Source organism: Peromyscus californicus, unplaced genomic scaffold (genome assembly GCF_007827085.1).
Source record: "Peromyscus californicus insignis strain IS unplaced genomic scaffold, ASM782708v3 Scaffold_7__1_contigs__length_154581171, whole genome shotgun sequence".
In the NCBI taxonomy this organism is placed as follows: domain Eukaryota; kingdom Metazoa; phylum Chordata; class Mammalia; order Rodentia; family Cricetidae; genus Peromyscus; species Peromyscus californicus.
The window spans coordinates 49,907,862-49,979,950 of record NW_026294595.1 but is presented as its reverse complement, the minus strand read 5'-3'; the positions used below and the strand labels follow the sequence as shown (position 1 = coordinate 49,979,950).

Genomic DNA, 72,089 nt, shown 5'->3' with positions numbered 1-72,089 from the left:
GTCCCTTTAATATATTTTAAAATCTTGTCTTTTTACTGTCCCTCACTCTTGGGTTAACTTTCGTTGTCTTTTTGCAGTACTGGCATCTATTTCAGGGTTTTGTGCATGGTAGGTAAGCACGGTACTGCTGAGCCATGTGCCTAATTTTCAAGAAAGAGCTGTGTAGCCCTGGTTGGTCTTGAACTTACTGTGTAGTCCAAGCTGAGCTTGGACTCAAAATTGTCCTGTTCCAGCCTCCTGAGTACTGGGATGACAGACCCATGTCATCATGTCTGCCTCTTCATTTGGTGATTGGTGTGAGCAAAGTTTCAATAGCTGATTGTTCTTTCCATTGGTGCATGTGGGTGCACCTATCCTGAAGACAGTGACTGGCAAGAAACCGCCTGCCCTCCCAGAACTTAATTTCAACAGAGAACACACCGAGCGATGTCAAGCCCAAAGCAGGAGATGCCAAGAAATACCTAAGAGAATGCCAAAGTAGAATGTTCATTCACCAAGCGCTACTGTTCCGTCCACATGTACCAGGCCTGAACAGGGAAGCCTGCTGAACTCAGGGAAGATCAGGTCCTGCCTCAGACATCCCAGTCTGGCTGAGGAGACCACTGAACATACAAGAAATGGAACCACTGCGAGGGATGACATCAGGGCCCAGCTGGATTTCAGTCATGTCTATTTAGTGTCAACTGTAGTCAACTTATAATCTCTAGGATTTATTTGGTCTGCTTGTTTGCTTCCTAATTATAAGTTGGAACTGGCAGGTTATGTGGTGACCTGGGGACAGCACTGTTACGTAACAGATCTGTACAGACATGTAGCTTTTATTAAGTAGCACCTCAGTTCAGTGAGAGCAACACCCATCCATGGCATTGCTACCCAGCCATTTGCTGCATCTATAATAGCCAATCAACAAACCGTTGTGAATTACGTGCAGGGCATCACGATTCCTTATTGTCATTCTGTGAAGAATCCTAGAGTGTGGGAAGATGGGGGGATGGCAGCTACCCAGAAGCTGCCAGTTCTAGACTCATCCTCTGTCCCCGCTGTGGCTGTTTTCCCCACTAAAGCAACCGACGGACGCAGCCCCACATCTGGAGAGGGATGAGTGAGTACAATCCCTTCTGCCTGGAACAGCCCCAGCAGAGGGGCAACCTCGTAAGCATTTGAGGGGACAGAGAGTGACAGCAGACAGATGGGCCCATTGACAAGTCTGTCCCCTTGTGGTGTTCCTGTCACAACTGAATTATGCTGTCACTTGTCCTGTCACTAAGTCAGGCTGAGCCAAGAAAAGGAAAGACAAGTGTTTTTAGTGACTCTTAGTCACAGGGAAACGACTCTGGCGGGGGAGGAGTGCTCCCTGGCTCCAGAAAAGTTTTAGCACTTGCTAGGAGTCCAGAGAGAGGGCAGGGTCGAGAAGGCAGGATGTGAGCAGGTGGCTGCTGCCGCCCGGATGACTTTCCACTGGGTGCTGCCTTGGTATCATTTGCTTAGCCAGGCTCCCTTCTGGGTCTTGCCTGCCTCGGTTGAAGGAACCTGGCTGGGGAGCTTAGCTGTGTTGAGCCTTCACTAGCCTGCCATGCTGCTTTCATAGTAAATGTACTTTACTGTGCCTGTACCTGGGATCCCTCACCTGCTACCCTTCGATGCCCTCCTGAGCAGGACAGTATCTGCTCAAGGACTTTTCCTTCCATGTTGCTGGGTCACTCTTCAGGGGCAGCTATCCCAGAGCTCTAGGACACTCTTGGAAGAAGGGAATAGTCACCATATCTGTGCCTCTCCTACAGTCTCTGGAACTGATTGATTTCGGTCCTAGCAAAGGTGGCAGCCATGGGGAATGTGGCCTGGAATAGACTGGCCTTCAAAGTCCAGAAGGTGTTAACGTGCTAAACACATTTAGAGTCACATTTTCATCTGTCTGTCTTCTGTGTCTGTGTCAAACTATCATCTTTATATCTATCTGGGGAAATAATTTTTAAAAAAATTATACTTGTTTTGTATGTGCGTGTGTACTTTCTTGAGTGTGCCAGGACACACATGTGACATTCAGAAGAAAACTTGTGGAAGTCAGTTCTCTCCTTCTACCATGTGAGGACCAGGAATAAAACTCAGGTCATCAGATTTGGTAGCCTGTGCCTTTACCCCTGAGCCGGCTTGCCAATCTCATAGTTACTTTTTGTGCTCTTCACTATATTCTATTTTATTAAACTTCTTTTTTTCCAATTATCCCAATAGTTCCCCTTTGCTCATTTTCTATCCAGACTTTCTATGATCCATCAAGATGAAGTTTCTAATATGTAAAGGCCTTTTGGTTAATCGATCTAACAAACTAACCATTCTAGGAATACAGCAGTGACTAAATGCTCATCTTGACACCTGGGAATCCAGTGTCTAGCTAGGATGACCATGAAAGGCTGGTTGGCTGTTAAGGAGCTGCTCATTGTCCACATCATCTCAACACTGGGATGACGCTGGTGAATGAAGAAGTATGTGTGTCGGTGTGTGTGGGTGTGTATATGAGAATCTAAATATCGTGTCGTAGAGTTCGGTCCTTCTGTACTTTAAACTCTGTTTGTAATTGCTATATAAAAATGGAACCTATCATGCTTCATGATCCTATTGGCTTTGGGACTTCCTCATTAATCACAGCCATGAGCTTATATTATTTGTCTTTCTTCTTGTGGTCTGATACAAAATACGGCAGCCATTTTGATGTGTGTGCATGCATATGTTTTCAATTATTGAGGCTTAAAATGGGCAGCCTTATACATCTACTCGGGTGCACTCAAGATGTTCTCTTTTACTTTTTATTTTTGGAAACACTGAAAGAGGAATGAGGGACATAGTAACAGAAAATCTGCCTATTACCACCGCTCTCAGGAAACGTCACCTGAGGTCAACCATGCTACATCTGTAACTCTGTTTTCTCTCTGCTTCCGGTCGTTTTGAGGCAAATGCAGATGCGTCATTTTGTCTGTGAACATTTCTGCACTCACGGGCATTCACAGCGCCTGGCACCTCCTGGGCTCACTGCTGTTACCTGCCTGGCCCGGAAGCTTTGTGGTTTGTAACTCTGATGTCCTCTTTCCTGTCTGTCCTCCGAGTCCCTTCAGGTCTACCTCACCAATGCGCCATTTGGGTTGTAGCCCATAAACTCCCTGGCCACACTGCATGATTCAGTCTTAGCGCTATCTTTATCTACCGAGTGAGCTAAGTTTTCTCTTCTGTGGGCATCCCTCCGTTTCTACATGCTTTTATCTTCTGTGGGCATCCCTTCGTTTCTACATGTATTCAAACATGCTGTTTCACTTGGCTCTCTCCACGTGGCTTGATGAAAATGACTTTTAGCATTTACCTTGACATGAACAATGATCCATCAGTCATAACACCGCTTACTCCAGGGTTTGCAATTGTATGCCCGAACTTTGAAAGGAAAGTAAACCAAAATAATTATAATAATTCGAAGCAGATGTCTCAATCTAAATGCCACTGTTACCATCTCCACTATTATTATCAAAATCTAGGACGGTAAGTCCCACACATCAGCTGGAGTGAAATCCTTTAGGATTAGTGTCTTCCCCAGCAGTTGCAGAGCATGGGGTCTGTTGGCCATTAGCAAGCTACCCTTCTAAGAAAGAGCCAAGACATCTTAGTGGATCTTAGGCTGGAGAAGTGATGTTGCCAGCCACGTTGATGTTGGTCGTATAGTGTAACTGAATAACAAGAGAACATATAGAATGCACAACCACACATAAAATTATACAACATTAATTGAATAACAAGAGAACATATAGAATGCACAAACACACATAAATCATACAGCACATATCTAGTTTATTTAGCAGTATTATGTTATATATTATACTCACAATACTATGTTATTATATAAACTTGTTCTTGCAGAGGAACCAGGTTGGGTTCCCAACACCCACATGGGCTGTAATTCCAGTTCCAGGGTATCAGACAGCCTAGTTTGGCCTCCTTGGGTACTAGGTATGCATGTAGTGCACTTACATACATATAGACAAATCTTCATACACATAAAATTTAAAAAATCTTTAAAAATTTAAATTAATCTTTAAAAATATAGGACTGATAAGAGACTTATTACTGTTGTTATTTTGAGCCAAGGTCTTACTCTGTAGATCAGGCTAGCTCAGACTTGAGCTCCTTCTGCCTCAGCCTTCCTCAGAGCTGGCTGGGGTTGTAACTACATGCTGCCATGCCTGGTAAGAGACTTTGTTTTAAGTAGTTTAACGTTTTGTTGCTTTGTGAGATGTTGACGCAGTTTAGAACTATCATCAGTGTGGTTGATGTTTAATAATATTCCAGATCAGTTGTATCCAGAGAGCAACTTCAGTGTGTTCAGAGTTGAGGTCTATTTGAATAATGGCCCTAATGATGTCAGTTCAATAAGAAGCAAACTTACTTGGTGCATACCTAGAATCCTATCACTTGAGAAACTGAGGCAGGAGAATTTCTGGTTTGAAGTCAGCCAAGGCTACATAGGGAGATACTATATAGTCTTGGCAAAGCAACATAAAAAAACAAAACACAGAAAAAAAATCTGTCTACATTCCTTTGGTAAGTAAGAGGTTTGTGTTTAGATGTCAGGCTTGGCTCCTTCCAGAATGATGTGTTAACTTGTTTAAACACTGCTTTTATTTCACTTTCCTGAAAGTGTAACACACTCCTGTTTTCATCTGTATTTGGCCTGCCGCCGTGACCTGTAACCTAAGCAGCATCCCAAGGGGAAGTGTTGTGACTTGGGATGGGCATCTTTAGCTGTACTGACCGGGTAGAGGGTGCTTAGATGAGAAGAGACACTAAGGTTTATGGATTTCTCCATCTTTAGCCAGAGATAAAATTTCTGACTCCTCAAGTTCCCTGGGAATGCATTGATGAGACATTTTGTGCACTACAGACAAAGATCCAAAACATACGGTGGCATTATTAATTTTGGAAACATCAGGGGCTTGGTGATGTGGGTGGGGGATTGGTGAGCTCCGTAGTTAAGGGCTCAGGACGTCTTCACTCTATGAGATCCCGGGTAAGCCACTTAGTCAACTTGGAGCCTTAGTACCTTCTGTGAGTTGGGGGGTGGGGGGACATCTGACAGTAGCATGGCCGTATGAGTACCTGAGGCAGTACTTGAGGTAACATACGCAGAAGTCTGAGTACTTGGCATTCACACCAGGCTAACAGATATTAACAGACTGGGTCTCTTGCTTCTCAACATCACCTCCACTTGCTTGTCACATTTGGCACTGAAAACCACAGTCCATGTCATAAGGAGACCGAAGGGGCTAAGTCCTTTTATTTTGGATTCCTGTTCAATCCCATGAACAGGATTTTGCTCTTTCTCCACCATCATCATAAACTCACTGTGGAATCGGGGCGTCCTCCGGCTCCGGAGCTCGTGACTGGAGGGGTTTCCTGGTCCTGTCTATACTAACAGGCTTCCAAGCACAGCAGATTGCTTCTGTGCCTGACTTCAGTTTACAGATCCATGCCTCCAGGGTAGAGCTGAGTGTGTCTGCTTTACTTGAGTAGTCCTTCTAAAGTGCAGACACATTCCACTGCTCTGTGATCATGCTTTTCCTGCTATGGGAGAGTGCGTTGAAGATTACTACCTAATCATAAAAAAAAGTCTCCAAGTCCCCAAATCTCCTCTTGACTAATTTAACCATTTAAGATGCTATGCAAATGAAATAGAATGCTCACCTTTGTGATCTCTCCCATGGTGGGCTTTGCTTGATTTTAGGCAAGGTTAAGTCAACTGCTTTCCTGACCTCAACCTGGCTCTCCAGTATCCAGATTCTTTCATTTTCAAGTGTAATCATGCTAAGAAGCCTTCATCGTGGTGTCTGAACCGTAGATACATCCGAACAAAGGATAGCTTTTATAGTCTCCCATTTCAAAGATTACATCCTTGTAATACCTCAGACTGAGTTCAAACGCCGTTTATGCTGGTGGTTGTGTAAGTTGCTGGCTTCCAAAGACAGTTGGCAAAGTCAGAGTCACATTTCAGCACACAGACTGTGTAGGGACATCTCACAAGGCGTGTTTTGATTGTGCGGCTTATATTCTGCTGGGAAATGGAAATTTTACAGCTCCATGGAAGTGTGTACTTTATGTCCCATTTTTAATTGAACCTTTCTTTTTTCTTTCTTCCTTTTCTTCTTCTGTATGTGTCGTTTCAGATATGAGCTCTTTCAGTTTGGGGTATTTTCTTATTTTGAAAATGTTCTTGGTTCAGGATTGGCCAGGGTCTAAGCACCTGGTAGCTGGTCTGAAGGCCTGATTCACAATAAAGACAATCTTAAGACACTGTACCATCAGGTCTAAGATCTGAAATAAATTATGTTATACCATAAAGAGGGCACTTCGACAGCTGGAAGAAAACTGAGTAATTAATGTCAAATGAATTAAGTAGTTTACAAACTTTTCTCCCACATGGTGGCATATCTTAGTGTCGTCTTGGTCCCAAAGGACTGTATGTTTTAGGTGGACATTCACATAACATCTTCATTCTAAGTAATTTAGAGACTAGGTGGAGACACTTATTTTTATACCTCTCTTACATTAATCATTCATTTCATGTGTGTGTGTGGATGTGGGTGCATGACCAGAGGTCAATGGTCACGACCTGTGTAATCAGAGGAGGGTGGAGGGAGGTCATCAGATGACCTTTCTAGGTTTTGTGGGGAGAAGGTGAGGTACCATCCTGCTTCACCTGCTTCCTCAAATTCCAGGGAGCTGAATTTGGAGGTTGTGCATCCTGAGTGCCAACACTGCCGGGCAGGAGGCTGCTGTGGGTGTTGTGACACCTGGGAAGCTTTTTCATCATCTGTGCTCTGTGGGTGGTAACTCTGACCCCAGCACTCTGTTCTTTTATCCCGAGCATCGTATTGAGAGCACGTGGTAGGAGACAGCTGCTTGGACCAGAAAGTGGGAATGTTAAGTCGTAGATGCTCTGGCTCAGTACAGAAGATGCTCATGGCCCCAGGGTCAGCACTTCACCGTCATCTACAGTTTGGGTCTGGAATAAGCCCCTCGAGCCCTTCCTATGTTAGAGGTCAGGGCCTGATGGGCTCCTGGGAGGTGGTGGGACCTTGAAGAAGTGGAGACTTATAGAAACTCCTCAGGTTACTGAAGGCGTGTGTTGAAGAGGACTGCGATCCCAAGTGTCTCCCTTCTCTGCCCTTATGCACCCCTATGTGTTCCTGTCATGCCATGCTGTCCTGCCACAGGCCCAAATCCATCGCCCTGTTAGTGACAGACAGGAACATCCATAACTCAGACTATGAGAAGCCTTTTCTCTTTATAAGTTACTTTATCTCAGGAACTTTTATTATAGTTACAGAAAGCTGACTTATATACCACCCAAAACATTGTATTAACACTCTCTGTACTTGCCCAAACTTCCATTCATAGTCACACACAAAACAGAAAAAAAAAAAAAAAATCATGTAAAACCCAATTGTGAAACGAAGAGAAAGGAGTCACATGGAAGAAAAACTTCATTTTCCTGTACAAGCATTTGTGTGTAACTGCGGGAGATCTATTTATAGTCATTGTGTCTGTGACAGCTACGGAGGCAGGCTGACACAGGACTATCACGTCAGGGCACCGGGTACCTTTAGCAGCATGACAGGAGAGCCTCTCCTACCACAGAACGACATTCTGAACAGTGACAACTCTTGGTTAAAGTCTCAAAGGAAAGCATACTCTTTCTCCAACCAACTGGAAAATTTGGAACACAGAGCTATGTTTTTATGTAACATGGAGGAAGGTTCGAGGCTCAAAATACAAAATGGCATTCATTTTGATACATGAACGTACAGTTGATCATTTAAATGCCAAGGACGTGGATGGATGTCATGTGACAGACGTTTCCTGGGGAGACACAACACACATGTCTACTCACTTCAGGAAGGGAACCCACCATAGACCAAAGTAACAATTGCACCAGTGTCCAACTTGGTAACCGAATGAGGTTCTGACGGGGTTACTAACAAGAGTACCTATGACGGACTACGCACTGGAGCAGTGTCCTAGTTAAGGTTTCTAGTGCTGTGATGAAACACCATGACCAAAGCAACTTGGGGAGGAAAGGGTTTTTTGTTTGCTTGTTTGTTTGTTTGTTGTTGTTTTGCTTACACTTCCACATCACTGTGCATTATTAAAGGAAATCAGGACAGGAACTCAAACAGGGCAGGAACCTGGAGGCAGGAACTGATGCAGAGCCCATGGAGTTGTGCTGCTTACTGGCTTGCTCTCCATAGCTTGCTCAGTCTGCTTTCTTATAGAACCCAGGACAATCAGCCCAGGGATGGCCCCACCCACAAGGAGCTGGGCCCTCCTCCATCAATTACTAATTAAGAAAACTACAGCCAGATCTTGTGAAGACATTTTCTTCATTGAGGTTCCCTCCTCTCTGATGATTTCAGTTCGTTTCACGTTGACATAAATCCAGCCAGCACAAGCCGGGATGACTCAGAAGTCGCCACATCACCGAAAATCTCACCCCAACGTGGATAACAATCCACGAATGCCTGGAGCTCCCTGCACAGCTCACAGTCTGAGAATCTCTGAAGCCTGGCTGGCCAGAGTCTCTTCCTCAAGCAAGCAGTTGTTTACTCCATTTACAAAGGCAGGGACAGGCATTCTAGGGTCTTCCAAGTTTCTATTTCCCTTTGTTTACCTCAGAGTCTCATGAGCCTTCCCCTCCCTCCTGGAGGGAGTGTTTCAATTTGGAGGAAACTGCTGTATAACAAAAGGAGACTCAGCTGTCACTTGAGAATGTCTGCACTATACAACATGGAAGGCCCAGGACCTTGACCACTAAAGGCATGTAGAAACTGCCTCCTCTAATTATTTTAGCAGTGAAAAGCACCTCACACAAGTTCAAAACACCCCTGTGAGGCTACTCCAAATCCCACAAGAACCCCTTCAGTGTAGCCTGGGCACCCTTCCTTGACCAAAATATTCCAGGGAGGCCACTGTGGCCGCCACTCATCTCTTTCCTTTGTCCCGATTTGTCCCTTCAGGGAGCGCTTGCTCATTCTCTGTCTGCTTTTCCTTTCAAGCTGGGTGTGATTGTTGGATGTATTCAGGCAGAGCTTCTTTAGCTCGCCCCTTGGAGGTTTTCAACAAGAGCCCGACTTCCAGGACCAGCAGTGGCACTGGGTGTTTCTCACTGTAAGCTCCTGGAAGACTTTCTGTTCTCAAATTGCCCACGGTGAAGAACACTGAGTTGCTGTCTTCAAAGAGGGGCTCGATGTTTCAAACCCAGACGTCTAGTCGCCTCTCTTCATTCTCTACCTCCGCACCAAATGAAAGATGTTCCCAGCTTTCTGTGGCTGCTGATACCCAGTGCTCTGAGGTGGCGTCTGCCCGCTTCCTTCTTGGATTTGCCTGTACTTTTGCTCACAGTGTGGGATTCACACAAGTTTTGTGTTTTGTTCTAAAGCCAAGGTCAGAGTGTTGAAAATGTGGCACCGAGGCCAGGGATGGAAGTTTCTGGGAGTCTGAGCCTTTGTGTCCATCCTGCCATTCTGATGAGTGACAAGACCAGGGTCTCTGCCTGCTCCCCTGCCAAAATCCATGAGCTTTGCAAAAGGCTAAAACGTGAAAATCACTAATATAGTTAGTGCAAAGTGAGTGTTCACAGAAGCTGAACATTGCTTTGGTGATGCAGGGGTGTGAAATGACCGAGGAGACCAAGACCCCTTTTCTATAGTGAGACTCTGTTGCTAAGAGTCAGGGCGGGAGGGTGAGGGGAGGAACCCAGCCTCCTGCTTGGATCTTGACTTCCACAGATTCTGTTTGCCCATCAGGGTCAACATTAAAGCTCACTAACCCAAGGCTTTCCCATTAATACCCATAGTCCTAAATCTGGCTATCAAAAACAACTTTTGCTCACTTGTGTGTGTGTGGTTGGTATGTGTGTCCATGTTCAAGTGGGTATGTACACAGGTGTATGTGGTGCACAATACATGCACATATGGGGAAGCCATCAGGTGACTTTCTCAACTATTCTCCATCTTAGTTTTTGAGACAGGCTCTCTTGTTGAACTTGGAACTTATAGAAGCAACTAAGCTCCTTGGCCAATGAGTTCTAGCGATCGATGATCTGTTCCTTCCCAGGACCGGGGTTGCAGAAGCATGCCACCTCACACAGCTTTTATGTGGGTGTTGGGGATCTGGAGTCAGGTCCTCACGCTTGTGTGGCAAACACTTCACCCATGTTCATGAGCCTTCCCCTCCCTCCTGGAGGGAGTATTTCAATTTGGAGGAAACTACTATATAACAAAGGGAGACTCAGCTGTCACTTGAGAATGTCTGCACTATACAACATGGAAGGCCCAGGACCTTGACCACTAAAGGCATGTAGAAACTGCCTCCTCTAATTATTTTAGCAGTGAAAAGCACCTCACACAAGTTCAAAACACCCCTGTGAGGCTACTCCAGACTCCACAAGAACCCCTTCAGTGTAGCCTGGGCACCCTTCCTTGACCAAAATACTCCAGGGAGGCCACTGTGGCCGTCACTCATCTCTTTCCTTTGTCTCGATTTGCCCCTTCAGGGACAGATCTCACCAGGGCACAGGGATTTTTCAAAGCACTAAGAGCTCACTAGCTGACCCTTTAAGTTCTGGAATCTTATTTCCTGCTCTCCAGTACAATACGCTATTTATTTGTTTTTTAAAAAAATGGAGTTTGGAGAAGGGCCCAGTACTGTGACCTGCACAGCTTTGGGGTTGATCTAACTGGGGTGATGAGGGATGAAGGTAGGACACACAGACGTTTGTACAGAGAAGTTGGAGATCTGATGGAGATCTACCAAAGCCCGAAAACGCAGTGCATTTATTTTATACATCTGCATGGAGGAGGCATGTAACACGAATCCTAATTGGTCTTAATAAAAACCCAGAGCCAGACATCAGGGTAAATGCCGAAAGATCGGAGAGACAAAGGAACAAGCCACAGCCACTTCTCACCTCACCAACACCTCAGCCGAAAAGACTGGGCTCCTGTCTCCTCCCATCCTAGACTCCTTTTCTCTGCCCAGCCGTACCACTTCATCTCTCAACCTCCCTAGCACTGGGATTAAAGGTGTGAGCCACCACTGCCTGGTCTCCATGGCTAACTAGTGGCTGACTTTGCCCTCTGATCTTCAGGCAAGCTTTATTTGTTAGATCATACCCAAAATGTCACCACGGAGGCAGGTCTGTTGTTGTGTGAGGCTGGACGAGGAGGCAGGTTTAGCTAATCTCAATAGGATGAAGTGTACATGGGGAAGCAGTTTCAGGTTCCACTTATGGTGCAGGAGGAAGTTGTGGTTGATACTTTCTGTATATACCATCAACATCTGTGCAGGGGCCAGGGGAGATTTGCTTTGCTAGAATAGAAGGCTTTGCTATTTCCCTGAGCTGACCCAGGCAAGGCTCTGCCTTTCTCATGGGTCTGAAATGCTGGGATCCTTAACATATGTCAATAATGCACATTCACTCAGGACCGCATCTGTTCCCCCAGGTTAGCATCATTATTATCTATTTTCCCTCCTTAAATGATTCATGTCCCTTACCTTCCTAACAATAAGCTAAGTTCAGGACATTGCAAAAAGGAAAATATGAACATATTCTTCTTCTAGAGCTGTATAGTATGCTAGAAAACTCACCATCTATTTTTGTGTCTCATGCATGACAACTTCAGCATGCAGCCTTCAAGGCAGACACGAAACTTCTTTATCCTGTGTAATACTGAACTGGGAACACTTATTTATTCTATTTCTTGTTTGTTTGTTTTTTGAGACAGGGTCTCACTGTCTTGGCTGTCCTGGAACTCGATATGTATGTAGACCAGGCTAGCCTCAAACTCACAGAGATCCTCCTGCCTCTGCCTCCTGAGTGCTGGGATTAAAGGCGTGCGCCCCCACACCCAGCTATTTGTTTTATTTTTAAATTGCACTTTTGGCTTATAATTGTACTAATGATATTGTTTTGAGTACTTTTGGTTATCAGTCCCCAAACTCTCCTAGAAGTCCTTTTTATCATCTTGAAAGCCAGCTTCCTTCCATTATGTGGGTCATTTGGAAAGTCATGGATCAAAAGAAGAGAAACAAGAAGGTAACATTTTGGATAATTCTTATGTTGATTTCTTATAGCTACTATAATATTTTCATTATTACAACAGGAAATTGGGGCTAGGAAAAAATCCTTCTAAACTTCAGACATACCATTGTTTAAAATTAAAACTCAGATCTTCATAGCAATGTCGATAACAGAGAAAATGAATGGGGAATAGTGCTAACAGCAGATACAATTCTTTGGGGTGAAAAGTTTGACTTTCAAAGAGCTACGTTAAGGTCATAGTCCAGTTATCTATTACCTTGCAATAAATCATTCCCCTGTTTAACACTGCAACACAATTAATGTAGTTCCTTTTTTGTTTTTGAAGGCTATCTTTAATCTACAAGCAATGTGGGAATATCTTTAAGATAAGAATTAATCCATACCTCATGGATTTCTTAACCTAATCTTCTGAAGCATTACCTTAGGAAATGAAAATGATTGAATGAGTTTCCTCTTTAAATTTAAGAACCAATTGACAACAAGTGTCAAATTCTTTTTACTCCCTCTAATCACAGACTGGCGGTCTACTACATGAGCTTGCCTCGGGCTGCTTTGTTTGGTTCCACATTGAGGGATTAGCCTGGGCCAGCAAGATGACCCAGAGGATAAAGGTACCTGCTGCCAAGCCTGATGATCTGAGTTCAATCCCTGGGACTCACATGGTGGAAGGTGTGAGCTAACTATGGCAAGGTGACCTGTGACCTCCACACACATGCTGTGACACTTTCATTCCCACCACATATGAAATAAACAAATGAAGAAAAGTTTTTTTAAAAGATGAGTCAATATCTTAGGTTTAGTACAAAACTCCAAATTTTTAACTTCGAACGGAGAATTTGTGCCATGTGGTTGGACCAGACCCGAGCAACAGCTGTCCCCACAGAAGACATCATCTCTGGACCACTTCCTAGTGCTAAATGCCATTTTCATATGCTTGCACCTGCCCCACCACCACTTATGGTGAAGAAATACACATCTGGACTCAAGCTTTGTTAAAAACAGGAAAACAAAAAATAAGTGTGTGTATGTTTGGGGTGGGTAGAATATTGCTGCCCACATTGCTGAGATGAATTGCTGGTGTCTGGCTTCTGCTCACACACACTTAGATCCTTCACTTAGATCTAGTCACTTCAGTGACTAGAAGGTATAGTTTTGTTCTGGATGCTACGATTTGTGGGGACAGGGATTGAAGTCAGGACTTTACGAGTGTGAGACGAGTGCAATACCACTGAGACACAGCCCCGGTCCAAGGATTCCCTTAAAGGCTTAGCAGAGGCACCTCAGAGCTTAGTGAGAACCCAGGGACAGCTGTGAGAGCAAAAACATGGGTCCCAAGAACTCTGGCAATGGTGGTGTTATGACTCAATCCCTGAATATAAAAAGAGAGAATGGTTTAGAGACAGGCAGACATTCTTTGCCACTCCGTCTAGAGAGGTGAACTTATTTCATCACCCCTTTGAGTGTCTCTTTGGGGCTTTACTCCTCAGGATATGGGGTTTAATCCCTTACATTTCAGATGAGTAGCATCATCCCTTTCTTTCTCTGGGAAGCCTGTCGTCATGTTATGAGGGAGCCCATGAGGCCACAAAGAGACACCTATGCAGGAGAATTGTGGCCTCAGCTGATGGTTTAGCATGATCTTATCATTCCTGTGAAGGAGCTGTCTTGGAAATGGACCCAGGAGTCCTCGTCATCAAGCCACTTAGCTGCCACCATGTGGAGTAACGACGAACTGCTCCTGCTGAACTTTGACTAAACTGTAGAGTTGTGCACAAATAGATGGTGGTTGTTTTAAGCCACGGATTTAGAGGGATGAGTTAAATTGTTATAAATAGTTTGGAATCTGTGGGTGTCTAGTGTTTATATTCCCCAAACCTGGTGTGGGTACCCCTAATTTCCTTACGTGTGCCATTTCTACTCGCAGCTCCAGGAGTGAACCTGTCATTCAGCTTAGCTAAACCAGAAATGTTGACCATTGAGATATCTCTGGAACCAGGTGTGTGGTAGCTTATGGGATGCACCAGGTAAATAAGACCTCTGCTGTACTGGTGAGAGGGGTCTCTGTGTTTTCAAATGGATCTAAACCTGAGAAGATATTGAACCTAGAACTTCCAGGAGCCTCCACATAAGCACTGACAATGAAGCCAGCACAGCGGGGGCTGGGATAAAAGGAAAAGAGCCAAGACACAATGGCACTGGGATTGGCCCAGCTGTGTCTTAGGTCATCTCTATCCCCAGACAACATGGACCAATAGTAATTTCTGTTTCTCTTGTCTGGGCCAATTTGAATTAGATTTTTGATCACCTGACCAGGAATTCCAGGCACAGAGGCTCTGAATTTGAATAGTGATGCTGATTCCTTCTCCTGATATATAAAAATGTATTTGACACAATTTCATATTACTGAAAAAATATTGGAAGAATGATACAAAAGATTCACATAACCTCCTTGTCCAGACCTCCCAAATATTAACAATTTTACATTTGCTTCTTTATTTTCTCATTCTGTATACAAACATACATGTTTATAATGTGTGTCTGTAACTTTTCTAAATGACTGGCAATAAGTTTAAAACTCAATATTCCTTTGCTCCTAATAGGTTAATGTGTTTCTTTTGTTTTGTTTTGTTTTTCGAGACAGGGTTTCTCTGTGTAACTTTGTGCTTTTCCTGGAACTCACTTGGTAGCCCAGGCTGGCCTCGAACTCACAGAGATCCTCCTGGCTCTGCCTCCCAAGTGCTGGGATTAAAGGCGTGCGCCGCCGCCGCCCAGCTTAATGTGTTTCTTAACTAGAAGAACTTCCTTCTACATGATCACAGTGTAACTATCAAAGTCAGGAAATTTTCTTTGATAGAATGCTGTTATTTTGTCTATTAATCTTGCTTAGGGTTTTCCACTCGATCCCAGGATCACTCTTTACAGCAAAAACCGAAGATTTTGGGGCACACACCACAGTCAACTCGTGTCTCATTAGTCTGTCTTAATCTGAAACAGTCACTTGATTTTTCATAACAGACATACTTTTAAGACTACAAGCAACTTGTTTTATGTCCCTTCATTTAGGCTTGTCTAAAGTTTCCTCGTGATTTGACTCAAGCTATGGAATTTCAGCAAGAGCGCAGCAGAAACTCTGCAGGGAATGGAAGGCACAGAAACCCCTTTGTCCATCACCGCTGATGTGAATTTTGAACCTTCGATTAAGGTGCTAATTGCCTGTTTCTCTAGTGTAAATACACTATTTTCTTTTTGTAATAAGTAGGTATCTTGGCAGGATAGCTCATATGTGTGGACACACCTTGCCATTCCTCAAGCTTTTACCCACTAATTTATATGATTTTTCACTTCTAACAGTTGCTGCTATGATAGTTGCCAAATGGCACTTCCCTAGTTCGCTTGTATTTCTTTATATTTGATTAGCTTTCTAATGTAACAAACAACATTCTCATCCAACAAACATCTGATTAATCAATCTAATCTCTCTCTCTCTTCTCCCCCCGTCCCATGCTCTCTCTCACATTGGCTTGTAGAACTTAGTTCTATTCAGGGATGTATAATCTTTTACTATCACTGACTTTGATGCAATAGCCTGGATTTCACCATGTTGTGTAGCCCAGGCTGGTCTCTCACTCTTGGCAATTCTCCTGCCTCAGCTTCTCAAGTACTAGGATTCCAAGTCTGGGCCACCACACCTGGCTGTGATATAATTTCTTGGATGCTGAATTGTTTCTGATTTTGACAGTGGGAGTTCCTTTCAATTGACTTCCATGTCTTACGCTCTTGTACGAAGGAAATTTAAACCACAACAACAGCAACAAATCACCCCACAGGCTTTCAAACCAGACTGCTGAGGTTTGTCAAGCTTGAGCTCTTAGGCAACTTACTTAACCTCTGTCTTCCGCAGTTTTCCCCTATGGGAAATGGGTCCAGGAAAAAAGGCTACTTCATGGTCTTATTGAATCAGTGCACGACATAACATCAGAAAAGCAGTTAGAACCGTGCATACATTAAATGCTCAATATTTAGTTGTTATCGTTCTGGGTGTCTGGATTTATACTGGACCATTGTGGGTTGATTTTTCTTCATGAAGAATTAAGAGGATACAGTGGGTAATGTTAGAGAAGTTCATGGAAGCTATGCCTAGCTGTCAGGCATCGTTTGCTTCTGCTCGCAAAGATTGAGCAGACGATGTGTATCAGGGTGCCTTTTGGTGCTTGCTTGTCGGAATCCTCTCCTGAGGTCTTGGCAGACATAATTCAACCATCAAGGAACTGACTTTCAAATGAATGGAAAAGGCCTTGCTCTTCACCACAGGAAGTCCCCCAGGAGAAGAGGGGAAAGTGTCAGTGTACCCTTAAACCAGACCCATAGAAGTCTCCACGGACCATGAGACATGGGTCTTCAGTCATTTGTAGGAGAACGTGGGTGTAGGCTTTAACCCAAAACTCCAGTTGAATTGGATATTTTTGTATACTTTACCCGGAGCAATGAAAATATTGGCTGTGGTGTTTATGATACATGTATCTATTTTTGTGGGTATGTATGCATATTTAGGTATTAGTATTTGTCTGTGATTTAACATTACTTCAAGTCACTATGAATGTTTTTGCAAATTGGATAATACATGATTTCAACAACATGCTAGACTTAAAAAACAGAAACAAAAACTTTAAAAATTCAGTCAATGAGAATTCAATAGTATTCTAGATATATTATTTATTTGTGCATTTATAGTATTTATTATTATATATTCTAGATTTATTATTTAATATTTATATTTTTTTTATTTATTTGAGGCAGTCTTATTATGTGACCCCGGCTGGCATAGAACTTTATATGTAGATGAGGCTGGCTTTGAACTCATAGAGATCAGCCAGCCTCTGCCTCCCAAGTGCCAGGCTTAGTATCCTAAATTTTTAAAGTTTAGAACTGATTGTGTCTCTCAGAGCTTGGAGACTAAACTGTAGTAATTCATAAGGCTTTTTATGTGACATAACACAAGTTAAGAAGTACATTGCTCACAGAGGTTAATTAATCATAAAGCAGTGTTGAGTCATCATGAAAATGTGTCTAAACAGAAAAGGACATGACTGGCACAAAAGTCCGAATTAATCTGGCAGGAAGACAAATGTGAATAACTTCAGAAAAATGAGATTTGCTTCATCTTTAACCTTGGCCTTCGGCATCTCCGGCTTGGATTTGCCGCTATTTAGTGACAGTGAAATTTTAGCACATCTCAGTCCAGCCTCACCAGGGCTCGTGTCTTACCAGCTGTCCCTCCCTCGGTGCTAATGGACGCTCAGACCAGCCAGTCACCAACGATGAGGGCTGAACTCACTCCACAGACATGCCAACCACTCTCTGGAACCCTTCACCAACTGGTCCTTTTTCATCCTTCTAGATTTAGCCCGCCTCTCCCTTAGTATGCTTCTATCAGTTAGAAATGCTTCCCATTGCAAATAACAACAGAATCAGGCTTATTTTCCACACACATTGTTAAACTTGGGATTTGGTACCCTCAAGCATGAATCCGGTGATCCAGCGATTCTGGGGGCATTGTCCTGTCCTGGCGTCTCCTGAAAGTAGACTCTGAGATGACAGCTGGTGTGTTGGTTAATTTGAGGAATGACCTGGGGATTAAGAGTAGTGAACTGGAGAGAGTAAACAATGGGAAACCCCAAAGCACGTATGCTCTTGTGACGGTCAACTGTGCAGGGATGGACACTTGATTCCCAATGCCTTCTGGGTAAGGTAGAAAACACATTTCAGGTTGCTCTGCCCAACATCTGTCAGCTTCTGCCCCCACTGGTTGTAAGTTGCTGATTTCCATTCACTCTCCTGATCCCCTTCAGTGGCCTCATGTGGTGGTCATGGGAGCTCCCACAGACACCCTATGCGCAGATGGAGAAGTCCTAGGGTAGGAAGTGAGAGACTTGGGTCCCACTTGAAAAAAGGTGTCAGTTGGAACTTGCTTGAGCTTCATAACCATCCACACAGTTGCAGCTGCCTCCTTAATGTGACAGCAAATGACAGGCTTGTTACGGGAGCCAGCAGCACATCAACTCTGTCCTGAGGTGTATGGGAAGCAATTTCCGAATGAATACACCATTCTAGCAAGCAAGGATCCTCTGAGTATACCCTTTTATATTGTGTTGACTTTTGACAGCATATGTTTAAACAGCTTACCTTGCTGAGCTGACCAGAAGAGGCTGCCTTCCTCACTGGGCATGATGACTCCAGTCACCATCTAATGAGGAAAACAGGGCACATGGAGGTCTTCTTGGGGGGCTATTATCCTTGACCCCCAGCCCAGGCTAAATTCTAAGCTAGTGGCCAGCTCCAACCTGAAAATGGACGACCTAGGAACTGGGTTCTCTGACTCCCTTCTGCCCTGACAAGTTGCCTTAGCTGTGTCTGTCTGCTGGAAAGAGGTGAGTGTCCCCTGCTCAGCCTTGCCTCTGCAGAAGATTCTGAAGCACTAATAAATTATTACTGTCATTTTAAACCACGGAGTTTCGCCTATCTACTTATCCACCAGTGAACAGCTGGGCCTAGTTTTGGTAATCAGAAGAGACATGACATGGCGTTATCATCAAGCCTAAAATGCACCCTGGTACCTTTGGAACTGGAGGAGGGCAGAATTTGGAAGAACCTCGAAGAAGTGCTCAGTTGGAGCTTGGTGACCTTTGAGGACACTGAGTGAGGATTTAGGAGAAAGTGAAGTGCAAAGAAGACTTTGCCTACCGTGACATAAAAAACAGAACACACAAGATGAACTAGTGAACAGGACAAAGGGGACATGTGGGAAGAACTTTGGAAGTGCCAGTTGGAGCAGTATGCAGGATTTTCCATCAGCACTTAGAACACTCAGCCTTTTAATTTTAGACATCACAGTGTGCTTGTAGTAGAGACCACTAAGTTCCATGGTGATTTGTTATGCAGCCACTGTTAACTGGTGTGTGATGAAAAAGACTAAATTCTCCGACTGAACACAAACACAAACTGTGTTTAGGTGTATTGGTAGTTGTATTTGTTGAATTCAAAGATTACATAACAGAAGGCAGCCCTGGGCCTAAAATCCAAGTGCTGAATGTATAACACCTTCAAGTAGTGTTTATTTTATTTAATTACTTGGGGCTGAGAAGATGATCACTCCAAATGCATGGCTTTGGCTTTGAAACTGGGAGTCCTAAGCACAAACGGAGGCTTTCCCTGAAGTTCCTTCATCTCCACAAGGGAGGTTGCTGAGACAGAAAGAAATGGCCTTGATCTCCCCTGTGTAACATCATCAAACAGGGAGGAAGAAGGGAGGCACAGCACATCTGTAGGTGAGATATGCCTGGTCTCTGGCTGTTATCTCTGCTTTCAGCCCATTTATCCCCAACAGAAATCATTTCCTCTATAACTGTCTGCATCCTCTATGTCCCTCTGCCCTATGAGGAGGGTACATAAGCTTCTAAGTCACACTGGGCTTTGGGGTGCTCGCTTTTCATCCCTGTGATTCTCCAGTGAACCTAATTAGTGTATGTGTTCCCTAATCTGTTGGTTGATCTGCTGTGTCCATTCATACCGGTAGACTCAAGAACTGGAACTTTGAAGGTGGGATAGGACGAGGTCAGTGGGAAGAGCATTTGCTCTGAGTTCACGAGGACCTGAGTTTGAAAACCCAGAACCCACATGAAAAACTGGGCATGGCTGCATGTGACTGTAACCCCAGCATTGAGGGGCAGAGATGGGCACATTCCCAGAGCTTGTCAAAGCAAAGAGGTGTTAGCTTGGGGAGAGACCTATCTCAATGGGTGAGCCTGTGGAACGTGTAAACTATAATGTTAAGTGTTGGGATGATTTTATTAAGTTGTAAAGATCCAAAACCAAAGAGAGTAACTTTTCCTAAATAGTGTAGTCACAAAAAAGGAAGCTGGGAGCCAGTGGTGAAGTTTTCACAGACTTTTGGACCCCATTGGCTCCACCAGATTTTATGACTGTGCCAAATAGCTGTCCCTACCAGATGTTTTTCAGAAGCCCAAGGGGATGTTTGCAGAAGCACTCTGAACTCCGTCTGTGAGGTGATGGGGTCTCCCTTCTCGGCTGGATCCTGGCAGTGGATGGGGACCCCAGCACTGAGGACTCCAGTGCTCAGGGGAAGGCGGAGAGGGTGGTTCTCCTCTTCCTGTTACCAGTGGAAGGATTCCCCAAGCACAGCTGCATGAGCGGTGTGTGTTTGCTGTGCCTACCGAGGTACATTTGGGAGTTCTTCACAAAGGACCTGTTCCCTTCTAGCCAGTGCCCTGCTAGGACCGGCCATGAGCCATATTTGGGCCTCAAGTAGGAGACACATTCAAAAGACAAGGCATTGCGCTCTCTCTCTTTCCAGACCGGCTCTGTCTCAGAAGGCCAGAACCCTCCTTCAAAAGGAAAAGCTGTGGATTTCATCTCCCCAGGCCCTAAAGAGTTTTCTGGCTGGCCTGTCTCAACTATTTGTCAAATATTTCCAGGCAAGTTTGACTCTCTGAATCTCTTAACCTCCAAACACGGCTAGCTCAGGATGATCCTGTCGCACTTTACGGAGCTCTGGCCCCGGCAGTTCAATGCGCCTGTCTTAGGCTAGCCTTTTAATTGATATTTAATTTCATTTTTGCTTTTATGGCCCTGAATGGCCCAGACACCCTCTCCTACCTAGAAAACAATGGTTTTCCTCCTGCGGTTGTAATTTTCTTTCATTTGGATGGTTTCTTATTTTGTCTCGATTACAGTAGACAGTAAATCCGTGCTAACCCTGAGACACTAATTGAGATGCCTTGTGTGAAAATAAAAAGTGGGGCTTCTACATGTGTTCTCTGATTTCCCTCTCTCAAGTCCAGTGCTTGAATTGAAAATGTAAACATCTTGATCAAAACTTTTCAGGTGGCTATCTTTGGTTCTTTGTGATTCTAACTGTAAGCTCAACATTTGTTGTCTCAAGTACCCTTGGAAGGAGAAATACTCCATCACATCCTCTTACTGTTCCCCCACCCCTCCCTCCCCCCACATTTCTCAAACAAAAGCCTGAACCCAAAGGGCTCACACAGAATTTCAGAAGCCCATGATTACTCTTCAGAAATTAAAAAAAGAATCCCACATTTGACAGAAATTGTTAAGAGTCTACAATTAACAAATAGATATGGCATTAGCGTTTTTCTAATCAAAATCTATTGTTCTGCGGAGGCTCTGAGCTGTTGTTGTAACTGACAGTGGCTTGCCCTTCCAGGAAGCCCAGGGAAAGAGTGGCATGTGCAGAGGTGAGTGAATGTGTAGCCATGCTCGTGTGCTCGGGTCCTAATCTGTCAGCTCTCCCCAGAGCAGCTGAACTCCTGCTCTGTCTTAGGAGAGTATCAATGTGTCTCTCAAACTAACCCTTTCTTTCCTGGATATCCTCAAAAGGAAAGAAAAAAACAATAGTCTCAAAAGTTCTTGTTGAACTCAAATAATAATAATAATAACAACAAAATTAAAAAGAAGAAAAGAAAAGACTCGGTGGAGCAGGATATGGAAGCATCTAGCAGGTGTCACTTCTGATGGAGAGGGCACATTCTACCTGGATCTGCAAAAGTCAAGGCAAAAGAAATTCTCTTCAAGTCTTCAGGGGTTTAAATAATTAACTGGGCCATGTATTTTGCCTAATGACGCAAGGACTTCAAATGTTCTTTGCTGAAAGAAAATATGTCAGTGACACAATTTGTTGATAGACAAATTTTCATAGACAATGGTCCACCTAACTTAAAAAAAATGCCATAGCTGCTGCAAATGAAAAAGAGGGAGAAAAGGGGGAAGTTCTTGATTCAATTTAAGGAATAGAAACTGGTACTCTGTATTAATGATCTCGATGGTTCTGGGGTGTTCTTCAAGAATGCTCCCAGACATAGTCACCACACTCTGGTGAGGAAAGGGTGTTACTGAGCATCCAAGACCCTGCCCAGAGCCCAGCATGCATGCTAACCATATGCTGGCAGACTTCCTGCCAGCCTGTTTAATAGCAGGGTACAGAGCCTGGACCTTCCCTGGTGGGTGCCTGCTCAATACCATCTGGGCGGGGCCGCTGAGGGAGCTGGAAGGTGTAAGTCCTTCTGGCAAAGACTGCTCCTCACCCAGGAAATCCTGCCTAGGGAACATGGCTCAAGTTGATGAGAGAAGACAAATTCTGAGGCTTGATCCACTCTTACTTGTCAGGACCACAAGACCAGGGGACATACTATAAACAAGGTGTAAATATTTTATTTTTAAAAATTAACTCTCAAGAACATACATTTCTTTTCAGCATCCTTTAGCCCCTTGGCAGTAGCATCAAGGGAACACTCCTTCCCTGGAAGGTGACTTCTGAGTTCTTCTGAAGGCAGATGGTCCTCAGCTGTCTCCATTCCCACCCTTGTGCCCACCCTATGGGATTTTGCTAGCTGCTCCCAGGTTACCCTTACCTGTATTCCCTATGACCTGCAGATTCAGGGATCCTGCCCTGGGCCATGAAATACACTGATCACTGTTTGTGTGATGATGAGCCACTGATGCTCAGAATGACCCTCTCAACCCATCTGCCTGGCCACCATATAGCATTTCTGCTCTCTTTGGCCGCAAGACTAGGACATTGGGACGAGGAGATCTGGAGCTCTGGGTATTGGATAATGGGCATCATCTAGACAGTGTGTGATCCAGACGTGGGTTTGCAGCTCCTGGGTATCATGGTGCCTCCATCTCATGGGCTATCTGCCTGCTGGAGGATGATGGTCAGATGAGGACCACAGCAAGAGGCCTCATAAAACCACAGGAAGCCCAGTACACTTCCTTTTTGCTCAGGCCAGGTTTTGCCAAAAGCCATGTCCGATTATTGAAGCTGTGACAAGAATCTGATGGATATGGGCATGTTAGGATATTCAGTGCACCTCTAACAGGCGATTTGATCAAGAAGCTAAACGGGGAAGGAGGGTAAACTCATAAAGGGTATGGCTGGAAGGATACCTTGGTGATGAGATGAACATTAGCATTTAGGAAGAAAAAAACTGGACATGTATGGAGTCAGCATAGTGAGGGAACATTTCAACATTGCTGGAATTTTAGTGAATGGAGAAATTCAGGGATGAAGGCAGCATAGGGTGGGGGCATGGCAGCTCTACCAGATGCTTCCAGGGTAGGCTTCTTCTGGAGAGTTTTATAAGACAGACCACCTTAGTAGATGAGTAGTTATTTGTTTCAGATTGAAACATTATAGAGCAACAGTTCTTAACCTGTGGGTTGTGACCCCTTGGGGGGGGTCATATATCAGATATCCTGTGGTTTGAAAGAAAATGGCCCCCAAAGGGAGAGGCACTATTAGGAGGTGTGGCCTTGTTGGAGTAGGTGTGGTTTTGTTGGAGGAAGTGCATCACTGTGGAGGTGGGCTTTGAGGTCTCATATATGCTTAAGCCATGCCCAGTGTTTTAGTTCACTTCTTGTTGCCTTTGGATCAAGGTGTAAGAACTCTCTCCTTGAGCACCTCATCTGCTTCTATGCCTTGCTCCCTGCCATGACAATAATAGACTAAACCTCTGAACTGTAAGCCACCCCAATTAAATGTTTTCCTTTCTAAGAGTTGCTGTGGTCATGGTGTCTCTTCACAGCAATAAAAACCCTAACCAAGACATCCTGCATAACACATATTTACATTATGATTCATAACAGCAGCAAAATTACAGTTATGAAGTAACAATGAAATAATGTTATGGTTGGGGGTCACCACAACGTAAGGAACTGTATTAAAGGGTCGCAGTGTCAGGAAGGTTGAGAACCACTGTTGTAGAGGGAAGACAGACCCTCAAAAACTGACAAGAGAGTTGCCAGACTTGCAAAGCCCCTCACCTAGGCTATGTAAGCGGTGACAGTTGCTGGGGGAGAGAAGACTCTTCAGTGGAGCTGCCCACAACACCAGTCATGCGGCCCCGACGAGGTGCCACCTGTGTGGGGATAGGCTTCTAAAAGTACATCTGCCTTTTAGTCACCCATGCTCCTGTATGTAACTGCAATAGCCAGGCTTGTGAAGAATCGTCTTTGCCCTTCCTGGGGGTGGATAATGTTGTTCATTGCTCACTCATTATTATACAGCAATGGATAACTTTAGGATGTCCAGCTTGAGGATCTTGGGGAATCACAAGGAGAGGCATTGAGGACAAGTCATGGGCTGGGAAGCAAAGGGGTGTCTGCATCTAAGTTCAGCCTTCATGATTCTAAGCTACGGTGTCGAGTAATTAATTGTGAGGGATGAGCTTTGAAATTTTAGGCATCCTCATTTTGAATACAGAGACTATGGTGTGGGAGCATGTTGGAGGTTTGGTTTGGTTTGGTTATTTGTTTGAAAGTTTGCTTTCCAATGCTAGATGGCTAACTAAGATGGCCAGTTGATATCTTGAAGTCTGTTTCCACTATTTATAGAAGACATCCTGTTCCTCATCCACTGAAAAGCAAGTAACCTATGTAGTGGATAAAATAGCAACTGCACATAGTCCCTAACTCACAATGGTTCATTCAGGAATTTTCAAAATTACATCAGCACAAAAAACAGTAAGACATCCAGTAGCAACGGTACTTAGACTGTTTTGTTTTTGAGACATTCTGACTGTGTAGCTCCTTGGGCCTCAAACTAAATGCTCTTCTTTCCTCAGCCTCCTCAGTGCTGGGATGGCATGACTCTGGGTGGTGACAGCTGGCAGTGTCTCTCAGCCAGCCTCTGGTCGGTACCATCTTTCAGGGAGCTGGTTTGCGGAGTTCAGTGGGTTAGCTACATTAAACACACTTTCAGCGGGGGCTGTGCTCACTTCCCACGTGCTTAGTGAGACACGCATCTACCAAGAGCCTCTGCACTTGAACAGAGCGGCGACAGGGGCCTCGGTGTGTCGGCATATCCTTTGCTGGATTCTTAAAACGCGCCAGTCAAGTGGCCTTCGGCATCTAACTCACCCCCTGTACTAGAGGCAGGCTGCAGCTGGTGAGGGAGCCTGCCGGATTTCCCAAGTGTTCAAGACGCTGGGGACAAAAAGCGCTCCCCTGCTAGCATGCAACTTCTGAATAACTCAACACTCACTGAAGTACCTAACTTGCAAAAGCAGGCCCCACGGACTGGAGCTGTGCTTTTCGGGAATGCGGGGATGGAGTGGAGGAAGCCATCGTAAACGGACCATCTAGACGCAAGCCAGCGCCTCGACGCACATTGCAGTTGGTGCTTCGGATTGTCAGTGTTTCAAAGGGCTTGTTTCCCCGAGACAAGATTTTCTTGTTCTCTTTTTTTACCTTTTTGGCTGGTAGCAATAGGATGGCATGTTGTTATTTTCCAAGTTGCCAAGATTAATGCTCATTTTCTGGTTAATTAGAATCTTTTAAATAAAAACACTCCAAGTTCAGCCCATTGTTGCGCTCATTACCATTTCTGTAGTATCTTTGCAGGCAGCTATTATGCAAGACTGCGGTAATTTTAACACAGCCCTTTTATTCTGTTTGTCTTTATTGAAGACTTGGTGCTCATTATTGGATTGTCTCCTGACAGCCCAGAATACTCCCCCAGACTCTCCTCCTGAACTGTGAGAATTCTATTTTGCATCCTCAAGGGCCTTCCCGGATCAGGTAAGAGACTGCTTTAGAAGATAAAGAAAACTTGGTGTCTGCGAGCTCTTTCCATGGCGCCCTTCCCACCGGGCCCTTCAATCTCCCCTATGCTTCAGCATTTGAGGGTTTCTTCCATTCTGCAGACATGCACTGTCTGATGAGTTCCTATCCCTCTATCTGCTTTCTTTTACATTAATTGCCTCAATACTGTGTTTCAGGAGGTGATTGGAGGAGTCATTTGGACATGTAATCTACCATGGATTAAGTATGTAACCATGGAGCAAGCATGTTACCATGGAGTAACCTACTCTGTGTTTGGCAATTCACAGAAAAAGCTTCAACTAAACTGAAAAACTCTTGCATGCTCAAATTACTCTTCACAAGAAGCAAAGAAAGATGAATTTTGGGTGTCCATGGACTATCTACTAGTACATAGCTCTGAGTATACATACAAAGTCCGTGGCTGAGCCGAAGTGAGACAGGCTTGAATTTGACCTGCTTTTAAATTTGGTCCTACCCATCTCAGTGGCCAAAGTCTTCCACTGTGTTCAGGGCCCGGTTGTTCTTGAGCCTAAATGTCCTCCACTTACAGATCTCCCAGGGGGCTGCTAGCTAGGGGTGAGCGGGGGCAGCTGTGCCTCTGGAGTCCCCACTTGGGCTCTCTGTCAAGTAGTAGCTCTTATGTACGTGTGATGTTTTCAGCACGGTCTACTTGAAAGAAGGCAGGAAGTCCGGTTGCTAAGGGAGGACCTTTGACTGCTTGGTCTTGTTTTGACCAGTTCTAAGTTCTTGTTGTCTCTCTTCACGTTCCCACCCACCTTGAAAATTTTTTGCCCAGCCCCTGGCTCCCAGAACTCCAACATGGGCTTTGTTTTACAGCTTAAGTGTAAATTGAAGATCAGTCAACCGAAGGTGTATTTTCCGCACCTCACAGAGACGGAATCTAGAACACCCACATGGTACCTGCTCCTTTGTCTTACGTCTTATTTTACGTGTATTTCCCCTTGGAAGCTCATGGATTCATTTAATGAGTCTATAAACATCACTGAGCTGGTCCCTGGTTGTTTACAGGAATATGGTGTCCCCAGCCAGACCCTGGGCAGAAAATTCCTCTTTCCAAAGGTACCATGAGACAAGTGCTGGTGGTGGGCAAGGAAGGACCTGTGGGCCCTCGGGTAGAAAGCTTACATGGGCTGGGGGAAGAAAAAGCATATAACCATTAGTCATATGGATGTCCGAGACCTTGGTGGCCCTTTTATTTCTCATTTAAATCCTGCTCTACTTGGAGTCCCCAATGCTTCAAATGGCTCCCGTGAATATGTAGAAATAAGTGTTCTTTGGAAGCCCTGTGACAGTCCTCATCAAAGGCCGATCTCTCTGTCCAAGGGTGAGTTTTATGAGAGGGAGAATAACGGGCAGCTAACCACATTTTATTCTCTGACATTCCAATTACATTAAGCAAGGCAAGCATTAGAGATCAATGGATGGGTCGGCCCAGTGATGTGAGGGCAGAGAGGGGCGGGTCACTGAAGAGATGGCCCAGGGTGGCCACGGGGCAGTGGTTGGTACCTCTGAACAGAACTCGCCCTCTGCGAGCCTCGGCCTGCGGCTTCTAAAGAGCTGTCCCTTCATTACCTCCCCGCTGTCCCAGTCTGCCAGTATGAGCCTGTCAATCTGGACCATTGCCTGGGCTGGAAGGCCGGTTAACTAGGGTTCGGCTCAGCATTTCAAAAGACGGTTTCTGTTTGTGGAAATAATAAATGAGTGCACTCTCTACTCCTAGGCATTTTCCACTGAAGCCCGATTGGCCTCCAACTCGGGCTCCATCAATCTGTTTCTAACTTCACCAGTCCAGGTGCCCATGGAGTTTGTCTTTTCTGTTCAAACTAGCTGTGTATCCTTTCTTGATTTTACAGTTGATTGACTATGGCGTGGAGTTTAGTAGATTGGGGATCAAATAAATGAGAACCATAAAATTTCCTCCCTGGGGGCTAGGTTTTGATTATTTTGTTGACCCTAGAGCAAGACATGCACTTGGGGCAAAAAAGAAAAAAAAAAAAAAAAAAAGAAAAAACCCAAACCTCCACATGGCCAAGGCCAGATGTTCCTGCCAGGACTGATTCAATTACATTTAAAGTAAAAAGGTAGGAAATGCACCCCCCACCCACCCCCCGAGAATTAGCACATACCTGGTGGAAGATAAACGGAGTATCTGTCATAGCAAAAGACCTCATGGTCCCTGGAAAATGAAGCTGATATGGCTCTCTGGCTGGGGTTCTGGAGGACTCCCAGGAGCTACATCAGGGTTAGTGACATAAGTCCATTCACAGGAGGATTGCCTTGACTGCAAGGATCTAACAGCTTTATAATTCAATTACCACCCCAAATCTAGTGCTTTCTAAAAGGGTGGCTATCAAAGGAGAGAATGTAGACGTTGGCAGCCTGTTCATAAACACTTTATTACCATGGAACACTTTATTGCTCTGGAAGTTTCTGTGTACCAAGTGCCTGCTATTTGCTAAATGGTGGGAGAGGGGATGTGTTCGAAGTAAAGGAATATGGTGAGGGTGGAGAGGATCTTTGCCAAAAGTCTACTTGCTGTCTACCTGTTTGCACTGAGACTCAGTCATAATGAGCAGACCATTAGCACATTTAAACGGTAAAATAGCATTACTTGATTATCCAAGAGGCTGCTGGGAGTGCTTGGGTGACTCTCTCCCCACTTCATGGAGGTCTCTCTGTCAGGCAGTGTAAGTTCCAGAAACGTGGTTCCTTTGGTCCCATGGACTCTGGCCCGAGAAGGGCCCCATTCTCAGACAGTCCATTTTGAATTCTCAACAGATGTTGAATAAGGGGGGCCCAGCATTTCTGTTTGATCTGGGCTCTGCACATTATGTGACTGGCCCTTCTTTATCAGTGGTGTGCCCTGGACTAAGGGTGAGTCATTCAGAATAAATCTGCAGTGAAGCCATACTTCTTAACTAGATAGAGGCCAAGATACAGACATTCACGTGTCTCCCAGAGATTTTTCCTTTCTGGTCATCATTGTCTGAATGTCCCTATAATTCACAATGAAATTTCTTACAGGCTGTCCTTGGTTAACGTAATGGGAAAGTCACAGCAGAAAATGTGTTGAGTGGTGCCTACTCCCATTGTATGGTAGGCTGAAAAGGATACCTGGCCCAATATGTACCAATCCAAGTGTCTCTCACAAGCGTGTGGACTTGGAATTGATGCTGTCAATCTTTATAACTGAGGGAGGGTGAGAAAACTCAGAAACTGCAAGGTAGCCATCTTGTATTATATGTAGGGAGAAACAAAGAAGGCCATACTGTCAGCCCCAAACACAAACAGATGTGCAAAGAGGCTGAGATAAGAGAGCGTGGCTTTGCCGAGGGGACATGGAAAGTTCTGGATGAATTTCCAGTTCCAGTGAGTTTGTGGTTTCATTTCCTGCTCCTCTTAGAACAGAGCTGGGCTTCCTGTCCTTGAGTGTCTAGACCTGCGTTTCACCCCAACAGTTCCCAATTTGTTTCCAGTTAGGAGGCTTGAACCCAGAACTCTGCACACAGCAGACAAGTGCTTTGCCACTCGGCTGCATCTGCAGCTCCTTACCCACTCCCTTACAATTACAGGTGAAAGTACCCATGGTGGTGCAGGGTGGTGGCGGCGCTCGCCTTTAATCCCAGCACTTGGGAGGCAGAGCCAGGCGGATCTCTGTGAGTTCGAGGCCAGCCTGGTCTACAGAGCGAGATCCAGGACAGGCACCAAAACTACAACTACACAGAGAAACCCTGTCTAAAAAAAAAAAAAAAAAAAAAAAAAAGAAAGAAAAAAGAAAGAAAGTAAGTGCTCATGCTGGTGTGTTGCTGGCTCACACCTTGTATACTGTTAAGTTCCCAAACAGTCACGGCATTCCATTGGTTACGGAATGAGTCAAGATGGGCCCTAGCTGTGGGAAGTGTTTGGTGATTATTTAGAAGTTACATTTATCAGGTAACATCATTCAGCCTCTCATTTTCTAAGATAGAGCCTTGTGGCACACAGTAACTGCCACAAGTCATGTGTTTAAAGTCATTTAAAATGTTCATGGCGAAGATGCCACATTAATCATATAATTTGGGCTAATGTGAATATTTTTATAGGGTTATTAACATTTCAAAGATGTTAGAGCTGTTTTGGAATTTAAAATTAGATTTATGGATTTGAGGAACACATAAAAAATTAATCTGATTTCTCCTGGTTTGAAATCGAGAATGAAAGAATTGGCAGCGGCGGAGTTAGTGAATGGAATGAAAAAGGCAATTTAAAAGATAAGGAAAAAAGGTAGGCACCGAGGAGCCTGGGGAAATGCGGACGTGACCGACGAAAGGGGACATTTTCGACTGGGAAGTGAATGGAAGACCGTGGGGCGTGGGCAGAAGCATGGAAGCCCCACAGGACCGGGATGAGGCTTGTGTGGGCTGCTTCTGGACGGCGTCTTTCCTCCTGTTTTCACTAATTCTTAAAAAGCCCTTCTTTTTGGTCACCCGTTCATTCTTTGGGGTGACATTGGTGTTTTCATAGAGTTTGCTCTCAAGTAAGGTTCGAGAGATGAAGGAACCCCAAAGTCATTATAGCAGAGGGGACCCCAGATGGGAAGGGGACGCCCCGTCGCAAGCGTCTCCAGGGTAAGCGCTTCATCCTCGCTGGCTCGCTTAGTCCGGAACACAGTCTGAGGCCAGAACGACGTTTTTTAGTGCCTACAGTGGCCGGGGAGACCTAGCAAGGGCTCATGGGAGGCGGGAGAGCAGCACTACACGTGAGTCCTCGCAATGGACATTCACCCTCGGCTGCTGCCACGTGAGAGGGCATTTCCTGCTGCCACGTGAGAGGGCATTTCCTGCTGTCAGAGCTTTCCTTGTTCAAGCGAAGTTTCAAACCCGTTTATCAACACACAAGGTACGATTTTAAAAAGTTATATCAATTTTAAAACTACCGTACAGCAATTGTAGAATGGCATGCTTATGGTCTTACCATGGTATGGCTCATAATGACAAGAGACTGGAAACAACCGAACATTCACCAACAGTGGAACCAATTGGTCCATCTTCTGTGAGTATAGTGCAGCCTAGCTGAGCAGCAAGAGACCTCCTTCACGCTTCAAGCTTCATGGCACATGGCTAAGTGAAAAAACGGGGTACACTTCAGCGTGCCTGTCTTACCACTTGTGTACGGTTAACACACATATCCACGCACACGTTTGCATATGAAGAAAGTATCTCTGGAGGCACACACGCATGTTTAGATGGTGGGTGGATAAACTGGTAGCATTGGTTGCCCCAGGATGGGCACCTGTCTGGCAGGGAAGGCATTGCCATATACTCCTATTTCACTGAGCAGAAGCTTTGTGGGGGGTCGTAAGTCATCAGCATCCCCTCTCCTGAGCCTTGGCTATTTCCCTGAGTGTCCAAAACTACCCCATGGCTTTTTGGCAATGCTGGGATAGACTGAGGAGATAGATCTGCGGTGGGAATCTCTCCGAGTCTGGAAAACATGGGAGAGCTGACACTGAATGGGCTCCTGCTCTTCTCTTTTGCCTCATTTCATTTTTTTTTTTAAATGAGACAGAGTTTCCCTGTGGAGCCCAGGTTGACCTCAACTCATGAACTTCTTTATTCCACTTCCCTAAATGCTGGGATGACGGGAGCAGGACATCCTGTCCAGTCGCCCTTGCTCTTCTTTCCTTCCTTCCTTTCTTTTTTCTCCCCCCACCTCTCCTCTCTCTCTTTCTGAGACAAGGTCTCTCTACACAGCCCTGGCTACTGGCTATTCCTGAGACTCACTGTGTAGACCAGGCTGGCCTCAAACTCACAGAGATCTGCCTGCCTCTGCCTCCCGAGTGCTGGGATTGAAAATGAGCACCACTATGCCCAGCTTTGCTCTTCTTACTTTAACTTGGATTCCAGCCGAGCCAAGAATGACCTCAGAAATCTTGTTCAGCCAGGACCTGCCTGGATAGATCCTATAGGGTTGGTTGAAGCAAAGAGTTTGTCCCAGAGTGGCTTTGCTGGCTCTCAGGGACATCCTGGCCTCTAAGAGAGCATCTAATGGAGACAGACTGCAATGCTGTTATCTCACAGGGTCATTATAAAGTTGGAAAGCTCATATATACTTAATTCCAGGAATCCTCAGCTGGGAGAGGAGGTAGGTCATAGGGCAGCTGTTATAACAGTGTCTTGAACTACTGCTATCCCGGCAGTGACTTTCTTAACAGCCTCACTTTTCCTAACAGGAACTAGGAGGGAAAGTATCTACACAGCTTAGTAAGTAGACAGGGCTGCAAGCCTGAGATGGTGATCTACTGCAATGTGTTGAACCCAGCCAGCCTGAGGCCCAAAGCCAGCCATGGATGGCCCTTCTCTGAGTCGGAATGGTGTGTGCCCACCCAGCCTTTGCTCAGTACCCTCCTCTCATTTTCTGTAGTAAAAGAGCTCTGCTTGCCTGGTAGTTTACATGACCCAGTTTGTTCCCCTCCTGGGCACCGTGTGTGACAAACAGGAACCGCTGTTTGCCAAAACATAATGGGCATTTCTTGATCTTTGTCTGGCCGGGGGTTACTTTAGGATTTCCAGCATTGGAGAACGAGGCACCACTTTTGACTATGAGCCTAGGTTGCTGTCTGCTGCTTTTCTGGGGTGCTTGGGATCTTCTCCGTGCTTTGACATCGAGGTTCCAGGAGGAAGCTGAATCCTAACCCATGAAACTTTGAAGACAGATACTTTTTGGCGCTGTGGACAGGGTTAGAGGACCTGAGGCTGAATAGTGGCTGAGGCACCTGGAGGGAGATGGCAGGGAGAAGCCCTTAAAATCCCTGGCCTGGGGCAGGAAATGGGATTGGTGTGAGCGCCTGGGCCGAGGAGGAGTCCTCCCTCTGCCTCCACACACACAAGTCAAGTCAGGATACAACCCCTGCCAAACCGTGGGATGGAAGCAGGGGTATTCCCACCCCTCGCTGACCCTGTACTTTGCTATTCCACTAGTGCCTCCCATTGGCCAAGCCAAGCCAGGAAGCCACAGGGGCCTCAGCAGGGAAGTTGCAAGGACAGCATCCAGAGGCAGCCAGAGGAACAACATGGCCGCAAACCGGTCAGCAATCAGACTGAGCACACTTGCCTGAGACTGTCAGGGCCTCCATGGGCTCATCACTGAAGCTAGAGGTATGGGGCACATGGATTCATTTGGACTTATCACGGGATGAGCATGGGGTAAGACAATGCAGTCATTGTCCTGCCTTTTGAATATCAACTGTTGGCTGCCAGTCCCATTGAGGAATCTTTCTATTGCCCATTCCTGTGAGTAAGTCACTCATCTTCTACTTAAAAAAAAATTAATTCTTTTCCCTCATATTTTAAAATTTGAATTAATAATAATAAAAAAGCCCTCAAGGTTGACAAGGACTAGGATTGACAGTAACTATGGCTTTTAGAAATCCCTGTTGTCCATTTAAATTTTAATGTTTCTATCATTTGTTCCTCAGTGTAAATTAACAGCCATGGCAGTGTGTGGGGTTTCTTCTCTGAAGTCGAGACTTTAAATTTAATTCAATCGCCGAGATTTACGGCACTTCTATATTTCACACGGCAGAATCAATAATGTGACTGAAGTGAAGAAGATAAAAATTTATGGTATCTTGCAATTTAATGGTTGAAAAGATGCAATTGGAGAGATCATAAATTGTGAAGGAGTTTATGCTTCATTGCTTCTGATTCAGTGCTTGCTGTTGGAACTTGATTTGTGGCTATTCACAAGGTGTGATTAATGGTGTGATCGATGCTGGCCTCAGTGCGGTAAAGCAGTTGTAATGCTCTTCATTAGAATAAATAAAATAAATTGACTGAAGCTTTATAAAAACTGTGTAACATTTAAAATCTAAAATGTCAATTTTTTTTCCCCGTTACAATTTAGGTTTCTTCAGGCAGTTTCCACCTACATCACATCACTCACTGTCATTCTTTTGGGATATTATAGAAACCCATGTGGGTTTGGGTTAGCTTTATGCAAAGCTCACCGAAGGGGAAGAGAGGAAGAGCTGAATAGGACCGCAGGAGCTGGGACATTGTGGTGGCTGTGCTCTGTCACGTTCCTAATGTGCATTTTATCCTTCTTAAACACACAGGGTTTAAAGAAGCCAAGGCAGAAAATGACCCTTTCTGTTCGTCGATTTGTCACAAACACAGTCAAAGCAGGTCACGTCCATTTCCGAAGCAGGTGGGTATTCAGGTGTCCTGGTGGCAAGCACCCACCCTTTAGAAAGCTTTGTCTTCGCGCCCAGAGGCTTTTGTTATATGTGCACACGGTGATTCAGCATAGGGAGGGGCAGGGAGTCTCCCCAGGTTTGGCAAGAATGAGGCACATCTAGGCACTGCCTGGCTGGGTACGGGTGCCTTTACAGGCACACACAGGAATTCTTCCAGCTGGGGAGCTTATTCAGGGCATTCAAAGAACAGCTAGCTGCCTTCGCTTCCATTTCAAACTCTGAAATTAATACTGCCTGTTAAAGTGAACTTTTGGCACATCCTGGAGAGGGACATGCCTGCAGAGATCTCTTGGCTTGCTTTGTTTCGTGTGACCAGTTTTGTCTTTTTATTAAAATGTTAAAACTCACCGGTCAGTGACTGGGTTGGTTTACTAGAACTCAGACGGCTGTGACTTACGGGGGCTCCAAGCCACTAGGAATCACACACTGACACCAGGCCTTGGATCTTTGAAGGGCATTTGCACTACTTAAGGGCATTCCAGGAGGATGAATGTAGAAAGGTTTGGTGAGGTGGCTGTCCCTCAATGTCAAGGCCTTAAAAAGGGGAAGCCATGGCAGTCAGCCTCCCTGTCATTTGGTATGGACACCACATTGAAGTTCTGTTTCTGTCACCTTGGGATTCTCCAGGAGGATGGGAGTGGAGAGATGCCAAAAGGTGGCCCGTGTGTACCAGTTTTCAACTCTAACGAATCAAGTCCGCCGACTTCCTGGATTTTCTTTCTTTCCCTGGAGAGATCCTTCACTTAATCTCTATCTTCAAAATGATAGTGTCTTGGTATAGCAGAGACTTAACTTCCTAAAACAAGTTCTCTACCTTGGCCACCCTCAGTTGAATGAGTCACCTTCTGCATTGGTATCTAGGAGCCGAACAGGAAAGAGAACCGCACCAGAATTCCCCAGTGCTTACAGTAGGACATACATCTCATGGGGTGGGACTTCCTGTGTCACTCATGCCTGTGGGAGCTAGAGAAGGAAGACAGAATTCTCTGATGAAAGGGGACAAAGGAGAGAGTAGGGAGATTCAACAGAGCATGAGTGAAACCAAACTGCTTAGTTCTTCGATACGTTCTGTTCGAGGCTGAAATTCTGAGGGTGTTAACTAACTCAGATCAAGCTGGAAAAGCTGCAGACCCCTTGTGGGAGTCCCTCAAGGGCTGGGCTGTGTATATCGCGTGAGATAGTTTGTCTTGATTGCCACCTTGACTGGATATAGAGATATCACAGATGGGCCAAATTGCCCTTGCCTATCTGTGGGGGTATTTGCAGAGAGGTCTGAAGCTTGGGGCAGTAAGTAAGTAGGAGAGAAAGACCTCACCGTGGGTAGCATCTTCCAAAACACGACGTCCCCGTCCCCAGGGAGCATGGTGTGTCCCCACAGGCCTTTGTTCTTTCTGAGCTCCATGTCAGTTACTGCCGATGCTCTCCTCCCCCTCTCCAACCCAACTCCAAGCTCCAGCCTCTTTGGCCATCGATGTGGACTCAATACCACCGACTCTCCAGGCATCTCTCAGGCCTTCAGTACCTACTTGAGGCTGTTGAGAAACCTAGATTTTTGGATTTGAACAGCTGCTGGGTTCTGTCTCTCCAGAGTGCAGACCACTGCAGTTGGACTTTTTAAGTTGTATCAACGGCTGTCATCTACAGCATGAGCTCAGTAAATGTTCTTTTGTAAAGATAAGGCAATGGATAAATCTTCTTAGAGATCACAGGCAAACCCAGCAACTAGAAAAACTGTCAAGGGCCATCACTGAAAGTCTTGAAAACAGAAGAGCTTGTTAAGTCAGGGCGGGGGTCTGAAGTAAACTGTGTGGCGTGGGGAAAGCTAACACAATCATGTGTGCGCGCGCGCGTGCACCGCGCATGAGCGCACACCATCGAGCGAGCACACATGCTCTAGAAATCACTGTGCTAGTTTGGGTGGCTTTTGACCAGGCTTCCAGGCAACAGACATAGCAGTTTGGGGAACAAATAGGGTAAGAAATCCTAGTCATTTATTTGGAGAAGGGAGTAGTGGGTTTTGGCAGGGAAACTCCCGATACAGTCTATAAATAAGTAGGAATGATTTTGGCAAATTGAGGGAACTAGATAAACTTCTCTGTCTTCTTATCTGTGCTGAGGGTGGGTAAAGTGGGTAAGACATTCCCTGGGGTCTCCTTAAGCTCTATATCCTGCCTGTTTCTAGATCTAAGACCCTTTACTTGCCAAGGTGCTGCTGACAGTAACTGGCACGTCTCTAGGGGTACTCTCGAATAGCCGGAACTTCTTCCCTGGTGCACTAGCCACAGCCTTTCCTGGGAGGGCCTTGCTCGCCATCTTGATCATTACTATCTATTCCTTTCTTTGGCCCTGGCCTGCCTGCTTGAGAGCCTCTACTCAGCTCTCTGGACACAGCCAAGGGGATTGTCACTGGTGTTGGGTGCACATGGAGGGCTGAAGAGGCTGGAGTCTGACGACAGTGGAAGTCTGAAGGCAGCAACGGTCGTTGACACAGAGCTCAGGAAGAAACGAAGGTGTTTGGGCACCGACAGCTCTTCCCAGGGACTGGGTGTTTTGGAAGGTGCCACCCACAATGAGGTCTCTCTCTCCTAGTCACTATACCAAGTGTCAGTCCCTGAAAACACCACCACAGTGTTTTGGGCTTACATGATAGGGTATAAGTTGCTGAAACTCAGCTCAAGCCCAAACCAAACTTTCACAGGGAACTCTTGCTTCCCCTAGCCCCACATCTCCCATTCCAGAACAGGATTTGAGGTCCGTATTTGCAGGGTCTGTTAAAGTATTTGGGGCTTCCCCCACCCCACACTCCTAAGTACTCTTTGGCCTTTGATTTAAGCCTCCATTTCTAGCAATAAAGAAAACCACCTGTTTTGTTTTGAAGCTATCGGAGACGGCAGAGGTCGATTCTGGCCTGTAGTGCTGGGAGCGCCCAGCTCTCATTAGGGTCTAGAGTGGAGCCCCAGAAAGCCCTGCTAGCTCTGCCACAGCAGTCCAGGGATGTGATATTGTCTATGCTGCCGGGACATTAGTAGGTTGGCTTCATGATTATTAAGATTTGAGCTTCTAGCCCTGTGCCGAATCTGCGGCTAAAGATGCTCTGTTTACTTCGGTGGAGCTGGGAGACGGGGAGAGGCCATTGCTTCCTGGCTGGGGTCCCCTTTTCTGCCAGGTGTTGACAAAGGCAATTGTTCCAAGGCGAGGCAGTGCAGTGCTCCTCTGTGAAGGTACCTACTAGACCCAGGAATGTTTAAGGAGAAAGCCACCACGGCCACCAGGTCACCCCATTTCCCTTCCCCCTCTTCCCTTGTTGAATTTGGCTTATAGCTGTGCCAAGGCCGCGGAAACAATGGCTGCAGAGTACTGGCGATTTTCCGAATGTTTTCAGGTACGCGATCCCTCGTTGGCCCCCCACATCGGGACCGCAGTCTCGGCTGGCTGCTTAGACCCATTCTGCAGATGGGAGGACAGCGCTAGTCTATGGCTTGGTCCTGGTGTCCCAAGCAGGCCATGGCTGGCTGCAGACCAGTGAGCCTCCCCGGATCACCCGTTCCCCACCTGGCTCAAATGTAGCGCTCGGTCAGAACTGCTCTCTGCCTGTGTAGACGGCCTTTCTGCGGTTTTGCAGAGCGGAGGTCCAGCCCCTGCCTTTTACAGTTCAAAGTAATTCTTCTGAACACATTTTCACCGGAAAGCCCGAGCTCTGGCACAAGCCACTTTTCAATCAAGTGTTCCCTGAAAGAATATGTCAGCTCCTCCAAGAAGAGGTGATAGTTCATGGTGAATACTGTCTGGCTTTCTTATGAATCTGTCGCAATTTAGGGGACAGTAAGAGGGAAAGAAAGAAGTTTTCCCTCATTCAAATAGTCCCCACACCGTTCCTCCTTCGGCGTTTTGGGCTCACCAATTTCTCTTCTGCTGTAATGCCCACATATTCTTAGGTGAGAGCAACAGGGTCTGGTCCACCTTTGGGGTGGTCACAGCCTGTTCTTGTGATTTCTTTGTGGACTGAGGCAACAGAAGCGGTCAGGGCTAGAGACGGAGCTCAGCTATAGAGGACGAAGTCCTAAGTTCTATTCCCAGCACTGCATCAATAGGGTGTGATGGTGCATGCCTGTGAGCCCGGCACTCAGCAGGGGGAGGAGGCCAAGAAGACCTGAAGGTCAAGGTCATCCTCAGCTACAAAAGGAGTTTGAGGCCAGCTTGGGCCTGAGACCTTGTCTCAGATAATAGAGGAAGAGAGGAAGAGAGGGAGGGAGGGGTGGAGGGAGGGAGGGAGGGAGGGAGGGGAGGAGAGAAAGAGAAAATGAAAGGGATGGAGAAAAGGATGGAGACGTGAGAGAGAGAGAGGGAGGGGGCAAGAGAAAGAAAAGAAAGGGAGGGAGAGGAGGGAGAAAGGAAAGGGGAAGAAATCATTCCAAAGTCTGTCCTCACATTCCATTTATTCTAGAAACTAAATGCAGGTTCATCTTGTTAGCATCTTTAGCTACCTACATTTCGGTGACCCCCTTACATAAGACAAAGTGGATATATTTATCTCATCAAGCAACAGCTGGGTCAAGGCTGTCAAGAATCCCTCCCTTTTCTGCTTCCTCTGAGTGGCCGGCTGATCTCTGAGGGCAGGGACCCGAGGGAAAACAGCCCCACAGGCAGGGAGGGCTGTGCTCATTAAGTCTTCAGGCCTCGGAGGCTGGAGGCCTTCTGGGGAAGCTGCTTAGAAGATTGCTGGGGGACTCCTGCTGTTACACCGAGTTGAGTCTCTTTCCTTTCTCTCCCACTTATCTCTCCCCTTATTAGAGAATCCTCTAAAACCAGGAGGAAGGAGAGGTAAGCTTTCTGGCTGGCTCCCAGTCCTTCCGCCTCTCATTAAGGCTTCTTGCTCAGTGTGTTCTGTGATGTGAACTTGTGAACTCCATACTGCTTACTTTACCATCATTGTGAAACCAGCACTTCAAGCTATCAAGGACCCAATGGCAACCAGCTCTCAGGAGGCAGGAACAAAGGCACCCGCCATTGTCCTCAGGTCTACTTGTCACTTTCTGTGGCTCATGGATGATGGCGTTTCAAGGAATAGGAATTGGACTATGGGATGCATTCTTACCCGTCCTTGAGCTCCATGCATCATGTGAGAAGAGAACCCTTGTGGTTTCTGAGATGAATTCCGAGCACTTAGTAACAGGGGACTGGTTTTCACAAATCAGTTATGCTTTGAGCCTGTCGGAAAACCCTCAAGATTACGGTGGTGAACAGAGTCAATACAGACAATTAGGGACAGAGCAAGCATGGAGGAAGCATGAGAAGGATTCCAGCTTAGGAGAGCTCTGAGGACATGTCTACCATGATGGGATGCAAGATGGGGAAGATATGTCCCCCTAGACCTTTGGTTTGTTCTGGCTTGTGTGACTCAGTCCTGGCCATGGTCTCTAGGCTCCATCTCTGTCTTTCTGATTCAGCCATGGGAATTAGCTTGGTATAGGTATCATCACAAGATCTACTGCTAAAGACTTCTAAATCTAGGACAGGGGTCATCCAACCAGGTCCAAAGGCCAGATTCAGCCTACTGCCAATTGTTGTAAATAAAAATTTACTAGAACACAGCCAGCCTCATTTTTTTTCAGGGGGGGGGGGTTGTTGTCTATGGCTGCATTTACACCACAAAGAGAGCATGTGTAAGATTACAATATTTATCCTTTAGTCTTTTATGGAAAACGGTTTGCTGAATGTTGGGACAGAGGATGCCAAGGACCACCATGTGCTGAAGGGGTGTGGGTGGGCGTAATTATTCAGAACAAGTTATCTCATAGCTAAACAAGTGGCAGGAAATGACCTTTCTTTGCTTCTGGATTGTTCTGATCAGGACAGGACACAGAAGGGGTGTCTGGTATCTGCATCGTGACATGGGCAGTCCCATCTGGAAGACTCAGCATGGGAGGGCTCCAGAGGCATCTCTCTATAACCTCTTCCCGTGCCCTCTGCAGAACTCCTCTTTGGGGACACGTGCACACATGTGCGGGTATGATGGAGTGGTGTGCGGCCACATTGCCTGCTGTGACCTGAGCCTTCAGGCAGTCACTTCTTTTATTCTGTTCATTGCAATGGTCGCACATTTCTATTCAGTTTCAAGGGGAGACAACCTAGACCCTATTGTAGGAGTAAGAGGAGCAATGCCCCATTTTAAGAAGAACATGTGGGGGGCTGGAGAGATGGCTCAGAGGTTAAGAGCACTGACTGCTCTTCCAAAGGTTCTGAGTTCAATTCCCGGCACCCACATGGTGGCTCACAACCATCTGCAATGAGATCTGGTGCCCTCTTCTGGCCTGCAGGCATACTAAATAATACATAATAAATGAATAAATTAAAAAAAAAGAAGAACATGTGGTTGCTACACACGTGGACACTTCGTCTTTGGAAATCTGATCTGGAGAATTTCTGCCTTTACATCATGTAGTCCTGAGTACTCACTTCTGCTACCCACACACATCTGCCCAATTTGAGTCATCCTTCCCATGACCCTCTGCAGGCACCTACCCCTTGTGGCAGCCTAGCCTACAACCAGGAGCCACTGTCTTCCTGTAGGGGTTTATCCCAATCCTCAATCTGCTGTCTGGGCTTCCCCATTGTTCGGGTCACCCATGGTACCCCATGGACTTCCCCCAAGGTTCTCTTCCTTTCCTCGTAGACCTCAAGTAGGTGTTCTTTCTCTACTGGGCCTACCTGACATTGCTCTGCTTTCTTCTGAATTGATCTTGGCCTAGTACTCGTCTTTAAGTCCAAACTCGAGTTCCATCACTTTGATGAGCTCTTCTTCTCCTTCCTGGTCCATGTCAAGTAAACCATCATTTGTGTGCCTCATCTAGAGCATGAGTGTGGCCAGGATGGGAGCTTCAGTGTTCTAGTGAGGATTCTTGACTCATTCTTATCTATGACTCTGGTGCATTCTCAACACAACATTTCTGTATGTTGGCCTGCACAGCACATTTTTTCCTTAGTTGTTTTTTTTTTTTTTTTTTTACTGGATGACCCTATTGTCAAATATACAGACTCCTCTGGTTCACATTTACAATTCACCTGAGTTTATCGTATAGCCAGGGAATCAGAGACAGATGTAAGACGTTTTATAAATAAGACACTGAGCTACTTTCTTTGTGGTGCCTTTGTTTACTCCAATACAATGTTTACTGAGTAAACCCCAAAGAGAGAGGACAGGAATAGAGAGGTGGGAATAGGAAGGAAGGACTTCATTTGCTCAAACAGCCAAGACCATCTTACCCTCTACATTTGCCGTGTCTTACCTAGAAGACAGTGAAATGTTTCCTTGAAGATGTTTGTCTACAGGCTTCTTGGAACTCTACATAGGCATGCTGGGTAAGCCATGCTGGATGTTTTCCAAATGACAGAGCTCATGTATGTTTGGATGCTAAATTAACAAATTTACCTGGCTGCCTTGAATTCTCTTAGGTATTTTTCCAACCAAGTTAGCATATCACAAAAGGTGGGGAAATGCCTTCTTTCTCTATACTCTCTCTCCCTATTGTCTGGCTTGGCACTTCTGTGACTGGAATGCAATAGTTCCTCTGTAGGTTGCTCACAGTTCATTAAGAGGTTGCTCAATTTATTAGGAAGCAATCACGCATTTATACTTTCTTTCATCTGAAGTGCACTTTTAAATGTTAGACCATACACTAATCACGTTGAACGTGATAATGAGCGCACATTCACGTTGTGAAGGTAAATGACCCAATGCACTTAGAGTGAAGATATATTTGAACTACAATTTGCACTTTCCATTGCAATATTGAACAGTCTCAGCAAGGGTCAGGATGCCGTTAGGAACTGCCCTGGGAGGAGTCAATTAGCTTCGCACTTAGAACCAGAGAGCAGTCACCTCATTTCCCATTGTCCTTTGAAAGTCCAGCAGGAAAAGGAAGTGAAGTTTGGGGAAACAAGGGGGGATTCTATAGATTGCAGAAGGGTCACATTTTGATAATGTCCGAGAAGCAGGGAGAGGAGCAAATGTGAAGATGGCCCCAAATGGCTGAGAGTCTGAGGATATGCCTGACCGGAACACTTTTAGGTTCCATGGTTATTCGTTCATTTATTTTTGAGATAGGTTTTCATATATCCCTGCCTGGCCTCAAATTTTCTATGTAGCTGAGGATAATCTAGACCTTCCTGATTCTTCTACCTCAGCCTCTTTAGTGTCAAGATCACAGATGGGCCACCTTGCCTGGGTTGTGTAGTGCTGGGGTTGATTTTAGGCAAGCGCTCTACCAACTAAGCTACACCCCCAGCTCGTGCATGTCTTTAACTGAAGGTATTGGTCTAAAAACAGTCATGAAGCCACAGAGCGAGGACCACGAAGAAGCCCGCGGTCTGTCCATTTCTTCCATTTGACTGCACTGGGCTCCACTCTCCGTACATTCCATTGCACTCTGGGAATGGAAGTGCTGACTCTCAGGGGCAAGCCAAGAGTTTGAACCAGGCTGCCACGAAAGAATGGAGGCATATTTGGGGACCTGATTTCTCTCTCTTCTGTCTTATGTAGTAGTACTTTCTTGTCCAGACTGCCAGCTGGCAAATAATGACGCGAAGACTTATTATCAATTATGAAAGCTTGGCTTTTAGCTTAGGCTTGTTTCCAACTAGCTCTTATAACTTAATTAACCCATATTTTTTAATCTATATTTCGCCATGTGGTTCATTACCTCATCTCTGTACTGCACATCCTGTTTGCTCTGTGCCTCGCTGGCAGATCCCAAGCACCCGCATCCCTTCACTTCCGCTCCTTGCCTGGAAGACCCACCTATTTTCTCCTGCTGCTGTTGGACATCCAGCTTTTTATTAAACCGACCACAGTGACACATTGTCACCCAGTGTGAACAAATATTCTGCAGCCGTCTTATACACAATGTGCTAAGCAAGTATTTTAGAGAGAGACAGTCTACATCTGAAATCATGTGTCCCTCCTGCAGACAGAAAGGGATGTAGATGTTGCTTGGGTTGACTAAGATTCCCCCTGGCACATCATTGCTTGAAAGCTGAATGTACAGAAGTCCAACGTGAGTGGCTTACTTGCTGAAGAATAGGATGCTATGAGTTAAGTCTTCAGGGAATAGGGAGAAGGTTCTGTTCCTAGTTAAAGGAAACACAGAAGGAAGCATGTCAAGTAACTTGACAGATAAACATTTAGGTTCCTACATGTCCTTCTGGTATTCTATAAGACAGGGATAGAATTTGCCCCCCCTCTCCTGTAACATCATGTTGCTTATGTGTTTGTTGTATAGGTTGATAATCAGACCACAAACTTACATGTGGTTTAACCTTAAAGCAGAGTTCTCAGCATTTTGCCTGGAGAGTAACTTGGATTCACTGCATACATGCTTTTTGGACCAGGAAAACAAAGACAGAAGGGAAAAAGACCACACATTGTGTGTGGGGGAGGGTGAGAGGGGGAAAGAGAGGGGGGAGAGAGAAAGGGACTCATTTTCCCACTAGGGCGCTTCAGGAGCTAGTCTCTGCCTGGTCTCTCCACAGTCCTGCAATTATCATCACCAGGTGACGCTTACTGGGCACCCTGGGGAGCATCTCTCTGCTGACCATTTTCTACTTACTTAAAACACCCCAGCCTGTGTGCTGTAGAAGCTCATAAACTGATGAACAATGGACAGTGAGTCCAGATGAGGAATTCTAAGCAACTGTGGTCGGCTGGCTATGTGGGGCAAGCTTCAGCAGGGAGGGCCTCCGTGTGTGAAGCAGGACTGTGGTCTTTAAGGCCCACTTCAACTATAAGATTCCATTATTCTCATTTATTGTTTGAGTTCTCATTTATGAAGAAGCTATACAATTCTAAAATTAATCAGGAATCATTGTAAAGTGTAACTTCTTCAAAAACATAAATCCACATGTCATCTCCTTTTATCCTCGTGACAATGCACAGATAACAGCTGGAATGTTTATGAGGCAGATGGGAAAATGAGCTTCTCTTGGCCACCTAGTAAGTACAAGAGCTGGGATCCTAGAGCCTGGGGACAAGGCCACCGAAATCCACTGCCTTTGTGTTTCCATCCACCATGAGTGCTATCTGTTGTGAATTTTACAAAACAAGGGACAGTCAAAATACCCTGAGAGTGCCGCTCTATCTTAAGGCTTTGGATCCCCAAGAAGCATCCACCCTCCCACTACATCCTTGACACAGATTCACTAGTTGTCCACTTGAACACAAAACTGTCATACGCACAACCTCTTTGATTTCTGAGACTCCATCTAGGTTTCTAAGTGCGTCATGTACTATTGCAACAGCTCATTTTGCCAGAACCAAAAGATCGCATATCAGAATTGCCATTGGTGATAGATGTGACCCGGGTCATCCACCTCACCCCCTGGTCCCAGCTACAAGTTGGTCATTAAGTGAGAAATCATTTTGTTCTCTCCTAACCTGTTGCCACCATTTGGGTACAATTAGTACTTCCGTATATTCTGCTTTTAAAGTAACCCACTTTATTTATTGGCTTACTACTGACTAAATCAACTACTTTGAGAATTGCTGACACTTTGGTCTATCTAAAAGTAAGTCCATGAGTTTAATCTGGAAGATTCTCCCTCCCTCCAGGAAGAAACTTTCATTCTGTTACCAGTTTTTATATATATAATTAATTTAATTTTATATATTAGCCACGGATTCCCCTGTCCTCCCTCCTCCCAACCCCCCCAGCCTTCCCCCCCCAATCCAACCCCCATTTCCACCTCCTCCAAGGCAAGGTCTCCCGTGGGGATTCAGCACAGCCTGGTAAATTCAGTTGAGGCAGGTCCAGTCCCCTCCTCTCTACATCAAGGCTGAGCAAAATGTCTCAGCATAGGCCCTAGGTTCCAAAAAGCCAGTTCATGCACCAAGGACAGGTCCTGGTCCCACTGCCTGGGGGCCTCCTAAATGGTTCAAGCTAATCAACTGTCTCACTTATCCAGAGGGCCTGATCCAGTTCCATGGGGGCTCCTCAGCTATTGGTTCAGAGTTCATGTGTTTCCACTAGTTTGGCTATTTGTCCCTGTGTTTTTCCAATCATGGTCTCGATATCTCTTGCTCATATAATCCCTCCTCTCTCTGGTCGATTGGACTCCTAGAGCTCCACCTGGGACTCGGCCGTGGATCTCTGCATCTGCTTCCATCAGTCACTGGATGAGAGTTCTATCATGACAGTTAGGGTGTTCAGCCATCCAGAGTTGATCAGTTCGGGCTTTCTCTTGACCATTGCCAGTAGTCTATTGTGGAGGTATCTTTGTGGATTTCTGGGGACCCCTCTAGCACTCCGCTTCTTCCTATTCCCATGGGGTCTTCATTTATCATGGTAACTCTTTCCTTGTCCTCCTACCCTGTTCCTGATCCAGCTGGGACCTCCTGCTCCCCTAAGCTCTCTTTCCCCCGACTCTTGCCCTCCATTACCCCCCTCAAGTCCAGTTTGCTCATGTAGATCTCATCCATTTCTCTGTCTTTGGGCGATCCCTGTGTCTTTCTCAGGGTCCTCTTTACTAGGTAGCCTCCCTGGAGATGTGAGTTGCAGTCTGGTCATCCAGAAACTTTCATTCTGGAATAAGAGATACTTTCTATAGTATCTCCTGCTTCTTTGGCTAAAAAAAAAAAAAAAACAAAAAAAAAAAACAAAAAAAAAAAAAAAAAAACAATAGCTTGCCTTTCTTAAATCTTTGGTTCTTTTGTTCACTATTATCCTTTTGGGTTTTCCCTTTGCTTCCTATATTTAATGTATGCTATTTTTTTCTTGAAACTTACAAATTGTAAATAAGCAAATAAAGATGTTTAGAGTGAGGAGAAAGGAGAAAAGACAAGTTGTGTTTTCAGCCTCTCCCTGCTACATAAATGCACATGAATTTTTGGTTTTACCAAAATAAGAACATTCTATTTCCAACAGATCCATTGGTAAGTAATTGATAAAGCACACTTTTTTCTGGTTTAATTTTTTTCATACATACATATTGATATCCCTCCTTACTCACTCAACTCCATGTTTTCTCTGTGTGTCTTTCAAAAAAAAAAAGACAAGCCAGAACAAAACAAGCCCCCCCAAAACAAATGAAAAACCTCCCCAACAAAAACACCCACAAAAACCCAGAGTTCATCTTGTGCTGGCCAACTCCTCCTGGACTGTGGTTGATACAGCTAGTGCCACGCCACTGGAAAAAACTGATTTCCCCTCTCTCCTGGAAGCTACCAACTGCAAACAGCTTCTTCTTTGGGGGTGAGGGGGAGCTTTACGCCCACATCCCTTCTCCAGAGCACGTATTTCTGGAGTATAAACCAACATTTTTACCTATGTATGCCTATCTGTGAAACCATTGCCGTTAAGACTTGCCCCCAAAGCCGTGGGGGTGTGACTACTGACTCCAGTCCATCCTCCTGCCTCTCTTTGTCCCCCTATTCCTACTGACTCCAACTGTGTTTTGTCAGTATAGGTTAGTTTCAGCTTTCCGGAATTTTATATAAATTCTTCCATGAACTGTGCCTTTTTTTTTTTTCAGGGTGGCTCTTCCCCTTGGCATTAACTATCTTGAGATTCATACGTGTTCTCCGTGACTGATGCTTCCTTTCATAGATCGATATAATCCCACAGCATGGACACAGCACGGTTTATCCTTTGATTTCCCGACATCATTGGCACTGTTTCTTCTTTAGGGTGTTATAAGTCAAACTCCCATGACCATCTATGCCCAAGTCTTTTCATGGTCACAGCCTTACCTCTCTTGGACAAATGGGCTGGGAGTGGAGTTACTGAATAACATAGCTTCTCTGTGTTTAATGTTTCAAGAAACTGTTGAGTTGTTTTTGAGTAGTGATTGCCAACTCAAAACAATTAGGTTTTTAACGTTTAACTGTAGCTGAAAGTTTTCTCCAGTCCCAAGTTCCTCTGGTCCCGCCTGGCCCTGCTGCCCCTCAGCCACTTATAAAATAATCATTCAGAGGCTTAATATTATTTACAAACTATACGGTCTGTGGCAGGCCTCTTGCTAGCTCTTTTATCTTAAACTAGCCCGTTTCTATTAATCTATGTTTTACCACGTGTTCCGTGGCTTTATCGGTCTGCTGGCATGTTGCTCCTTGGGCAGCAGGCTGGCGTCTCTCCAGACTCCGCCTTTCTCTTTCCTGTCTCTCTCCTTGGATTTCCCACCTACCTCTAAGCTGCCTTGCCATAGACCAAAGCAGCTTATTTAGTAACCAATGGGAACAACATATATTCACAGCGTACAGAAAGACATCCCCAGCATTTAACCATTTAAATAGATGGGCAGTGGTATAAATGGTTTACACCTGGATTTCAGAATGATGGCACTGAACACCTTGCCTGGTAGTTTGCCTCATCTCTTTCCTTGTTTTGATTTTTTTGTTTATATAAGTAAGATTGAGGATTCTTTCTATATTTTGAGTGCAAGTCAGTTATAACAACCATGGGACATGCAAATCATTAAAAATAAGGTAGATCTGAAAGAGTGATTTGGGTGTCAAACATAAGAAATTTCCAACAAAGACTGTAGAGGCTTTCACCTGTACTTTCTTCCCGAAATTCTACAGCTTAAAGTTTCACCTTTAGGCCGATCATGTGATTTTAATTATTTTTTATAAGATGCTAGATCTGTGTTGGTCTCCTCCTCCCTCCTCTTCCTCCTTCATCTCTGTTTCCTGCTTCCTGGAGAGTGGTTTATTGTTAGCATCACTGTTGTAAGCACTATCCTTCTGTAGTTCACGTCTTCATCCAGAACCCCTTACACAGGAGAACTGTGATTGGTTGGAAAATGTCCCACTAGCATCTAACACATCCGCTGATTTTTAAAAAGATGCAATTACACCCGTGTGTTGATCTGTTTGACGGAACCTACTCTGGCCCCACACTACGTGTCTTTGTGACACATCCTGAAGCCAAGCAATGCTAACTTCCAGCTCTGCTCTTTCTCACAGCTGTGAGGTTGTTCAGGTCCTCTGAATTTCCACTCCACATATGAACTCACAGTCAGAGTGTCAATTTCTACTAAAAAGCCTGTTGGGGTTTAGGCTAGGATTATTTGGAAACTTCAGATGAGTTTAAAGAGAATGACATCATGATGAGTGAGCTTCTGACTCACAAATTCCTCTCAGTGTACCTCAAAGAGAGGCTCTACTCTGCGTATGTGTCCATGCATTCGTGTGTGTGAATATTTGTCGCGGCACACATATTGAGGTCAGAGGATGACCTCGGGGGTCAGTCCTCATCTCCCACATTGTCTCTTTCTGTTGTTCTGTTCTGTAATGTGGACCAGGCTAGCCCGTGGGTCCTGGAACTTTCCAGCTATCTCCTCATAGAGTGTGGGTATTGCAGATGGCGGCACTTTTACTTGAGTTCCAGGGATTCAAAGTCGGGTCCTCACACGTGCACAGCAAGTGCTGCCACCATTTTCCCTCCCCAGGCCCGTCTTTACAGTTTGTGGTGTATCGCTCTTTTGTACTTCGGTCCAGTTGGCTTTTAGATTATTAAAGACAGTTTGCTTTAAAATTCACAATTTCTAAATATGCTTAAAATTTTAAATTTCTAATTGTTCTTTGCTAGTGTATAGAAATCCTGTATATATATATATATATATATATATATATGTGTGTGTGTGTGTGTGTGTGTGTGTGTGTGTGTGTGTGTGTGTGTGTGTCTAATCTTTTTTTAAATTTATTTTTTGGTTTTTTGAGACAGGATTTCTCTGTGTAGCTTTGCACCTTTCCTGGATCTCGCTCTGTAGCCCAGGCTGGCCTCGAACTCACAGAGATCCGCCTGCCTCTGCCTCCTGAGTGCTGGGATTAAAGGCATGCGCCACCACCGCTCAGCTTCGGTCTCTAATCTTGCACTAAACTCAGTTCTAGAAGCTTCCTTCAGATTCAGATTTACTCTGTATAAATCATTTGTCAGTGGACTAAGGTCACTTTGCAGCTGTCCTATAATTAGGCCTTGTTTCTTTTTCTTGAAACTGCCCAGTCTACTACTGAATTCAAGACATGAAGGTTGGTGTCCATGTAAATAAATTAAAATTAAATGTAACAGTATTAAAAGTATCAAAAATAAAACACAGTGAAAAGAGAATTGAGTTAGTCAAAACATGGATAGAATTTTAGTGGGCTTTAAGAAAACTCCAAGCAATCAGAATCTCTTTGAGAAAGTACTTGAATCAATAATTAATCATGTTAAGATGTCTCAAGCTTTATGAAGCCTATAAACATACAGAAGCGAGAAACTGAACAAAACCCAGGCACTCAAAGAAATAAGAAGAAAGTTCCACTAAGGTACTTCATATTGTTAAAAGCTGGTGGCAAAAGAGAAATTCTTAAAGAAAGTTAGAAAAAGGAAAAGAAAGGGAGTTAGAGAGAGGGCTATGGAATGAGGCAGCAGCTCTCTTGTGGGAGCCATGCAAACAGAAAAGCCACTGGGCAGTCTGGAAGCTCTGAAGAAGAGTCAACCTAGAGTCCGTGTAGCAATAACAAAGACGCTTTCAACCACACAATGCCGGAAAGTCCATGATTAGCAGGGGCATACTACTAAAAGGTACTTTAAAAACCCTTCAAACAAAAGCAGAGTTATTCTAGATAGAAATGTGTTTACATAAAGCAACGAGAAGCATCGGCAGTTGTAGCTAGAGTTTTCTGCCTGGCCCACAGTCAGGACAAATCTCTGACACCCGCCAGTCCCACAGCCACTCAAACCCGACCAAGTAAACACAGAGACTTGTATTGGTTACAAACTGTATGGCCGTGGCAGGCTTCTTGTTAACTGTTCTTACAGCTTAAATTAATCCATTTCCATTAATCTATACCTTGCCAAAAGGCTCGTGGCTTACCGGCACCTTTACATGCGGCTTGTCATCATGGCGGCTGGCAGTGTCTCTCTGACTCAGCCTTCCACTTCCCAGCTTTATTCTCCTCCTTGTCCCGCCTATACTTCCTGCCTGGCCATGGGCCAATCAGTGATTTATTTATTGACCAATCAGCAACACATTTGACATACAGACCATCCCACAGCAGGCAGTGATAACACAAACACACAGGGAGTTCTGTCCAAAGGGTGACTTCTCTTCACAAGAGCTACAAAAGAGATACTTGACAGTTTAAACAAACACAGCGTAGCAGGGAAGTACCAGGGATAAAGGAGGGACTGTTGACCACAGTGGCTGGAGAGGCTTTCCTGCTGGGGGAGATCTGAGGAGGTGTGAGATACGGCAGCATAGTAAGAGACCCAGGTTCTGGGGCGTGTTTATTTCCTCTTCCTCCTCCTTTTCCTCCATCTCCTTCCTCCTTTTCCTCCTTCTCTTCCCCAAAGCCTTGGGCTCTGCATCCTGAAGACCTCATCTAATCCTTTTTCAAAGGCTTCCACCTGTATGCGACATAGTGAATTACACTTCCACCCTCTCAGTACCTCACAATGGGGATTAAATTTCAGCACACGAAACCGTTGTGGGCACACTCTGACCATATCCAAACCGCAGCAACAGGATCCATGAATTGGAAGCAAGCACACAGCTGGGTGTGCTGGTGCACATCTGGGATCCCAGGCTTAGAGGTAGAGGCATAAGGGCATCTGTTGGGTTAGCAGATGGCTACAGAGGGAGTTCACGGGATTCCCAAGAGATAGACCAGAATGATAACTAAAATGATGAACTTAACACATTTTAAAGTACACAAGAGAAGGTACAGAATGCTACACCATGGCATAAGAATTAGACACAGCATGCTAATAGCACTTTGATGGGCGGTAAATTGATAATATTTACCATAAAGCAATGGAGATTTCAGAACAAAGAATAATTGCTATCAGAGATAAAATGGAGCATTTCATAAAGTTCCTTCAAAAGCATAAAGATTCTGGATGTTTATGGCCTTAACCACATATCTGTAATGCAAAAAATGCAAGGAACTCAAGGAGAACCAGGAAGATCTGTAGCTTTGCTCTGTGGTTTCAATGGAACTCTCTCAGTAACTGGTGGAAAGGGGATAGGAACTCATTGAGAATGGACCTTCACTGAACAGCACTATCAACCTCCCAGAAGTGCAGGTATCCCCATCCAACAGCAGCTGACCAAGATCTTCTCAAGCACAGCTGGACTCCTAAAAACAGGCACGCCATAAGCTGAGGGGCACGTGAACAGACAAGTATTTCTTAGCGTTCTGGGGCTGGGAAGTCTAGCATCAAGATGCTGGCATGCTTGTTCCCAGTGGTACCTTCTTACTGCCCCTCCCATGGCAGAAGGAGTCAGCGTGTCTCTGAGATCTCTTTTATAAAATCCTGTGAATACTATAGAGCTTTAATTGTGACGTAAAGACTTGCAACAGTTTGGTCTTCTGGAGGGACTAGTACTTATGGTTTATGAGATCAGAATCAGAGCCTTGTTGGGTGTGGGGCTAGTTATTCTCCTTTACTGAAGCAAGGCCCTTTTGTGTTCTATACCCAAAGGCTAGGAGTGCGTCATGCTTAGAGCCTGCATGGTGTGGAGGAAATCCACTGTTCCTTGCTCTGTACATGCCTTGGGTGTGGTCCTGTAATCTCCTGAGTGACTCTTCCCTGGTTTCAGGCAGTACATACAGTGCTCCTAGCCTGCTGAAGACGGGGTGATCCCCTGCAGGTCTCTGTTGTGGCTCTTCTGTCCTTCCGGATGCCGTCCTGTAAATCTAGTGCAGCATCTCTGTTCTCTACCTCCTCTGCAATGCAAGGAATCCACCTGTCTCTGACTGGGCGTCTTGTCCTTGTGTAGAAAGAACAGACAATCCCAAGGCAGAACTTTAGGAAGTTCAGTTGTTTCTGTTTCTGGGAGGTCACTGCTTTTTGTTGGTTACTGTTTACACAGTATCTTGAACATGACTTCTGTTTATTTTGGCCATGGCTAGGTTGTTTCCAATAAGAGGGAAAGTCTGGTGGATGTCATTCTACTACCCCTCACCCACCCTCTGGCATTAGGAATGGAAACCAGGGCTTTGTGCATGCCAAGCAAGCTCTCTATCTTGCCCGCTTTTCATAATGTGACATTTTCATTGTAAAATAATTAAAGAATGTAATGTGGTATCAGTAAATAACTTCCCTAAATTAATTTAAATGGCCGCCTAGGATCCCACTATTTGGACAGACCAGAGCTCCTTAAATGATTTTTAATTATTGAGCATTTAGTTGAATTGAACATGAAGTTTAATGTTTATGTCATCTCAAACACTGATAGTACAAATGTCCTTTAAGCTAAATATTTAAAAGCTTCTCTATTCACTTCCTTCAGAGGCATTCCTAGAAATGGATAGCCTGGGTGATGGCTGTACAGATTTTTCTTAATGGATTTTTGCATAGTTGTTCAAGCAGCCTTCTAGGAGTTTCTAAATCTTTTGGTTTTGCTTTTATTTCCTTGCTCCTTTGTTAATATATCTCTTATTTTCCTCTTTGGGCTAATTTTTTCCATGATTCCTCAGTGCTCACAGTGCTTCTTAAATCCTATACTTGGTTTTCTCACAGGAGATAGGGCAAACCGCACAACTTGAAACCATGGTATTGTCAGAGGCCCCAGAGCTGTGGCAGACTTAGTCCCCTTTGGGCCCAGCTGGTGTTCGCTCACGGGGTGTCTGCTCTCCCACGGTTCTCCTTTCCAAGTTCAGGCCTTACTTGAGAAAAGTAAAATGTCAGCTCAGCTCAACTAGAGGAAAATGTCACCTCCCTGGGAAAGCTGTGCATGACCCACAGTTCTGGCGTATTCAAGGCTGGGAGCAGGGTGGGGCAGTCTGTGGCACCTCAAACTTGGAGTCATAGGGTTTTGTCGGGAGTTTTTGCTTGTTTGTTTTTTTGTTTTTGCTGTTTCCAAAATGCCCAGTGAATAACTTTCTTGCTGTAAGTCTCTGGGTCACACTGAGAAACCTATGAGGGGCCTATGTCTCCTCTAGGATGAAAGATCATATGTTTTGTTTTGTTTGCTTTCTTTTTTTTTTTTTTTTTTTTTTGGTTTTTTTGAGACAGGGTTTCTCTGTGTAGCTTTGGAGCCTGTCCTGGAACTCACTCTGTGAGGGCTACCAAATGGCTTCGCTCCCTTTCCTGTCTCCCTGCCTCCCCCATCCAGGAGCTCCATTGGTGTCCTTGGTAAGATGTCACAGTGCTTTGGCCACAAAGTAAATGGTCCAGTTGGAATCAGTCCCTTTTGGACGAGAGACCGTTTCCACACTTTCCAACCCGTTGTGTGCTCTGGGCGAAGTTCAACAGAGGGATGCAGCGGAGGCCAAGGAGTTCACTCACTTTGCAAAAACCTACAAAATCGGTCTATTCTACTGGCCAGCCACCACTGCCTCTGCCTTCCTGACAGAGATAATGAAACATGAACAGATCCCTGTACTTTGCCGTGTCTTTGGAGCCCTTCAGACGAAAGCCGTTGCTTCTTTCTCCTTTTAACCACCTTGCCAGATTTACATTTTATCACCAATTGCGGCTACCATCTTAGCTCATTTCTGTTAGTGATCTGGCTATTTTACACAGTGCAGAGGAAGTGCCTGGTGTGATAAGTAGGAGCGTGCAGCTTCAATTTCACTTTAGAAGAAATTGGTGCTTTTCTCGGGTTAAAACTATCGCCACAGTATTTACTCAGTTTTCCAATTATAATTCTGGTCTTCATGCCAGAGGTTCCAGTCTCATAGCAGGAAAGGCAGTGAGAAGGCATTTCTCTTCATTTGTGTCTCTGTTATATTATTCCAACATAATCACACGCAGTTGGATGATTTATGTTTATAGTATGCCATTTATATTTGAGAACGTGTATATAGATATTGCAATGATCCTAATAACTGCATTCCACTCTATTTTCAGTGGCCAGAAAATGCAATATTCCACCACATTGAGTTACACAAGCTACATAATGTAATCTTCCTGGAACATTTATCCAGCACCTAATCTGTGCGCTGTCAAAAATTTTTCATTGTTATTGGAAAATTAAGACCATAACAAGCCTCACATTGGTATATATGTGACCGTTTTACACTTCCCATGGTTAAAGCTAGCATAATACATAATTCATCTTTTCTCTCTCTCCATTAGAGAAATGATTAAAACCAAATGCAAGCGATTTACATTAGAATTTGAGTTTTGCTAATTGCACAGAGCTGTATCTTTCAGTAGGAATCTAGCCTGTGTCTTCATTGCCCTTTCTGGAGGCAGGGGGCTGAAGGGCCGGCATCCCAAAGTGTCTGTGTGAGGTGATACGTCTAAGCATTTGCTCTTTGAAGAAGGTGAAGTCATCAATTACACCGAGGAAAGGTTCATTCAGGAATTGGCAAAATAGATCTTGGGGCTGACAAATTTTCCAGACTATCGGAAGATCCCATAGTAGTCAAACCCCTTTCTGAAGACTCTCCAATTTGTTCAGGGCATTGTTGACGAGGAACAAGAGTGCTCATGGTTTCTTTTGCTTTGATTTGGGTTGGTTTTTTGAGAGAAGGTCTTGCTATTTAACCCAGGCTGGTCTTGAACTCATGACATGATCCTCTTCCCTCAGTCTCTAGGGCCCTGAGAGTACACTATGGTACCCAGCTCCCTCATGGTTTCTGTTGGGTTGGGAGTCCAGGGAGGGTTTGATGAGGTAGTTTTGTCTGTAGGTGTAAATAGGCCCAAGCCACCCACCTCCAGTGGGATCTCTGAAGCAGCCAGACGACACAAGTATTCCTCTTTCAGTTTCTTCATACGATGCCATGAGCTACTCTGGGTTTCCGACAGCATAGTGGCCTTGGAGAAGTCACACTGTTTCCCTGGCTGCTAATAGGACCAGTGTCAGTGTTGCTGGAGGCCAAAGCTGCCTGAGATAGTTTCTCCAGCCTGGACTCAGAAACCACACATGCTCACTGCCACCTCATTCGGTTGGTTGCAACTAAGTAAGACCTTTGCTCAAGTTCAAGCGGGGGAGATATAAGCCATCCTTCCCCAGAGGAAAGCTACGCATGGTATGACAGAACACAGACCTGTCCCATAGCACCCTCACTAGAGTCCTCTTCAGCCTGGGGAGCCTCTTGGCAATGGGCTGGGTGACATCTCATGGTTTCCTTCTGTTTGGGCCCAACTTGAACGGTGATTGCATGCCCAAATTAAAGCAAAGACCTGCGTGTCAGGGGTCACAAATGACATAATGCCCTGCTGTCTTTGGATGAGGCTGAGATAAATTTGATCCTCTAAGTCAGTGGTTCTCAACCTTCTGTTCTGTTTGCTCCCTGCTCAGAATTTGATTGGCTTTGGCTGTCCACTCAGAATTTGATTGGCTTTGACTGTCTCCTCAGAGTTTAATTGGCTTTGGCTGTCCACTCAGAATTTGATTGGCTTTGGCTGTTCTGTACCCTTACCCTGAGCCAGCCCCTTTCATAGGACTGGAATTGGCCCTGTCTGCATAGGAAGGGAGGGTGCTGTAGGAGAACCTCAACCTACCTGCAAAAGTGACCATCAGACTCTGTTCCAAACCCTACGGTCTTGGTGCCACAGACCAGCCTTCTGCCTCTGGTGTCTCTTGACTCCAGTTCACAGGATCAGCTCAGAATCTCCCTTGATCATGCCACTCTGAAAAAACTTGGAGGGATTCCCAGATGCCGTCCCAGAAAGACCACCACACACTGCCCTGGTCTGTTCCCCTCGCTCCCTCACCCTCGGGATTTGAATCCCTTCCCCAGCTCAGTGAATTACCCCCAGTTTTCCTAGGCTAGAAGTCCCTGATGGCCCAGCTTCTGACCTTGCTCATCACAATGAGACCCTTCCTTATTCTACCTTCTCAGGAGGCTTCTCTGACTCTACTCCCCACTCCATACACCCTCAGCTAAGGAAAATGGAATTCTTAGCATCCACAGGCATGGGGGACTTTGCCTTTTCCCATGGATATCTGTAATTCTGTAGACACTTTTTTAAAGAACCTGTTCCTGTGCCCCAGAGCCCAGGGTTCCTCCCTGAGAGAGAATCTGGGTGGTACAGAGAGCCCCAGTACAGAGAAGGCCCAGGATATGTCTAGAATGATGTGGTCTGGGTCCAGAGATGGGTAGTTCAGACAATTTCACCTTAATTTCCTTTCAGAGTGTGAGACAATGGGAAGTCAGGGGGGAATTTGACAAGAGAAAGCAAATATGTTGTTAACAATCCTTCATTTAAGTTAGCAAATGTGGGTAAAGGATGCTTTGATGGATTTAACTACTCCTTTGGAACATTTTGTCCTGCTATAATAATCCAGCCTATTGTGTGATAAAGTAATTATAATCACCACTCAGTGTCCCAAGTGGGAGCAGAAAAAAAGAAATATCTTTCATGCTGGCTTTCTGCTTCTTGAGAGCTAGGAAGTGACATCTCTTTATGTCCCGATCAACAGGGCCAATGCTTACAGTGAATGTAATTCAGCAGCATTGGAAAGAGGTGGCTTGGAGAGGAAGGACAGGAGAGGTGTGTGGGCTCAGAGGAGAACCCACCTGGAGGAGACAACGTCTCCCTGGTCAAGGAAAAGCAGCGCTGGAGTGAACTAGAAGCAAGCAGAAGCCCCAGCTAAAGCTCATTTTCAACAGAGGGGGTGACCCAGGTCAGAGGGAGAAGCAGCTGGAGTCATGGCCAGGCCAGTGGTTTCATAGACCCAGGTGGCACGAGACCACAGTGGGATTCACCCCCAAACCCAAGTCATAACCAAGGGCATATTCTAGAGTGTGGATGAAGGTTGGGAAATTCTGGGGAAACAGAGGCATGTGTGTTTCCTCTAAGAATATTTGCTCCATGCCCGAGTCCTGCCCAGCATGGGTCCCAGAACACTAGCTAAGGGTAGTGAGGTAATAAAGAAAGGAAAGACACACAGACACGTGTCCAGTGAAGCTGGGATCGCGTCAGGTTCTACAACTGCCCCTGCTACAACCTGGACCCCAGTGTGTTTATTAGGTACAGCCAGAAGAAGGGCTTAGTCAGTCTCAGTAAGAGGGCTCTGTAGGCAAGCAGCTTCGGGCTGTGAGCATCCAGAGGAGGAAGCTGTACTGGCTAGTCTTTGTACACACACATTTATCAATAGTTCATAAACACTCATACATACTAGGACTCCAGAGCAAAGCTTTACCATTTCTCTTGAGCCTGGTCACATGGGTAATGACTTTACCCATTGTCCCATGGGTTCTAGGCCTTGGGACTCCCATGTCAAAATACATACTCATTCAGGCCCCCTCCACTCTCTACACCCCCACATTTTTGTGTTTAATAAAAGTGATCGTTAGTAGATTCATGGATGATCACATGGCAAGTGGAACCCTCAGAATTTCATGGTGACCCAGAAATGGAGCATTCAGAAGACACAAGTGACAGAGAGATGGACCCCCACTCCCTGCCACATGCCTTGGTCACCAAAGCCTCACCATGCGCTCCCACCTGTGTGTTCTTGGGAACCCCTTTTGTCCAAATGAAAGAATGATAGACAGGCTGGATTCACTGACGTGGCCTTGTACTGTTAGTGAACTTCTTTGCACGTGGCCTCTCCCAGTAGTTCTGGGAGACACTGGGGGAGGGGCAGCCTCCTTGCATTCAGAGTTGCCAGTGTACACGGAAGAGCACTTCTAATGAGGGACACTTTCACAGGGCCTCCTCCCAGTGACAATGACAGACTGGATGGCCAGTAGCTTGCAGTGTCAGAGACAAGGCCTCCTGTGGAGATTTTTGGATGGGCTCATGAGATCTTTGTTTTGACTGTCCTGGAACTTGCTGTGTAGACCAGGCTGGGCCTGGAACTCAACGAAATCTGCCTGCATCTGACTCCCGAGAGCTGTGTGTCCAGGGTCTCAGCTACTTGGATGACGTGATACTTCAGCTGAACACCAGCCAGGCCTGTGCCCAGCACCTGGCATCAGGGAGTGCCGCAGGGATTTCAGGACGTTTGGAACTGGGTTTACTACCAGGGGCTTCTGGACCCCTCAGCCCAGCGAGGCAGCAGGCAGAGAAGAGAACTTTTGGCCGCACAGGGGTGGTGGTGGTGGGGGGGGGGGGTGGTGGAGGTGCTGCCCCTCTGTCCTCTAGAATCAGACTAAGATGTGCAGGCACCCCTGTCTTCCTTACTGTTCGTCTCTCAGTTAAAGGCCAGACATGAGCAGAGAAAAGGGAGAGCTCAAAACGGGATGTGTTGGGAGTAGACGCACAGATCTAGATGAATTGATCCTTGAAAATGGTGCTAAGTAGAACTTCCATCTTGGAAGTGTTGGGATATGGGTTATTAGTGGTGGGACACGGGACATTTTGAAGGCCACATCTGGAGAAAGCTGAAGGTCTTTTCTACTTGTGTATATTGAATAGAGATCCAATGGAACCTTTCCAACAAGCCAGCTACGGTAGTTTGAATATAATTGGCCCCCATAATCTCATAGGGAGTGGCACTATTAGGAGGTGTAGCTTTGTTGGAGTGGGTATGGCCTTGTTGGAGGAAGAGTGTCACTGTGGGGGAGGGCACTGAGGTTTCCTATGCTCAGGATACTGCCCAGTGTCTCAGTTGACTTCCTGTTGTCTGCAAACGTAGGACTTTCAGCTACTACTCTAACACCACATCTGCCTGCATGCCACCATGCTTCCTGCCATGATAATGGACTGAACCTCTGAACTGTAAGCAAGCCACCCCAGTTAAATGTTTTCTTTATAAGAGTTTTGGTGGTCATGGTGTCTCTTCACAGCAATAGAAACCCTAACTAAGACACCAGCTATGAGCATTATGCAGAAACATGAAAGGGGGCTGTTCTTCAAAGAAGCAGCTAAAAGACAAGAGAGAGTTTGCTGCTGGGTACCACAGTTAAGAGTGGACAGAGAGCAAACTGTGAGCTGTGTGATTCAGGGATGTATACGGCTAGTAGAGGTACATCTTTAGAACAGGTTCTTATGTGGAAGGGATCTTGGTATGGAGAGTGTAGAGACACAAAACAGTGTTGTATTTCAAATGATAGGCTATAGCCTTTGGACCAGAGACCCATAGTCCAGTTTCTTGGCCTAGGACTCCCATATAGGAACCTATAAGTGAGTTTCAAGTGGCCTAAGAACATCCCTGAATTTGCATACACATTTGGGGGTAAAAGGGGAGCCTTAGCCTTCACTGGCTTCCTAAAAATCTAAAAAGTAGAATAAGAACTACTAACCTACAATCATCTATGTAAAAACACTGTCTTATTTAGGGTTTCTATTGCTGTGAAGAGACACTATGTCCATGGCAACTCTTATAAAGGAAAACATTTAATTGGGGCTGGCTTACAGTTCAGAGGTTTAGTCCATTATGGTCATAGTGAGACATGGCAGTGTGTAGGCAGACATGGAGCTGGAGCTGGAGCTGAGAGTTCTACATCTTAATCCACAGGCAACAGGAAGTGAACTGTGTTCCACACTGGGCATAACTTGAGCATAGGAGACCTCAGAACTCACCTCCACAGGACACACTTCCTCCAACAAGGCCACACCTACTCCAACAAAGACACACCTCCTAATAGTGCCATTCCATATGGGGGCCTGTAGATGTAACCAACCATCTTATTAAATAAGAAATACAGAACCAATGCAAAGAAGAAAGCCAAGAGGTCAGAGCTAAGAGCTAAAACCTTACCCTTCCTCCTGCGGTGGTCCTACCTCTCTGAACCAGAGCTACCCCTGTGTTAAAGTCTTTATAAAGACTTTTGGTTCTGCCTTCTCATTGGTTGTAAACCCAACCACATGACGGCCTCGCCACTGCCTGTCTGTATAGACCTCCAGGTCTTCTATGGTTGGTATTGAGATTAAAGGCGTGTGTCTCCAATGCTGGCTGTATCCCTGAACACACAGAGATCTACCTAGGTCTGCCTATCAAGTGCTGGGATTAAAGGCATGCGCCACCACCGCCCGGCTTTCCTATGGCTTGCTAATAGCTCTGACTCCCGGGAAACTTTATTTATTAACATACAAATAACATTTTAGTACAAAATAAAATATCACCATGGGGCCATTTTCTTTCAAACCACCACAAACACCAAAGAATTTGTATATAATTTTTTCTTGGAAAAAAAGTGGGGGGCAGGATGTGCAAGTCAGGAATACAACTGAAATGATAAACCGCTACCAACTGTTTACACAGTCACTGCTCAAGGGACTGCTGGGATTGGGAGGGAAGCCACAAGGCTATCACTTTATCCACTGTGCTTGGATCTTTTTTAATGATGATAATTATTACACATTACTACGTTAACATTGTGACCACTGTCTAATAGATTCTTCTCACGTTACAGCTAAGAAAGAGTTTAAATCATGTGACCTCATTGTCCATCACACAAGTTGTTGGTAGAAGTGAAACAAAAACCTCCTCCAGTGCCCTGTGGCGCTCTGAGGTGGTTTAAAGAATTCCTAACCACTCCTACCTACAGTTGACCCCTCTGTCAGACACATTTTCAACTAAGTGGATTTTATTTGCACACACATATACAATTATTCAAGGTAGTTTTTACCAATAACCTAAAACACCATTTCTACTTCTTAAGTATAGAGGAGGTTACAAAAGAAATCCACTGAAGGAATAGCTCGTGCCATGAAGGCATGAGGACCCGAGCTTTACCTCTGGCACCCATGTAAAAAGCTGGCTGATGGCACATACTTACCCAGTGTTCAGGACATGGAGATAGGTGGGTCCTGGAGACTCACTGGCCAGCCAGCTTAGACGCTGTCTACAAAACACAATGGGCAGATCTTGAAGAATGACACGTTTTAAGACTGACTTCTGACCCCCACCCACATGTGCACATGCACTTGCATACATGTGCATACACTCACAGTGAAAGGGAGGGAGAAGATGCTGGTTGGTACAGGATCTCAGAGTCAAGGGCATCCGAGAGCTTTTTGCTGGGCTCTAAGAGCCTCAGACATGCTGGGCAGGCCGTATACTGAGCCGCACGCTCAGACCCTGCATCTTCAGGTTCCACAAGGTCATTTTGCCTGTTCAGTATGAGGAGGTACTTCAAAATCTAAGTGGTGAGGGTCAGGAACTTCTAGTGGATGACTATGGGTGATGAGGAACAGGGAAAACAGGCATGTCTGTAATCCCAGGCTTTGGGCAGCTGAGGAGGGACTGTGTGCTTAAGGCCCCTGAACTAATCTAGAGCCCTAAGAAGAGCGAGGAAGAAAGAGTAGGGACTCCGGCGTCAGGTGACAGGCTCGATCCTTTCACCCACTTGCCCGCCATGCACTTTGTCCACATTAATTCAACTCCCTGAATTTCACTTTTCCATCTGTAAAATGAAAATGGCAATACTTCTGAGGATCATTGCAGTATGGGTGAGGGTGCTTAGCTCCGCGGGTGGGGTAGTTCAATGCCAGCCCTTATTCTTTCTGCAAGGTTCCTAGCCTCTTTGGAGAGGGATGGGAACTCGGAATGTGGATCGGAGACTGCCAGAGAGCTCATACTAAGACAAAGCTTCAAGCTCTGTGTCCCAGGTGAGGGATGACATCAGAGGCTCACCAGGGAGAATTCACTGCTGTTTTGTTCCTAATGGCGACTCTCAGAAGGTCAAACAGCACTCACTTTTCATCCCTGGATTCTGACTTAGTAATGCAGAGTTAGAATCTGCCTTCTCTCCTTGAACAGTCTGGCCACTCAGCCGTGGGTTTCTTTATGGTGTTGATTTATCAAATAAGTCACATCAATCTAGGATTAGTCCAGTCAAGATTTGAATATTATTTATTGATAACTTCAGTTAGAAAGAGCTCATAAAAATTTCAACGCTCACCTAACACAAGCGGAAGGTAACATTTTTATGATGCAATAAACTCTCATTGCCCAGCACGGCAGATAAGCTTGCGTGAGTGTTAACGGATCCTTGCAGTGATCAAATTTGTTCTGTTCAACATTTCGAATAAAATTACCATCATGAAAACCTTTTCACGCAGGCTAATGAGACTTTAAGTGAGATCAATCAGGAGGTAGCTCTAATCACTCACAGAAGGCTTAGTATGTAACTAGGGCTCTCTGGTTTCAAAAAAAAAACCCAGAGGGCTGTATGAGGAAAAAAAAAGCCAAACCTTATGGGAAAAGGACGACTGTTTGGAAACAGTGCTCACCCTCTCTTGCTCTCAGGCAGGGACAGATCAGAGAGTAACAGGGAGAAATCCTGCATGCTGCCATGAAGAGACCATAAAACAGGGGAGAGGTGATGGTTAGAAGTTTGTCAACGTCTATCAAAAATTTAAGTGTGAAGCCAAGCATGGTAGCTCATGACTGCAATCCCAGTACTTGAAAGACTGAGACAGGGGGATTGCCTTAAGTTTGAGACTACATTACCTCTGCTACATGAGTTCCAGGTCAATCTGAGATAAGAGTGAAGTACTGTCTCAAAAAAAAATAATATTAAGGGTGAAGGAATAGACTTAGCAATTTTGTTTTCTGGAATTCTCCATGCTTCGGGGTGTATGTTCGGTGAGGGATGTATGCTGGGAACGGTCCAGATGTTTACCAATAGGCTGCCAGCTAAATACTCTTGTGTTTCCATACAATGGAACGATATTCAAACACTAAGAACAGAACAGCTTCTAGAAAAATTTCCAAGATCATTAACTAGGTGTTGAACTAAATACTTATTTATCTTATAGGCAGGATTACAAATCCTTCATATCTATTGATCAGTCATTAAACCATACAGAGTCCATGCCATTAACATCCCAGTTTCAGCGGTGGAAAAACCAAGGCCCAGAGAGATTAAGTGACTTACTCAAGGCTACACAGCTCTTATACAGTGGAGTTGGGATTTGAACACCAACTCCAGAGTTCAAAGGGTATGCTTTTAAAGAACAAATGGAAAAAAACAATAACACTTGTTTGGGGTGACAGGATCTGGGGGTCAGTGGTCAGTGCCAAGGAGACATTTTAATGGTGCGTCATTTTTCTCAGTTCCTTCATGGGCACGCTTAAGCTCCCACTCATTAGTTCCCACTCAGAAACAGACAGGCAAGTGAAAACTGTGACAGCAGGTTGCAGCCTGTGCTGTGTATATGATGGAAGAGGGGCATCTCTGAGGGAGGCATCTTTGAGGGCAGCAAGGATTTCCTAATCCCAGCGACCTTTGAAGGCCTGCTTTGTTAAAATTCAGGGATTTTTTTTATATAGAGAGAGAATCAAAATTGTTTATCACAGGATGTAGACAGCTAGAAAATGTTTTCGGTTGTGGTTTGGGTTTTGCTTTGAGATAAGGCCTTACTCTCTAGTCCAGGTGGGGCTGTGACTTGCTGTGTAGCTCAGGATGGCATCAAGCCTGCAGCAATCCTCCTGCCCCAGCCTCTCAAGTTCTGGGATTACAGGCGTATGTCATCTCACCCAGTGAGACCCTGATTTGTCTCCCAGTAAGGAAGACCATTTGTCCTGGAACGTCCTCTGGGGACGACATGGCTGTGGCCCTGTGAACTGTCAGTGATCTTGAGTCTCCCAAGGAAACCAGCACAAGATTGGATCTGGTATCTTTCCATCGCCCAGGAGGAGGGGTCACAAGGCCCCATCACTTAAGGACTTATGGACAGTTAACAAACAATTGCTGAGGGAGATAGTTTTTTTCTTCAGTAGTGTAAGGAGCCCCTGAGCCTGTAAGTAACCCCTCACCCACACTCCTGTAAGGAAATTTAATTAAACCCATTGTATCACCAGTCTAGACATGAATGGAATTGGTTCCTTGATCTGTTGTTGGTGTCCTAGTAAATAGAAGTTTGTTCAAACATCTCCCCTGAAAATGTACCCTTAACACCATATTCATGCACATACAGCATCCTAACAATTTCTCTCAGGGAACTCCACATCCAGTAAGGAAATCTCAAAGGACAAGTTTCTGATGGCCCAAGGGCGCTTGAGTGTGCTAGAGCCCACGTGGGGAGGTCTTGCATTCTCTCTGTCCAGTGTCCACTCTCCCCACGGTCAGCTTTGGTGATTAAATAAGCAGAAATGTTCTGAGAGGGGGTATCAAACAAGCTTCCAGTTTACACCAGTATGGCTCCTAGCATGGAGCTGACACAGCTATGAAAAGTAGGTCGGGCAATGAATGAGTGGGTCCGATGGGCCTTGAGAGGAAAAGATGGCTGTCTCAGGCCAGTTGAGCTGTGGGGAAATCCAAGTTCTCTTGGGCCTCAGATGTCCACACCGACATTCTCAAGGCTGTGCCCTGTGTAGATCGCCAATGTCTTCCCTCAGGCTGCTAGGAAGTACCACCATACTCGCTGTCTGCAAAGGCTGGGCACCAACTTACCTTGAACCTGGAGGTTCTACCTGGAACCTTTCCATCTCAAAGGGGAGGAACCCTCCCTGCAAACCCTGCAGGAGGCCTGGATTAGTTCTGAGTTTGTCTCCAAAAAAGAAAAGAAAGAAGGAAAGAAAGAAAGAAAGAAAGAAAGAAAGAAAGAAAGAAAGAAAGAAAGGAAGGAAGGAAGGAAGGAAGGAAGGAAGGAAGAAAGAAAGAAAGAAAGAAAGAAAGAAAGAAAGAAAGAAAGAAAGAAAGAAAGAAAGAAAAGGAAAGGAAGGACACACACATACATACATACATACATATATACACACACACACACACACACACACATATATATATATATTTCTCTCTCTCTCTATAAGAGATCTCTATAAGATCTCTCTATAAGAGAGAGAGAGAGAGAGAGAGAGAGAGAGAGAGAGAGAGATTTTGGAGTTCCACTTCTTTCTTTTTAAAGATCTATTATAAATTTTTACATGTATGAGTATTTTGCTTACATGTAGGCCTATGCACCATGTGCATGCCTGATGCCCTAGGAGATCAGAAAAAGATGTTGAATCTCTCTAGAACTGGAGTTACAGATTGCTGTGAGCCACCATGTGGGTGCTAGGAGTCTACCCAGGTCCTCTGGAAGAGCAGTCAGTGCTCTTAACCACTGAGCCATCTCTCCAGCCCCTCCATCTCTTGGTCAAAGGTTCCTCAGAGTTCCTTTTGGAGCATATTCACAGGGACTATGAGGAGCTCCGCAGTGAGCTCAGAACTCCTCGGCCCCTTGAAGAATTGCCTAAAATCAGTACCACTGGGTTCACCCTGACACCGGGGAAACAGAGGTAATAAGCACTCAGGTGACTGGCCTTACTCATGGAGTCAGCTCACCACCTCCCACGTGTGTTAACATGGCCCTCTGGAGCATTGCTCTAGTACCTTCCACGGGCCGCTTATTCTCCCAACCTCTCCACCACTGACTCATTTCTGGTTCTCTTGCATGTCTGTGGTGTGCTGTGGACAGTAAGTGCCCAGCAAGCGTCCCGGGGTGAAGTGACTCCCACTCTGGACTCAGCAGCCCAGGGCTAAAGCTTCTGTCCAGCCCTAGCAGCTCAGGGCCACAGGGCATGTCCCCCATTTCTCTCTGCCTCCATTTCTTTATCTATACAGTGGGGATGGTTTCTTCAGAGGGTTGATTCCAGATTGCAGTGTGATGTCACATAATTAACAGCCCTTCTTCATTGTGAATTTACATGAAGACGACATAAAGTATAAGGTTTAAGACCAGAGAAATCCAGTCTTGCCAATAATAGTCAACGCCAGCTTGGCTTACTAAGCCATGGAATTAACTCAGAAGTTTTTCCTGAGCTGTTTTATGGGTTCTGACTTGACAGTGGTCCATGGAACAAAGGACTGCTCACATCTCTCTTCCCCTCTCTCTTTTGCTGGCCTAAAACTCACTATTCTCCTGCCTCAGCATCCAAGAGCTGGGATTAGATATTCCCCATCTTCACATACTTATCTAGCTCTTGACCCAGAGGCTGCCTCTTGGGGTCACAGGAATCTCGAAGTCCTGCTTTCTTGGCTGTGGGAGCAGCACTTGGGAGAGCTACCCTCCAGAATGTGCTGCCGAACTGTGGGCTGAGGGGAAGGTGCACAAATCCAGCTTGAGAGCCGCACCCCTCTGCTGCTCCGTCCTTATGTTTCTGTTGCACAAATGCAGCAAAATGAGTGGCAATATTTTCATTGAAAACATGCCTCATGCAAATCAGTTTGGTAAATATGGAATTTAGCCTTTATAAAAGAGCACCTGTTCCCCCCCCCCCGCCCAGTTCCTCCATTTAATTTTTTTGCATTCAGATGCTCTCCACTCTGCCATGAGCCGAGTCCCATACACTGTCGCAAGAACAGACTGGCTGGTTTTGAAGCTACTCAAACACCCACTCTTCTTTTCCAAGAAAAATCTCAAAAAATTAGAGGCACCTGCGTGCTGATTTTCCAGAATATTTCCGTAGTAGCAAAACACATTGATGTTTTTAAAATGAGAAAACCCTTCAGAGTTGGCAGTATCTCCATTTTGGAGGCAAGGGTGCTGGGCAGGGAGGAGGGTGGCTCCCAGCCTAGCCCTGCCTGGTACCCCACAGGGACTCCTGTCCCCCCTCAGCGCTTTGGTGATGGTTGGGTTAATGGCTCTCCCTCTACTCAGGAGCTAGATTTTAATTCAGTTCTGTGCTGGTCTGGGTGTCTTCCTTTCACCATCAGAGGGATATTTTAAAACCATGGACAGAACCTGGGGAGAGGAGGCCCAATTTGACACCTTTGAACCTCGCCAGGACCACTTCATAGGCTAAGATTTGATGGGCTTGTTGGGTGGGGACTGGCTGCCCAGGAGAGCCTTTCAGCGCTTTCATGGAGGGACACAGATTCAGTTTCCCGAAATGGCGTTTTTGTGTGTGTGAGACCTATCAATAGAAATATCAAACTGTGAATATACAATTGAACTTTATTATCCCCTTTGATTTTGTAACTACATAGGTATGACAGACAGAGGCCGAGTTTGAAAGAAACTCACAATTGCCCACACGTCCTCTGTGTGAGTGCCCCGGCTGGAAGTTTCTCTGTACATTGGTATCTTCAGGTAGGGGCTGTGCGGGTGCCTCCCACCGACTCTTGAGCTCCGTTTTAATTAAGGAACATAACACCTCTTGGCTTTCTGTCACAGAGAGGCAGTGGCTTGTGTTCTCAACTGTGGCTCTGGACGCATTGTGTGCCTCCATATTTACTCCCCTGCACAACTTTCCTTTCAAAGATTCTTACTTTGTGAGCCAAAGGGTTTTTTTTTCCTTCTTTCTTTCTTGTTTCCTTTTCTTTTCTTTTTGCTTATTTCTGAAACGGTCTGCGCCTGAAATTCAAGAGGCAAGCTGTGCTCTTTCTGCCTCTGACATCATTAGAAACCTAAAAGGTGGAAGCTGACCTTCAAATAGTTGGCTTTAAATAAAAGTCCTACTCACCAAGGGGTCCTGAGCGGCAGAGCAGAGGTCTCCTCTCACCTGAGGAATCGGGAGGTCAAACCCAAGGCTGGCACTCTTCCTCCATCTGGCTCCTCCCATGCTCCTGCTTTACTTAGGTTGTCTAAAGCTTTTCTCCCCAAAGCCAACATCTTGGTGAAAGAGATTGTCATAGACTATTCATGAGTGGAGCTGCTATTAAGAAGGTTTTCAGTTTAAACCACTTGCATGCAAGTTTCTAGAAGTAATTCAAAAAAGATCATCTCTGATTAAGGACCACAGAAACCAAGAACAAGGTCAAGGGCTTTGATCTATTTTCACACCCAATACAATAAGTGGGCTGTGCCGGAGAGTCAACAGGAAGCCTTTGGCTCTCAGATTCTGCTGTAACATTCGATGTTGTTACCGATGGAGGTGCAGAAGGGATACAAAACCACTGTCGGAAACGCCCTTCCCCTCAAACTATGAAAGACTAAGCCTCCAGAAAGTGAGTGGACTCTTACTGGAATGACCAACAAGGAGTTTATATTTGGCAGGATTTATTTCTACTTTAAATTTTTCAATGTGGTCCCCTCTCAGAAAGTTACAAGATAATAGCATGTACATACAAGTGTGGCCACACTGATTATTATTTCACTCAGGCGTATGCATAAATGTAAGTGTAAGGCAGACTCTATGGAAGTGTAGAGTGCATTAGGTGGTAATGATTAGAGATGATTTTATAATTATCTTCAGTATCTACAAGGAAGTCCCACATATCTTATCAAATGAAATCATATAGTTTGCACAGGTGATATTTAGGACATTGCATGTATTAAATCTCTAAACACATATGCACATGTACAAGCTTCAATGTTTAAATAAGAAGTGCCAGTATAATTGGAGATATTCAAATGTGTGAAAACTGAAAACTCAAACAATCCTTAGGTACCCAACAGCAAGCTTGGCTCAACTCCTTTGAAGCCTTGCTAACGATTATGCCCTCTGTGACCTTGACCTTCTCAAATCCTCCCTTCAGCATTATAATCTCTTTTCACTAACGTCTTCTCTCTCCCCAAGCTCTTTAGGGACCAGCTTGATGGATGATCACAGCTGACATGATCTCCCCGCACTCTGCCATTGTCTCAGAGGATAAGTCCAAGTCCCTTACCCTACGTGCTCACAATCTCCATGGACACCTATTCTGCTTCTTGGCCATGAGCATCGATGAAGAACCTGCTAGTGTCCCAAATCCTGAGATTCATTGCCATTGCCTTAGTCCTTAGTCAGGAAACCATGACTCCAAACTGTAGCAGATGCAGCTGGGAAACAGAACTCTGAGATGGTACAGTGGTTTCCACATTATCCCCAAGGAAAAAGGAAACACTCATAGATCTTGAAAAGAAAACTATTTGGAACTATTCATCACAAGCCTTTAGAAAGTGAATAGCCTCCCGTCCAAGATCTTGGGGCAGTCCTGCTGAGGAGAGGGAGGAGAGATTGTAGGAGCCAGGGGGGTGGGGATATCACAGGAAAACCCACAGAAATGGCTTGCCTGGCTCATGGGAACTTACAGAGTCTGAGCCAACAACCAGAAAGCCTGCACGGGACTTATATAGGCCTTCTGCGTATATGAGACAGCTGTGTAGCTTGATCTGTATGTGGGACTCCTAGTAATTGGAGCAGGGGCTATCCCTGGTGCTTTGACTGGCTTTCGAGGGTTGTGGGATGTTGTACATTGGGAGCTTTTCCTCATGCTGGATGGACTACTGCCTTGCCCAGACTGAAGACAGGGGGAGGCGCTTGGTCTTATGGCAACTTGATAGGCCATGCTTTGCTGATGTTCAAGGGAATAAGGAGGGGGGTGGGAGGGGAGGAGGGGAGGAGGGGAGGAGGGGAGGCTGTGGTTGGGAAGTAAAATAAATAAATTAATTAAACAAATATTTTTAAAAAGTGACTAGCCTTTTAGTCAGCAATGCCACTTACAGCCTTCCTGATGGAAAGAGTCAGAGATGAAGATAAGGACCTGTGCAGAGATACTCCTGCTCTTGCTTATAGCTAAGTCCAAAAATGGTGAAATGAAGCTAAGGCCATTCCATGTAAGGATACTATACAGTTATCAACAAAGAATGAAAGAAAAAGAGGAAGAGAAGGAAGAGGAGCTGTGGACTGTGGAATTATGCTTCTGACTACATTTTAAGGAAATTATCAGGAATCAGCCTTTTCTTGATGTGGGATGTAGTTACATTGTCTTGTGCATATGATCTTTCCAGAAAAAAGAAAAAAGAGAAGATGCCACTGGGGAACAGACCAAAGGCTACAGGGGAGGAAAGACGATGGGAAGGGGTCCAGGAGAGAGCAAGCCCGTCAACACAGCATTGACTGGCAGAAGCCGTCCCCAGCCATGGCATCGCTCTAACCCTGCAGCCGAGGTGGAGAAGGAAAACTGGGCAGACAATTTGGCTGACGAAGTGGGAGGCAGAATATCATACAGCTGCCTTCGCCCTTCTCCACAGCTGGGTTGGCTTCACAGTGTTGACGGTTTGAAAAGGAGAGAGAGAGAGAGAGAGAGAGAGAGAGAGAGAGAGAGAGAGAGAGAGAGAGAGAGAGAGAGACAGCTGGGATGTGACTATCGAAAGGAACTTGGGTTCGATCAGTAGAAGTTATTGATTTACCCTGAGTTGTATATCATTTTTAGCTTTAATGAAGTTTCCATTATGTTGGAGGGTGTTTTTTTTTTTTCTCATCAGGGTTTCTAAGCATTTTTTAAACCAGTATTTATTTCTGCATATTTTATTTTATGCTTTGAAAACTCTCCAAAATCACCATGATACACATTTTCCTGACCCCAGTTCCTGGTTTCCTACCACACCCAAACAGCAAGTAAACTGTTGAAGATCTAAGCTGAGAGAGAGAGAGAGAGAGAGAGAGAGAGAGAGAGAGAGAGAGAGAGAGAGCACGAAAGAAAATCTAAGCTGACACACACAGGAAAAGTGGAGATCAGCTAACGATGTGGTGAACTTCAGCTGGGTTGACAATCTGCAAATGGATACCATTAAAAAAATTTCCCCTCCGTAGTTGTCTCTTTTTTTTTTTCCCCAGTTGTGGCCCAAAATATATGAATGACAGCTCAATTCTCTCTTTTACTGTGGCTTCAGTCATCTTGCTAGTGCTACTTAGGTCAGAGGTCAAGTAGTTGCGAGCATGATATTAACACATCAGTGCTGAGAGTTCTCTGTTTCCTGGAAGCATCTATTTTAGAACTCCTGCAGGTGGCTGCCTCTCACAAAGCCTGTCAGATGTTACTGGATGCAAAAGGGTTCAAGGGCTTGTATATTTCAGATGCTATCTGTGGAGCCTTTTCACAAGTCCCGCTATTGTTCAACATAATTTTCATGGCTCTTGGGGACTTAAATGCAAGTGAGCAATTTTAAAGAAACCAAAATATGACAAAGGGAATAATGGCCCACTATTCTGAAGCATTCCCCTCCCGTCCGCCCTCCACCTTCTAGCCGCCCTTGCTGGTGGATACAGCCAGTGTTTGAGAAGGGCTGGAAACTTTTTAAAAGGGTTTGACCGGACCAGTTTAATAGAGCACCCAGAGCACACATTAGATTACCATAAATTAAAGGAATGAAAAAAAAAAAAAATAAGACCACGACATTGAAAAGCACTGTATGACTGGCATGCCAGGCTCGTTTGATTGGCTTAGGACCAATTTGATTGTAATTACAATCATTTTAAAGTGAGGCCTCCAGGGGGCTGGATAGTTAGTGTTCCGTGCTTGGCCAAGGAAGACTTCAGAGTCTGAAATGACTGGTAAGTTTTAATAAACAGAGCAATACATCTATTTCTCCCGTCTTCTTCTTAGTCTAGTGTTTCCTTCTCCTAGATCTTTCCCACGACTTTGAGAAGTCCTTTCTTTTTCTTGGGAGTTGCTGAATTTCTACTTCATTTTTTCTCTGTATAAAATAACAATGAAGACAATAATGACGATGACGATGATGATGATGTTTATATTTATTAAGTAATGGCTGCATTCCAGGCTTGGAGCTAAGCACTTTACACATATCAATTCATTGCAAACTCACAACCGTTGCCCTGTGAGGTTAGACTGGCTCTTGTTTCTCTCTCCAGATGAGGACATTGTCCAAGGTCTGGGGCTAATGATTAGCAGAGCCAGGTTCAGATCGGAAGATTTTGATACTTGACATCATGCTCTTCAGTACAACGTATCCCACGCATACATTTTTCGCCCTGAGAGAGACTGAGCCATTTTCAGACTCAACCAAATAGAAAACTATTTGCATAAGAAGGAAACTTTCCTGCCAATACTCATTCAACTCAGTTATGTTTTCAGTTCATAATATTTGACACAATAGACACACAATGCCACTTACACACTTGACTGTGGCTTTGAGAGTATAACATTGCCGAGTGTCTGCTCATTGGTTTATAAACTTGCTTCTTTAGAATTGCTAGACTTGTAGTCAACCCTTGACAGCAGAAAGAGCCAAGGAAGGTACATAGTGAATTGAAGTACAGTACACCTCCTGAGAGAGCTTCATGGAGGAAAAGGAAGACTTCCCCTCAAGCAACGCTCACCTGAGAAGTCTATCCTGGGAACAAGGAGACATGGAAACAGAAATGTCGTGTGCCCCCTTCAGTCTTTGCCATGACCACTTCCACCACGGTCCAGGATTTGAGAAGAAAAGCCTGTCAGTAGAGGGGAAGGGGGAGACACTTTGTGGTTCTCGCAAGCTGTGTTGTTCAAGCTGTTTGTTCCTTTTGTATTAGTGTGACAAACCCTGAGAGAGACAGTGGAACGAGGTGAGATTCAGTTTGCTTTGTGGTTTCAGAGGG

At 45.2% G+C, this 72,089-nt stretch overlaps 1 long non-coding RNA gene across 2 annotated transcripts; it reads left to right on the top strand.

Annotated features, from left to right (window-relative positions):
• Positions 1 to 24,642: 24,642 nt before the first annotated feature.
• LOC128102145 (uncharacterized) lies at positions 24,643 to 69,073 on the top strand. 2 transcript variants are annotated; one of them, XR_008215331.1, is made up of 4 exons: positions 24,643 to 25,750; positions 32,755 to 32,931; positions 33,891 to 33,982; positions 68,307 to 69,073. It is a non-coding gene; the product is annotated as an uncharacterized LOC128102145 (long non-coding RNA). The 2 variants fall into 2 exon arrangements; XR_008215330.1 differs by lacking the exon at positions 32,755 to 32,931 and having other exon boundaries at positions 24,658 to 25,750.
• Positions 69,074 to 72,089: the final 3,016 nt, after the last annotated feature.